Source organism: Pipistrellus kuhlii, unplaced genomic scaffold (assembly GCF_014108245.1).
Source record: "Pipistrellus kuhlii isolate mPipKuh1 unplaced genomic scaffold, mPipKuh1.p scaffold_m20_p_3, whole genome shotgun sequence".
Taxonomy (NCBI): Eukaryota; Metazoa; Chordata; class Mammalia; order Chiroptera; family Vespertilionidae; genus Pipistrellus; species Pipistrellus kuhlii.
In genome coordinates, this window is record NW_023425529.1 from 50,133,580 (window position 1) to 50,205,668 (window position 72,089).

Genomic DNA, 72,089 nt, shown 5'->3' on the forward strand with positions numbered 1-72,089 from the left:
AGGTTTTAATTCTTAATATGAGAGAAATAACACTGATCTGTATCCTTATTTTAGAAAAAAAATAATCCAGAATAGAGGTAAAAATGGATAATGTAAGAGAGAGAAAATTACTGGATCAGTGGCCTTGACTAGGCAAGGGAGGATCTAGTACACAATAAAAAAAAAGTCTTATGGTGATTGCCTAGATCAGTGTTTCCCAACCTTCTCTCATGATGAGAATCACCTGGTGGAGTTGTTAAAACACAGATTCCTGAATCCCAACTAAGAAGTGCTAAACTAGAATTTTTGGGAACATATAGGTAAAATTGCATACCTAACTTAGTGCTCTGTATATAAAATCTGTCTTAGAGCACTAGTTAAGTATACAATTTTACCTATATGTTCCCAAAAATTCTAGTTTAGCACTTCTTAGTTGGGATTCAGAAATCTGTGTTTTAACAACTCCACCAGGTGATTCTCATCATGAGAGAAGGTTGGGAAACACTGGCCTAGATGAACAAGGTCCTATGTGTTAACATAGTTCAATATGTTAAAGTTTCACATTTGATTGGGAGGGTGACATTATGAGGAAGCAGAAATGAGGGTAAAGGGAGAGTGGTGGGAAGGGATGAGAGGCAAAAAAGAGAATATTAATGATTTGATCTTCATTTCGTGACAAACTAATTGTCCAGTCTGGTAGGATGTCTTCAGAGATGCCGTATCTGAGAAATCGGTAAGCTGCCAACCGGTCCAGAACCTGTTCCAGCAGTTCACCCCTCTCATCTGTCAAAGTTGCCCCCCTTCAGGAAGACCCGGAGTGGGAGGCAAGAGGTATGTAGGTATGCACAGCAGAGGACAAGAGGGATGGTAAATTCTTCGGGCTTGGATGCAGATAGGTGGGTAGTATGGACTTTGTGAAGTTTCTCTTTTGTTTTCTTCTATTTTCTCAATAAAATTAGCTGAGTGAGAACAGGTGATGAGGAGGTTTGGGATACTTGTGGACAGAGGAGGTTAAAATGATTATCTGGGTCAATTGGAGGCATAAAAGGACCACAGAGCCCAGGAGCACCCGCTTTGTCTAGGGCTGTGGTCGGCAAACTGCGGCTCTCGAGCCACATGTGGGTCTTTGGCCCATGGAGTGTGGCTCTTCCACAAAATGCCACGGCCTGGGCGAGTCTATTTTGAAGAAGTGGCGTTAGAAGAAGTTTAAGTTTAAAAAATTTGGCTCTCAAAAAATTTCAATCATTGGACTGTTGATATTTGGCTCTGTTGACTAATGAGTTTGCCAACCACTCGTCTAGGGAATCTGCAAGGGAAAGGGACCTTGAAGCTGAGACTTAAGAATGAGCTATAGTTCATGGGATGGACAGGAGACTTATCATCTGGAAAAGGAAACAGTGTGTGTTAACACCTGGAGTCTATGAAGTACAGCACAGTTGAATGTAAGTATTACTGAGTGTAGACCATGATGAGCAGAGAATAGGAAAAGAGTTTGTAGAAATAGCTCGTTGGAAGATTTGCCCTTCAGGTCTTATATTTCATAATATATAAATAATATCTATAATAGAAATATTAAAATACAATGCATTAACAAAATATATTTAAAAAGGTAATGATTCCTAACTGCTTAATTAGTTTTGATTAAGAAGGGGCTTGGTCTTTTCTGACAACATTCATAATAAAAATACTTGATGAATTAAGGTCATGAAAGTGCAAGTCAAGAGTTAAGACATTTATAAATATTGTGAAATTCAGCAACAATGGGAATTACTGACGTTCCCAATGAAAGTCGCAGTTGGTCCCAGGAACAGAGAAGTAAGCATAACTACGGTTCACAAATATGAAAAGTATTCACTTCACAGATAATAGATATTATCTTTGGCTCCTCTGTAATATCTTCATAGCTATTACATCAGAGAGGAATTTAATGATATACTTATGAGGCTTAGAATCTTTAGTAGAATTATCCTAAGAGCCTACTCAGAATTAGACAAACACACATCTGTGCACATACATAGATATTCTTAACTTGGCAGAGAAGCTAGATAAAATGTGAAATGAAAGACATAAAAATAAAACCAATTACTATCTTGGCAACAAGGGTTCTTTCACGCTACTTAGCCATCTCTCTGAAAATAAAAGTATGCATTAACAGCAATTCAGATAGCAATATGTTTCGATACTTATGTCTCTATGAATCCAATAAATAATCAGATATACTTGGACATGATAACATCTAAAACTATAGAGAATTAAGAATAAAATTGACAGGGTAATGAGACTCCATTTTTTTAAAAAGTCAGACTTGGAGTGCTTTCAAATTTTAGGTCTTCAACTAAACTTGCCAATACGGCCCCGCTTATCTTGTGTATCGTGAAAGAATGCATCTTCGAGAGCGACCCTTTGATTTTGTTCAGTCTTCCCTGTATCATCGGTATGTCTACTATGTCCTTGAAGTTAAATGCTCAAAGTTCGGAGGATACTAAAAGAAGAAGTATCTACCCTGGGAGAGATTCCCAAAGAAAACCCATGAGAACTATAGTTCTCCCTTCATCCCTCACTCAATAAGGTAATTGGCTTAGTCCATGGGGCTTCTCCAAATGGAAGAACCACATTAATCACAAGTGCTTCCATCGTTAGGCATTAAACTGCAGTGGAAAAGTTAAGTCACTGCACGCATGACATGCTGTGGTCCACGGAGGGGGAGAAACAGTGTGCCTCCTTTAATTACTCCCCTGGAACTGAGCACATGTCTAGCCGTGGTCTTTTCTTTTACTGTTTCCCGAATAATGAGCGCTCTAATTGCTTCAGCTGCAGCAGCCCTTGCTCATTTTAATACCTGGCTGCCAGCGTTCTTTCGCTTTCTTTCCTCTGTTCTCTCCCCATTCTCTCCCTTCCTCCCCCCTTTTCTGGTCTGAATTAGATGAAGGTCTGGTTTTTACTCCCCGAACGTTTAAGTGGTCGAGTTAAATCACGACTTTCTTTGGTCGATCACCTAGGGAGCTTTTTAGGAATTGGGGAAACATTTTATTTATGACTCAACTTTCCACCTGTGCTGACATGGCATGGAATTTACAGCTGTATTGAAAGCGTTATAACCATCACCTCAGAAATTCCACATTCTCTGGAGCTGCATTATTATGGAACATTTGTCAGGCTGCCAATTGCTGTGTCAGCCCCTAATTGATTTATATTAGCATCGGTAAGAACGAAGTGGAGTGAGTGTGGGGGTGAGCCCGGGACCACTTTAGACTGCCCAGTTGCCGAGCTTCCTGGGGACTTGAGAGATTTCCAAACAGAACTGAACACAAGACACCATGGTTGTCTCTTTTGCTTTATTGTTATGCCTCACCTTTCAAATTACATATATTAACAAAACCAGTAGAAGCTTTACTTTGTGAAAAGTGGAGTGAGCTTACCTTCTCTCTGCCATGCTGTTCCTTAACCGTAAAAAACACCTGGCCCTAAAAGGTCGGATTCATTTTCCCCTGGGGAGAAGGTGAATAAAGAAACCAAGAAATACCTTCAAAATGTTTTCCTCTGACAGCCTTCATTTACAAAATAGAGTAGTTAGCTTTAATAGCTCTCTTTTACACTTAGATTTCACTCCTCCTGGATTAGAGACATAAATCTAAATTATTCATTTAGAAACACCTGGTCTGAGGCTAGGTCCGCATTGAGGAAACCTGAAGAAATCAGCAAAAGGGGATCATGGTGAGAATGCTCAAGACACCCATTCGCTATAACATTGGTTCTTGAATGCATTTATGGTTTATCCAAGAGCTCCCAAACAATGGAGCTCCCACAGTGTCTTGGCCAACCTGATTTTAGCTGTTGGCATCTTTGATGGATATGCCATTCCCTGCCATTCCCCAATGCATTGTATCTGGCCCAGTTCACACATGTAGGGAATGTGCCTGGCCTCTGTTGGTACATGAGTTTTGTAACAGAATAATTATACTCTGAGCACTTTTTATATGTCAAGCATTGTTCCAGTTGCATTGTTCCTGTTGCCTAGAAGCTCGATAAGAGGTATAGGACAAGGGCATGGTGTGAGTGTGGAAACAGAGTGATACGATGAAAGAAAGGAGTGCCTTTGGTTTATTTGGGCCTCTTGCTATGGGACAACCATAGCTGAGATGACCTCTGGGGAATGGGTGGCTTCCTTCTACTGCCCCCAGAGAACTGGCTAGTCAGTGGAGGTCCTAGTGGCAATGCCAGGCCTGGGGCACAGTATGCCTGGGGCATAAAGCTCCAGGCTACGGCAGACCTGGAATATAGTGTTCCTTGATCTCCATACCCTATATCTAATCCATCAGCAAAATCTGTTGACGTCAAAGTCAAAACAATTATAATCCTCACTACCTTCACAGCTGAAATTGGCATTAAAGCCTGAAAAAGGATTTTCAGGAAGGCAAAAGAAAAATAAAGAGTGAAAAAGAGATTGATAATGTATTAATTTCCTAAATATTTATTCATTCGTTGAACAGTCACGCACTGAGCACTTTTTATATGCCAAGCATTGTTCCTGTTGCAGGAAATAAAAGGATAAACAATAAATGAGGATGACAGACAATAAGCAAAATAAATGAGCTGAATATATGGTATGTTACACTGTGACAAATGCTAAAAAGAAAAATAAAGCAAAAAAAAAAAATGTGCTTAGTGATATCAGGGGTGGGGACTGCAATTTTATATGAGGTGGCCACAGAAGATTCAATCATTTGAGCTATCGCCTGAAAAAAAGGGAAGGATCCAGCAATGTTGACATCCAGAGGCAGAGCACTCCATGCAGAGTAGAAGTTGAAGCATGTGGCTTGGGGGAGGGGCCCGGTGGGGGATGAGTAGATGATACAGGAGAGGTCACACAGGGATCAGAGCCTAGGGCCTTAGAGGCGATTGCAAGAACATGGGCCTTTTCTCAGTGGCGCAGGCCAGGGTACTGAGGGGTTTTTATCCAAGGAAAGACTTTCATGTTAACAAGTTCATTTAGTGGCTATGTTGTTAAATAGGGTGAGGTTGGAAGTAAAGAAATTAATTACATGACCATTATAATAATGCAGTTAAGATGTGATGGTCCTTTTTTTAGGCTTTATTGCTAATTCCACTTCCTCTTTTGTCCCCTACACTTTTGGCTTCCTTATTTATTCACTCACCAACTCTCTTATCTCATACCTTCTCAAGACTTAGATGGACACACAGTCTAATGATTCACCTCCCTTGGTCAGGAACATGGTTTACTCTCCCGTGCGTTATACTCTTCAATAGTTTATTAAAATTGCCACTTGGTCCTCAAATTGTAGAAAATAGAGTTTATTATCTTCTCTCACCAAACTTACCATGTTCTATGTTTCAGTTAATCGGTGCTATCATCCACCTAAATCACAAAACCTAGAACGTTGGTATCTTCGCTTTCTCCTTCACAGTCACGTCCCACTTCATTTAGGTCTTTTTCCGGTGAGAAGGACATTCTGATTTCTTGCTTCTATCTTTACCTAGCAAATATAAACATGTCTGCATGTATAGGTGTATGTGTGTTGTTATGTATACTGTATGTGATATAGCCACACTCAAAAATGAGATGAACAAAACTATTGACTAGACTCAAGTAACAAGACAACAACACAGGCTTCCTTATTAATTTTTTTCACGATGATTCATATAAAATTCTAAGGGGAAAAGTTGTAAAAGGAAAGGTTTGGTGTTGAAAGAGGAGTAGATTCTGCCAGATGAGAGAAGAGAAAGAGCATTTCAGGAAAATAATTTTGTCATTTGTCTAGGACAGTGGTTGGCCAACTGCAGCTTGAGCCACATGCGGCTCTTTGGCCCCTTGAGTGTGGCTCTTCCACAAAATACCACGTGCAGGTGCACACGTACAGTACATTTGAAACTTTATGGCCCATGCACAGAAAAGTCAGTTTTCAGCTCTCAAAAGAAATTTCAATCGTTGTACTGTTGATATTTGGCTCTGTTGACTAATGAGTTTGCCAACCCCTGGTCTAGGAGCTTCTTGGGGGAAGAATCATTGTTTTAATGGTATAGTATAGCCTAAGCATCTAAGACAGCACCTAGCACAGTAGCCACTCAGTCAATCAATGTTTGCTGAACTAAAAATGAGAAAATATGCATGACAACCAACAGTATGTTGCTAACAAATTTCAACTCTGAGCTGTACATATGTCAATATAAAGCCATAGAAGCTCATAGGGGCTGGGCAGGGGTACTGTATTAACCTGTTAAAAAGCTGGGAGTGTGTGTATGGGTGGGGGGAAACTGGGGAAGGGACATGCATGATTCAAGGGATGGGCTGGAATCAGTGCGTGGAAAATTTTACGTTATACCTGGGGCTTAAACTTTAGCTGTTGAGGGTTTTTAAACAGGCAAGTGACCCATTTAGATCCATTTTAGGAAAACAAATCTAGCAACAGTGAAACAGGGAGTTGGTTGAGAGAGATACAAGGGGCAAGAAGACACTGCTTCAAGGGACAGATAATGATCTGAACTTGGCTGTGGTAATGGGATAAGAGAAAAGACATGAACAGCCTTGAGACAATTCAGATGCAAAAGCAACAGGAATGGTGATAATTGCTAATTAAACAAAGGGAGTACCAGAACTGGACCAGAGAATCAGCTTGTTTAGAACCTAGGACATTCTGAGTGAAATATATTCAACAGTTGTAGGTAGCGCAGGTAGAATTAATTACAGAAACAGAGGCCCTACTAAGTTACAGCATTTAACTCATTGTATTGTAAGTATTTATTTACATACCTGTTTCCTATCCCACTGATAATAATTAGGATAAGGGTAATTTACTCAATTCATGTCACCTAAGCAACCAAGTGTATATAAAAAAAAGGTTGACAACTGATAGTGTATTGTTACCAAATGTCAACTCTGAGCTATAGATACGTCAAAATAAAGCCATATGGAGAAATATCATATAATTACAAAAAATGACAATAATTTCATGAAGGCATTGGTGTTATGCTCAAATATGATTTAAGAAAAAAAAGTTGGACATCTTAAAATAAAAGCCCAAATCAATCATGAAACTCAACAAAGATATGTGAAAGAGGAAATAATTGTAGAAGAAATCCGAGAAAAAAATTGTAATGGTCTTGAGTTGCTCAGCCTTACTCTTTAAAATGTATTTTCAAAAACTCTTTAATTAAAAAAAAATGTAAATCTAATAAAAATCTACATGTGAATATTAGTTACCATTTCTTTTAAAAATAAGTTTTATTGATTTTAGAGAGAGGAAGAGAGAGGGAGAGATAGGAAAGTCAATGAGAGAGAAGCATTGATCTGCTGCCTCCTGCAAGCCCCCCGTCAGGACTGAGCCTGCAGCCCAGGCATGTGCCCTGACCGGGAATCGAAGCAGTGACCTCTTGGTGCGTGGGATGGCACTTAACCAACTGAGCTACACCGGCCAGGTTGGTTATAATTTGTGTTCATGGGTATAAACCATCATATGGGAGGATATGGAATTCAGGATAAAGAATTCAGATCCTTGACAGGAAATAGAGTAAAAATGGGAGATGAACTTACAATTTTTGCAACAGTAACAATGTATTTGATAAATTGTACACATTTCAATCTATAACATATATTTTCTACCTCAAGTGCAATCAAACATCTGTATTATAAAAACACCCCACCACAATCAAATGTCTCAAAAAACAAACAAAAACCCCAAAAAACAAATAGCCCAAAATATTGGAATAATTCAGTAAATATCCGTGGACAGACTTCCTCTCTGTTAAAATACTAACTAAAGTACCTCTGAGCCATTTTAGGTCAAACTTGAAAACTCTCAAGATTGTTTCAGTACCCCCTTATTATATATTAAAATGCCTCATGGAAAAGAGAAATTCTGGTAACTGGATATTTCTGAAATACTGCAATTATTCATTATGTGAAGAAAACTGTACCCCTCTTTAAAGACTCTAATAATTTTTGGCAGGATATTGTGTTATTCAATGTGTTAATAAAATGCTGTTTTTAAAAAGTATTTCTAAATTACTAGTATGCTAACAACAGCTCTGACAAGGAGTTAATATCCAAAGTATGCAAAGAACTTATACAACTCAACAAAAAAATCCAGTAAAAAAAAAAAAAAAAGAAAAAAAAGATAAATGGGCAGAAGACCTGAACAGACACCTCTATCAATGAGACAAGTAATAACAAGTGTTGGAGAGGTTGTGGAGAAAAAGGATCCCTCATTCACTGCTGGTGGGAATGTAAACTGGTACAGCCACTATAGAAAATAGTGTGGAGGTTCCTCAAACTATTAAGAACAGAGTTACCATATCACCCAGCAATCCCTCTTCTATCTTCCTGAGAAATTTGAAAACATATGCACACCTTTTCATTGTATAGTATTATTCGTGGTGGCCAAGACATGGAAAAAACCAAAGTGTCCTTCAATAGGTAATTGGATAACGAAGGTATAGTACATATATACTATGGAATACTACAGCCATAAAAGATGCAAGAGTGCTATTTGAGACAACATGGATGGACTTTGAGACTATCCTGCTAAGTGAAAATAAGTCAATCAGAAAAAGCTAAGAACCATGATTTCACTCATATGTTGGATATAAAACTGAAACTCAGACACAGACAACAGTATGGTGGTGACCAGGGCAAAGGGGGCCAAGTTCATGGTGAAGGAAGATGATTTGACTTCGGGTGATGGGCACACAATGTATCATATAAATGTACACTTGAAACCTACCTTATTTTCCGGCGTATAAGAGGACCCCCTAATTTTAGTTAAAACATAGGTTTAGGCCTATTTTCGCTGTATAAGACTACCCTCCACTTCCGAGGCAACACCAGTTCTCTTTTTAATAGACCGCCTCTCTGACTCTGGCCAATCTGAGCAGGCTTTTTACTAGAACACAGTGTAGCTTCGGGTACAGAACATGTATACTTTGCATGCATAAAAAGCCTGCTTGGATTGGCTGAGTTAAAGAGGCAGTCTATTAAAAAAAAGAACTGGTGTTGCCTCGGAAGTGGGGGGTAGTCTGATACAGCGAATATAGGCCTAAACCTTTGTTTTAACTGTAAAAATTAGGGGGTCGTCTTATACGCCAGAAAATACAGTATATGATCCTATTCACCAATGTCACCCCAATAAATTTAATTAAAAATATAATTTTAAAAAGAATTTATTTAAAAAAATAAAAATAAATTATCTTATTACACAAGCCCAATTACTGCTGGTTCCAAGAGTGGGAGGGACGGGGCAGGCATTTTGCAATGACATTTGGTTCTCATTCTCTTAGAAAAATACCAGCATAGCACATCTACTGCAATATTGATTATGAATTACTTCCTATCACATTAAATTGAAAGGACTAAAACCTCTCAAGTGTGTGAAAAGATCAAAACACTTTCCAGTCAAGTTTTAAACCATAGTCCCATTGGTTTTATTCTGATAAATAATAGTTTCTTTCTGTAGGAACACTGTGAAAATAAATTGTAAAAGTTCTACAGATATTTAATCTTTAGAAAATGTTGTCTGCCATAAGGAATATTTCCCACAATATCTTTAAAAAACAGACAAAAATTATGCACAATAACTATCTTATCGTGTCAATAGTAAACAAAAAAATACAAGTTGTGTGAAATCTGTTAGGATATGTTGTACATGGATTGGTCTTGTATCAGAAAGCATAAACATTTTAAACATCCCTCCTCATAAATAAGGCAGGTAATTTGATATATATTCACATTAGTTTTTTTTTCTTAAGTCTGTGTTATTTTGGGATTTCTTAAGACCTACTAGACTCATTCTGTTAATTGAACATGAAGTCTCAAAATTATATTATTTTCCTGCAAGTGTCCAAAAGAAATTGAGCTGCTCCTGTTTCTCTAGCAGCTAAGATTATATGCAATTCATAATTTCAGCATATGAGCAGAGTAAAAGGGAAAATCATACTGATGCAGAATGAATCTAAGTTTTGAATTTCAGGCATTAATGACTTGAATGTCCCTCTGTGCTTCAGTCTGGAAACGTCAAATGCTTTAAATAAGTTCATAATTATTGAAGAGGTCCCTAGCGATGCTTGCGTCACATCTGGCAATAATGAAGACAAATCAACAATAAGATTTGAAAATCTGGCAATATGATAAAGGCAAGGCATCTGAGATCACTTCTTCGCACTTTAGTCTCTGTGGTCCAAGGGAGAACCAACTTCCTGCCTTGGACTCGGTGTCCAAATTAAAGAAGGAAAATCTTACTGCGATCTGGGATCCAGGCTCCTGGCTCACAAACAACAGAGCGGGAAAACTTTACCCAACATCTCCTCAGAGAAGAATCTGCTTTTTTCTAAAAGCTGTTTTCAATTTACTTCAAAGCACTGACAGGGACATACAGTCACACTTTCAATTGGTTCAATTTTAAAGTTGAAAGTGCTATGTTAACTCCTTCCATACCAATTTAATTTTTCTTGGGCAAGAGAAGATTGTTTTAATTACAGATGTGAACAAGAATTTACTGGGGGGGGGAGGGGAATCCAACTTCATCATCCACATTATTTTTTTAAAATACATTTTTATTCATTTCAGAGAAGTAGGGAGAAGGAGAGACAGAAACATCCATGATGATGATAGAATCATTGATTGGCTCCCTCTTGCATCCTCTCTACTGGGGATAGAGCCTGCAACCTGGACATGTGGCCTTGACCAGAATTGAACCTGGGACCTTTTACTCTGCAGGCTAACACTCGGTCCATTGAGCCAAATCAGTTAGGGCATTATTTGTGTTATTAAACTTACAGTAAGTGTATTGCATTCTATTGCTTCCAACTATGTCACTTCACCACCGTTTAAAACAAATATTTAAATTATGTTGTGTTTAACAGGTCTGATACTCAGTTTTTAACTAGAGAGCTATGATGATCAAATTAGAAAAACATTTTAATTATTAAAGAAGGTTGCAGGATGGCTTAGAATAGCTTTTTCTATAAGAAAGTCAGTAAGAACAGCCTAGAAGTCTGCCGGCATCCTATTATAACCTGGAACAGTGGATGAAAATCCACATCTCCTTTAGCTGTTTTAACTATAAGAAATGTGCAAAAACCACCCTTGTTATAATTAAAGGGATGGTGAATGTGAAACTATTTGGGAAAACACAACGCATCAGACCACATAAGGCATTATTATAATTAAGGACTCATGGCTCCAGTGGTGACTTGAGCTATGGTGGTTGGACTATATTACACCAGAGTATAACAAATCTTTTGTTTGAAGAGTTAGAAGCACATTAATGTACCTTGAATCTCTGCAGCCCCTTCTTACTTACTATGTGCTTTCACATACACTAATCTGATTTGCGTCTGTATTACAACCCCGGGAGGTAAGCAAAATGGTTGAATTTACTCATATTTTTATGTGCTTATAATTTTCATCCATTTGAGACATGATAGTAGGAAATAATTAAGCCTACACAGTGTTGAAAACAATAAAAATGCTATTATATAGGTGGCACTTGGGATCAAAACGATACATTTTATTAAATGTAATGTGCAAAGTAAAATGAAGTGACCTCTATTCAAAAAAGTACAAGACAGGTATTATTTAAATTGCTTTAGTACTTATTTTCAATAAAAAGAAATCTGGCATTATAAAAATACATAAAATAGTCATGGATTTATTCCCTTAATTTACACAAGATTTTTTTTATTGTTGCATAAAACAAAGTTATAAAATAGTTTAACAAGAAATTCTTATATGAAAGTTACTCCCAGCATAAAATTTTTATAAATTTTGGTAATTTTGGCCCATCTGTATAAATAAGACATCTTATCCTTTTAAAATTCATAACTCCATTTAAAAACATAGGATTCTCTTTCTTTTAAATAAAAGTCCACTTGAGGTAGTAGTATATTAGAACTCTTTGGTCCCATTCAGTCTATGTGTCCAAGTCATAAGACTGAAAATGTGGAGTCCTGTGGTTTTCTAAGGTCTGTTTATAGGTACATGTGTGATTTTCTTGCTGAAAATCTGTCCTTTCTTTCCCATCTTCCTCTGACTCAGAGTCCAAGTCTGGGGAAGAATGAGCTTTCAAGTGAAAGGCTCTTGGCTGACAGTCCGATGGCTGTCCGAAGCTTGAAAAGGCATCCAGGGGAGGTCTCCTCAGAGGCTTTCCGAACGTTCCTGAAAGAGAGAGACCCGTTGAGCGTGTGGCACCTTTGGCTAACAGGAAGTCATCAGAGAGCACCTCAAATGGAGCACCTCGCCCCAGGAACTCGAACGAACATTTTCTACAAGTCCACATGGTGGTGCTTGGAGGTATGTGTGTCTCGTGTTACGGGGACTAAACTTACAGAATTCCTAGTGGAATTTCCAGTCTAGAGGTCTCTCAGGACCAGTCTAGTTTAAAGAGATCCCACTTGGGGTGCATGCCTGAGATCCCTGGGCAAGCCCTTTGAAGTGTTAAATGACAGGATTCTTACACCCCTCATATATATGTGTGTGTGTGTGTGTGTGTGTGTGTGTGTGTGTGTATACTCAATACATGTGTCTATTAATTATCATTTCTATGATTTATAGTAATATTCATCATTGAGCAAAGAAGTCCCCCAATATAAGTTCTCCAAAACCCCGCTTTAGGACTGAAAAGCCCCCAGTCTCCAAAGAAGGGCACGTTTACACAATAACATACAAGTAAACCGTGCCTGAATAAAGCATCTTTTAAAATAATCCTTATGGCGGAAACCGGTTTGGCTCAGTGGATAGAGCATTGGCCTGTGAACTGAAAGGTCCCAGGTTCGATTCTGGTCAAGGGCATGTACCCTGGTTGCGGGCACATCCCCAGTAGGGGGTGTGCAGGAGGCAGCTGATCGATGTTTCTCTCTCATCGATGTTTCTAGCTTTCCATCCCTCTCTCTTCCTCTCCGTAAAAATGCAGTAAAATATTTAAAAAATAATAATAAAATAAAATAATCCTTATGTCATGTTCTTTCCTTTTTAGTAGCACAATATTATCCAACTGACTCAAATCCTTGCCTGAGTTTTACACAAGATATTATTTTCATGTTTTCCCCCCCAAAAAAGGAATATAAATAATTATACTGTGACAAAATATAAAATGTCTTAATAGCCGGGTAAAATATTTTAAAATTCTACTGCTGAACCAACGAGACATGCTGTGGTTTCTTTCCCCTCTATCTCCGCTCGGCGAACAGATGACCTCAGCCCTTCCATCGCGCTGGTTCCAGGCACCAGACGAGAGCCGTCTGTCTGCACACGCATCCCGGTGCCAGCAGCGCCGACCACCGCGCCGGGGGCTCTCAGGCCCCGCTGGGCTCCTCTGCCAAAGGCCGTCCGGCCTGGCTGGTGCGCCGTGAGCCGCTGCCAGGTAGGACGCCGTCCACCCTTCGGCTGCAGGCCTCGTTATAAACCACCAGACGTCCAAACCACAACCATGCAGTGCACACAGCCCCACCCCGAAGGCTGTTGTAGCCCAAAACCACTCTTTCCACATGGCCGACCAACTGCGCTCCTCAGCCACTCCTGAGACTCGTGCGTTCCGGAGGATGCCCACACACAGCGCGGCCCAGAAAGCTCCCGGAGCTCCGTTTGTTATGGACTGAATGCATAACGAAGCGAGATCCCCCGTGTCTGACTCTGCTTTCAGAAACATGTAAACCGGCCCACAGAACGGTCCTAGCAGCAGCACGAAAAATCAGAAACATGTTCCCCTCGGCTCAGCATCTCAAGTTCTCTCTCACTGTGCCCCCTCCCGCACGCAACGTGGACGAGGGGTCCCACGTCAAGGCGTCTCCTCGAGGAATACACTTACCCAGGAACGAGCTGCTTGAAGTCACGGACGCCGGCTCTGAACCTGGACCGAAATCTAGAGAGGACTTGTTCGGAGACACGCTTTTCGGGCCGGGCCCTTCGCGTGGAGCGTGAGCGGAGCCGATTAGCTTCCTCGCGTGGGGGGGCCAGCCTGGGTCACCGGCGCTCTGCTCGCAGGCTTCTTCGGAAGGATGGGGGCAGGGGCAGCACTCCTCCTTCTTCCTGTAGCCGGGCTCGCAGTGCTCCAGGAAAGCCGCTCGAGGGTCCGGGCCGCAACCTTTCTCACGTTGGGACAGGAGGAGGGGAGAGAGGATCAGAGGGAGAGCGCGCTGGTAGGAACCGTGCAGGAAACAGAACCCAAGCAGGAAGACCACATACCTGGGTGACAGGCGTCGAAGGGATCCGGCCCGTACACGCTCCCCTTCACATACACGGGGCCCGGGGGGCCCAGGAAGGGACACAGGAATGGATCCGTGGCAGCTTCTAGGTCGGTTTCACTGCTGTTGTCAGTGTGACACGTCCCTTTAAAAACAAGATACCTCAGTCACTGAACCCATTTGATTCAAGGACCATTCAGTACTCTCTCCACTTGGGGCACTTTCCGCGTTTACAGACTTCGGATAGAGCAGCATATAAAGGGGAAAAAATTACAGAAACTTAGGGTTTTTTTTATTTTATTTTATTTTTATGAACATTCTATTAGGTATGTGGTTATTTATTTTTTATATATTTTTATTGATTTTTTTACAGAGAGGAAGAGAGAGGGATAGAGAGTTAGAAACATCGATGAGAGAGAAGCATCAATCAGCTGCCTCTTGCACACCGCCTACTGGGGATGTGCCCACAACCAAGGTACATGCCCTTGACCGGAATCGAACGGGGCACCTTTCAGTCCGCAGACCGAGGCTCTATCCTAGGGGTGTCGAACTCAATCAGAGAAGGGGCCAAAATCTAAAATCCAGCCTAAATCACGGGCCGAATGGTTTACTGAACAGTCATAAACTGTCATTGTGATGGAAACGCAGCGGAGTGCAGTGATGACAGTGCGGTGCGGGCCACATTGCAAGGCCTGGCGGGACGGATTTGGCCCGCGGGCCTTGTGTTTGACACATGTGCTCTATCCACTGCGCCAAACCGGTTTCGGCGAAACTTAGGGTTTTTTAAAAAAATGCATGGAAGCCTAGGGATTGGGTAAACGGATGACATCTCACTCACAGGAACTTGATTAACCATTAATCGCTGGCCCCACCTGTTGGCAAGAGAAACTGGTCTGTGTGTGAGTTCTGCAGCAAAGTGCTGGGACCTGAACCACAGGATGTCAGCGGCACTGTCCCTTCCTCCACCGCCACGGTGATCGGGACCATAGACTGGCACTTAACCAATGGCCTCTTTGTGCCGAGCAAACATGGGCCTAGCCAAAACCAAATCCTATCGTGAGCATCTGAGCTAAACAACCCAGAAACGAGGTGCCAGTTAGCAGAGGACACAGCAGGTGAGAGGCAGGAGGCGTGGTGAGGGTTGGAGGTGCCATGATGAGCCACCAGCCTGGATGCGGGAATAGGACAGTCAGAGGGTGGCTGTGACTCGGTGATGCTGGTGACCCCTCGAGGGCCCTGAGAGCAGATTATGCTCCATGCCGCCTCTGGAGCCTTTCATGTAGACTTTCATGAATGTCCTTTCAGCAAACCCTGCTACCTGTGAACAAAACTGGGCCTCTGCTCCTTGCAACCAAATGAGTCTAAGCAGAGCATCCATTTTTATCTCTATGCCCTCTGTTACTGCCTTACCAAGCCCTCTGTCATTGTCAGTTGAATTTTTGCTCACTCCTAACTAAACTGTAATACTGAAAACAAACACTCTTCTTCCCCAAGTGCGGCAGCCCCCACCGAGCAGACACTCAATAAACGCTTGCTGGAAAAGGTGCCAAAATGTTTGAAAATAATGTCAATAGCTTCCACTTGTTAGGCCCTTAATATGTGCCAAGTAGTTTTCCATTACCATTTCATTTAATTTTCACAGCAACCTAACAGGAAGCATTGTAGCTGCCCAGGGAGACACAGGGAATGTCGGAAGTGGTCCTTGAACTGAGGCTGTGATCTTACTTATTCTGCCTCCACTTTTTTTCTTAAAAACCATAGTTCTTTTTAAAAATATATATTTTTATTGATTTCTGAGAAGAAGGGAGAGGGATAGAGAGATAGAAACATCAATGAGGAGAGAGAATCATTGATCGACTGCCTCCTGCACGCTACTGAGGATCAAGCCCCAAAACCCAGGCATGTGCCCTTGGCCAGAATCGAACCCGGGACCCTTCAGTCCACAGGCGGATGCTCTATCTACTGGCCAAACCTGCTATGGCAAAACCATACAGTTTTTAAAGCAAAGAGTCAGAGTTAGATTTCTCTAATAAAAAGATGTTTAAATCATTTGACTTTTAAGACCACGCACAAAGCTAGCCAATGCCATTTAATAAGAAGAACAATTCAGAGCACCAAAGAATATTTATAATGTACAGAAAATACTTACCTTGCATGGAGGAATTAAATTTTACTTAACCTACTTGTCTCCTTTTATTGTCAGAAACAAAGATTTTTCTAGTATGTAAGAAAATGTATTTAATTTTAGCTTTACTAGTGTGACCTTAGGCCACGTCCTAAGATCCGTTTCTGGTGAAAATTAATATTACATGTGAATCTTCCATAAGGTTATTTCAAAACGACCATCTCAAAGAGCCCTGAGCAAAGATCTTCACCTCAAACACTTACCGTTGCTGTCGTGTGGTGGTAAGAAAAATCCGCCCCCCGAGGAAGTGACGAACTGGTGGTGGCTTCCGCTTTCTGAGGAGACGTACCCATCCTGCCTGTCAGCTAACGTCCCCTGAGACGACAAGTAACTGGGGATATCTGCTGGCAAATTGGTCTCATCTGCAATCAAACAGCGGCACTCTCTTAGCCGGGAAGGATCCCAAAGGCCCCTGGCTTCCCCGATGAACAGTACGCTCTGCTTTGGTGTCTGTGCATGCGAGTCGCCGAGTCCTGCAAAACCAGCTGGCTGTGCAGCATGCAGGCGGGCAAGTCAGGACTGCTCGGGGGAGCCTGAGCGGATGGCCTGCCTTAACGCCCGTGGGACGCCCCTCCCAGATTTCACAAACAACAAATGTTTAAAAGGAAAGCCATTTCATGGGGTGGCATCCAAGCTCTGGAACCAAGCTTGACATCTGCAATCGTCCTGACGTAGTATTACTCACAGGAGTTTGCATGCAGGCCTCTCCCTAATAACTCGAGTCCTCCCTAGATTCTTGCACACACAGGACAAAACCGAACACCTCCTAGCGAAGGGGCTGGTCCTGGTTCTCCATCGGCATCCTTTGAAGAAGTCAGGCTACTGAGCGCTTATGATGGCCACTGGATCTCACAGCCAACGGGATGTTCTGATGAGGTTTTCACAGAACGTATTAATCTTTAAACATGGGCTGTATTTTGGGGACGGGGTGCTATTTTTAGCTAACCCTATTTCTGCAGCTTGAAACAAATGAGTCACCCATCTTCTGACATGGCCTCAGACTCCAAGACACACATTCTGGAAGAGAACTGCCCCAGGATCATGCACACACACGTGCGAACACACACACACACACACACACACACACACACACACACAAAGACTGCTACGCCCCGTGCCAGGCTTGTTTACACACCTGTGTTGGTGATGCTGCAGTCTTCGTTCCTCCGCCGTGTGTGGTATATGATGACCACCCACACGAGCGATGTGCCCACCACGCAGCAAACCACGGCGATGATCACGATGCCCACCGTGGCCCACCCGTCGTCATCCAGGGACGAGGCCGTCATCTGCGGGGAGTCGCAGGTCGGGGTGGGGATCACGCTGAGGCGCACGTGGCCCCGCTCGGTGCCCAGCGTGTTGGACATCTCACAGGTGTACTTCCCGGCGTCGCCGACATCCGAGTCCACGATGATCAGCAGCTGATTGCCCGCTGCGAAGAAGTGCCTCTCGGTGACCACCAGAGGGCTGTCGTCCTTGGTCCAGTTCAGCCTGGGGGGCGGGCTCCCGCCTGCGATGCACTGCAGGACGGCCGTCTCCCCCTTGGTGACAGTTCGGTCCAACAGGGGCCGCAGAAATGACGGCGTTTCTGAAATGACAAGTTAGGCCTTCAGTCTCGTCAGTGACGTCAGGTTTCACGTAAGACCCAGCCCCTGAATTTGTCCAAAGTGGGAGGTAAAACTTTATTCTCCCACAAACGAATAGTACCCGTGTTTCTTTGAAAGCCTAAACGTCTGCAACAGGTGGGATTCCACTTTATTGTCCAGGTGTCATTTACTCCTAACACCAAGTAAGGATGACACTTACTGTTTTTTAACCTCGATCCTCCCTCCCCTCTTGACAAGGTTGGGGGACGGTGGAAGAGGCGCAAAGCAAAATACATCAGACATTTTCCAGAAACAGAAAACGCATAAACATAATTTCGAGCACAAGAGTGTGCTGATGCATAAAAATAAATCAAAACATTTAATGTTTTTTAAAGAGAAACTTTCTAGTGCCAGGTGTCCAGGCCTATATTAAAAATTCTGGAAATGATTTACTTTTCTCATGTGGTTTTGAGAGGTTATTTTAACTCCTTTGCAGATACACACATGACTAACATGTTCACATGTTTAAAAAAGTGTTTGTTTAGGTAACAGATAAACACAAACTCTGATTTCTAGAGTGGCAGGTAAGCTGAGAAAAGATACTAGGTCCTTCCCAGTTTGTTCATGTATGTATTGCATCATACATTCTTTGTCGTGCTGAGACGCTGGTGGAGGCGGCATGAGGAGGAGCGCAGGGGCGGGTGAACCCTGCAATACAGAGAAGGAGTCTCCCGCTCCTGGGAACAGAGAGAGCGGATTGACTCGCTGGCCACGGCCTGGGAAGGTGTTGAAAAGCACTCCTGACTTCAAAGAGTCTGAGAAGCCATTTGCCGTTCCCAGCAAAGGGCAGTGTCCTCACCCTCTCGGCTCTGACACGGAGGGTCTCTGGGTGAGCAAGCACCTTCACAATGAAGTGACAGAACAGACTCTGAACACACCCACTCACCCAGGACAGTGAGAGTGGCGTTGGCAGAAATGCTGCCGGCGCTGTTCTGGGCGGTGCAGCTGTACACCCCGATGTCCTCTATCTTCACGTCCACGATGAAGAACACGTCGTCCTCGGGCATCACGTGCATGCGCCTCTCCCTGGCGGCCGGGAAGTCGGTGCCCCCGTCCTTCTGCCAGGCGATCTGCGGGGCCGGGTGGCCCAGGGCGGCGCACTCCAGGCGCGCCATGGCCCCCGCGCGGATGGTGAGGTCCATGGGCGTCTTGGTGAAAGACGGGAGCACTGAAGTGAGAGAAACCACGCGGGCATCAGCACTGAGGCACGCGAGAGGCTCGTTCTCACGCCCGTTGTTTTTGATGCTCACAAATGTCCCTGACCTAGATAGGTAAGGCAGGGTGATTTTTTCTAATTACAAGACAAGGAACCTGACGTTGAGATGGAAAGATTAAGTGACTCCCTCCAGGTTACAGACTTTTGGCTATTGTCTAGTTTCCTCAATAATTATCTGCGAGATCTTGGGCCAATCAATGTATCTCTTTTATCTCTTTGTACCCTGACCACTCCAACTTTTTTTTCCTTTTAAGTTTCTCCTGACTCTAATACTCCATGACTTTAAATGTGTTTTGTCCTACAATTTGAACTCAAAATCATCCCATGTCAGGCTTTAGGGTCATTTGTGGAATGCATTAATAAAGCATATACAAGATCTTGTACCAGGGAAGATACAAATGATTCAATGATAAAGTGGCAAGGATCTCACTGTAAACTGTATACCCGCTACACAAAGCCAGCAATGATACTTTTTTTTTTTATTAATAGCAGCTAACTTTTATTAATAGCAGCTAACTCACTGCTTGTACTGAGTACTTACTGTATTCTAGGCGGTCTGCCAAGTGCTTTACACAAATCCTTTTACTTAATGATTATCATACCTATATAAGGTAGGTACTATTATCCCCAACTGACCGATGTAGGAATGGAGGCACAGAGAGGTTAAGTGACTTGCTCAGAGTCACACAGCTGTGAGCAGGCCTGGCAGAATTCACACCCAGATCTTTGCATTAAAGGAGTTAACGCTTTTAACCCTATGCTTAGGGTCTCCCCGATCAAAGTAGTGTGCTGTGAACTCCAAAGGGCACAAGCTGTCTAGTTCATCTCTGGGTTACCTACCCATCATGCTATATATGGGTTGACATAAACGATGCTTCCTTAGACACAAATAACCAAGAATCTTCATGTTAAGTGGAGGGAGAGGTAGAGAAGAAAGGGTTAGGCGGAGAACTGAGAACAAAGGACAGGATGAGGAGTAAGAGAAGGAACAGACCAGGTGCTTGGTTTCTGAAAGGTGCCGTAAATAGCGGAAGGCAGAGTCGGATCACATACTGTTCACGGTGAGCTTGGCTTTGACGGAGTAGGAGGAACCGAAGTGGTTGGAGATGACGCACTGGTATTTCCCTTCGCTGGCGAATTCCACACTGCGCAGCCGAAGGATGGTGGTGTACTCCATCACCTCCCCGCCCTGGGCCCGGAGGTGTGCGTAGTTTTCCATCTCGGCGTCCTGCAGGAGCTCGTTGTCCTTCTTCCAAGCGAACGTCATCGGGGAGTCACTGCTGCTGGCCGCCGAGCAGATAAAGCTCAGGTTGGAACCTCTGATGGCCGACTGTGTTTCCGGCTGAACCGTGATCTGGGGTTTAGGGAAATCATCTGTTCAAAATGGAGAGGGGGAAATAAAACCATCTTAGAGGCTTGAGAGTCCACATGCTGCTCAGAGTTGGTGTATGTTTCCCAGAAGGACTGGCCGCCCCAGTGCTGCTGAAATGAGAGCCTGGGAGTGTTTACGAAGGAACTCGTTCTCCAAACGGAGACAGAGATCTAGTTATCAGTCACTGGCTGAGAGGAGACTGCTGCTTGGGAATACAGTGTATCCCAGACCCCTGGAGCTTTTTAGTTATGAAAACAAGAAAAAAAAAATCCGTTAAGAAACGTCCGGGCCTTACGGGCCACTTTGAAAGGCCACTATCAGGAAAACTGCACTTCTTCCCATGACCTCCACATACAAGGAGCAGCAAAATGAAAAAAAAAAAAATCAATCAATCAATCATCAATAATGATAATCAATATCACTAACAATAGCGATGAACAGAACCAAAAGCAGAGCCCGTATTAAACATAGCCCTTTGCACGTGGAGCAGAAAAGGCTGCAGTGAGAGAGGCGGCGCCTCCCCCGCCCACTGGGAGCCCTGCTTCCCGGGGCCCATCCATCACGCCGCTGTGCGACATGTCAGGGCTACACTGTAATTACAGCCCAGCGACTCTCTCATTCCGAACGGCTATTCTTAGTTCTCTGTTACTTTTTGGACAAGTCACCTTTTTGAACTTCGGTTTCTCAGAGATGGCCTAAACCCAGAAGAAGGAAACATCTTGGATCTACCAGGATGTGTTGTGTGGGTTCTCTGAAAGACTGCGTGTGGGGGAGAGGGCTGGGGGGCGGGGGAGAGGGATGGGGGGGCGGAGGAGAGGGCTGGGGGGCGGGGGGAGAGGGATGGGGGGGCGGAGGAGAGGGATGGGGGGCTGGGGAGAGGTTTGGGGGGCGGGGGGAGAGGGATGGGGGGCGGAGGAGAGGGCTGGGGGGCGGGGGGAGAGGGATGGGGGGCGGGGGGAGAGGGATGGGGGGGCGGAGGAGAGGGATGGGGGGCGGGGGAGAGGGATGGGGGGCGGGGGAGAGGGATGGAGGGGCGGAGGAGAGGGCTGGGGGGCTGGGGAGAGGTTTGGGGGGCGGGGGAGAGGGATGGGGGGCGGGAGATGCTCTGGGAAGGCCAATGCTGCTGATTTCCAACGCCATGGCTGGACGCTATGCTCGGGACAGTTTCTTCTTTTGTGTGATTATTCTGAAATCCTCACCTGGTAAATCAATGTTCACTCCCCACTAGGGAGGTTAACATTATAGCTACTGTATATTCAGGTGGGCAAAAGTAGGCCTGCAGTTGTGAGTATGCAGTTTACTCTTGCATTATTTGTTAATTATTATATCATTGCCTATATGAACTGTAGACCTAATTTTGCCCACCACGGTAGGCCTCGGAGTAATAAACAGCTCATATCTGCGAACTTGAGAACTGTGAGAACAGCTCCGGTCCTTACAGAAGAAGGCCAAAAGCGTATTTAGATCCAAAAGCTACATCAGTCGTTTTATTCCCAGAAACTGTTGGCACCGTTTCACGCGGCAACCTAAAAAAATGTAGGCATTTTCTGTTGTATGTATCTAAAGTCATAGGCAAAGCAGTTTTAAATAAAAAAAATGTTAAAGGTCAATGTAACGTTCGGTTCTGTAATATATTCACACACGCGCTCAAATTTCAGCAAACTGTGACTTCACGTTCTCCACACCCTTTTCACGAAGGTCTCCGTGGCAGCGAGGAGGACACAAAGTCGTGCAGGAGGCCGCAAACTGCGCCAGGGAGATAGGATAGCATGAGGTTTTCCTGCAGATCTACTAACGAGGAGGTGAGCATGCTTCTCGTGCTGAAATGCTTAGATGCTAAAGCAAGAGACCGTAGGTTTATCTGTAATAAATTCCCTACTGCTTGCAATGCTTGACCCACCAGCAGTGAAGTGTTTAGCAGCCTATCGTTCACCGGCTAACGATCTGCTCTTCCTACTCCACATACACAGCCTCTGCCCCAGGTTTAGCAAGGTCTCCTCACTGAGCTCACAGGAGCCTGTCCACACACCCCTGGAGTTGGGACCACAGATCCCAGAGTTCCCGTTTCATGCGTAGAGACCGTACGGACCGAGGCTCGAGGCATTAAAGTTACACCGAGGGGCTGGCCCTACACCCTCCCCCCCTCTCCGGAGCTCCAGTGCCATTCTCTTCCCACCACGCCGCCCTCATGCCAACACAAAGACGACGGGAACTCCTTCTCATCTGTAAAATTCAAGTACAAGCCAACTCTAGGTCCATTTTCACCTATCTCAGCAGAAATAAGTGCTTTATTAAAAGAGCATTCACTTATTGGAAACCATTATCTGGACAAATGGGAGACATAAAAAGAAGAATGACTAAAAGGCCGGGGCAGCAGTCATACTCACCACACACAAAGCCATCTGGGCTGACGGCAAAAATGCTTCTCCCCTTCAGCAGCTGAGGATGGGCGCAACTGGCATTTACAAAGCTCTGAAAGTGGTTCTCCGCCACCCACTGAGGGAGCCACTTTAGCTGGCAATCACACAAAAGGCTTGATGTATTTAAATGCCTGAGGAGAGTAATTACATTCAATTTGTTTTGTATGAGATGCAGATTTGTACAAGTAAACTGAACTCGAGTAAATATTAACAGCACAATGGATGTGAAAGCAAATACACATATCCTATGTAACAGTATCCTCTGGCCCATCTTGAAATGCGAGAAATGTGACCCGCACAGTTCTATGTGTGTGGGGGGTGTTTTTTTCTTCCCTAACCTAGTGAGACAGAAGTGCTGAGAGATCAAAAACACCTTTCCTGCTGAACACCTGTGACCATAACCGGGCCCTGTACTACAGGAGGGCTCACAAATTTAAAATGCAAATTCATCACGTGAAGTACGAGAATCATCTCTTTGCAGCAAAGGGAATGAATTTTCCTTACGTTGCCTTTTGCTTTTCTTTTGCTTTCTGGTATAAAAGTTAAGGATAGTAAGAAAGGGCCTGACACATTTTGCAGGGACAGGATCTAGGATGAGATGCCCCACGGTGGCCTCCCCTCTGCGCTTGACTGGAAACGCTTAGGAAGCAAAACTTACAATTGTTGCAGTTTCTTCATTTGGGAAAAGGCATTGCCTTGTAATGACATGATGGCGTTGTCACTCAGGTCTCTGAAAACAATCGAACGCACAGATGAGAGGGAAGCACGGGTCACCATGTGCCCTCAGGCAAGGGCTGAGCTCACACTGCCCAGCGCATTCACCGAACGCGCTCTGTGGGGAAATGCCCAAGACCCACGAGGAAGCGTAGGCTGAAGAACACGGATATTTGTCTCAGAGGCAAGTTCCCTCATGGCGACAGCGATTCTCTTTACATTACCCCTTACAGGTTATTTGACTCGTAAGGGCCCAAACTGTCCTGCTGTATAATTTTACTGAAGTAAAATTCATTATTTAAGTTAACCATTTTCGATACACAAATAAAATTGCTCGTAATTATGCTTTTTAAAAAAAAACCAAAAAAAAAAAACCATCATGCATAGAATACTCCGTATGATGCTCACTGTGGTAAGTGGTTTACCTATGTTACGTGAATTCCTCACAGCAACACAAAAGATGGCACTTGCACCTTGCTCAGCAGGAGGAAAAGGGCAATTCGATTTGAACCCAATTATTTTCAATTTCAAACCTATGCTTAATTGCTAGCCCAATTCTGCCACCCACAACCCGCTACTGTAAAGACTCAGGACGGCTAAGTGTTTAGACAAGATGTACTTGCTAAGACAAACAAACACTTGAGGCAGAACATTTATACAATGAGCAAATATTCCGGGCGGGTTTTATTTTTAACTAGTACTTACAAGCAGTTTGAATCAAAGCGCTCTCCACAATGATTACTACTCTGTTTCTCTTTACAAGGGTCAGAGTACACAAACAGGGTTTTGAATGAGACGAGTGGCCGCAGAGGACAGAATGAAGGCACCAAACATGGGCAGAGGGGAAAGAGGCCCGGAGAGCAAGCACACTGAAGCAGAGGTTAATACTCCTCTAATTCCACTTTCCCAGAAACGGAATGGGTTGGATGACAAACCCTTTTGGCTGGTTTCCCTTTGAAAATAACTTGTTTCAGTAAGTCCAGCAATCCTGGCCTGGCCTTCCAAATTCTGCTTTGCACAATCATTCCACCACAACCTGAACTGCTGCCCTGTCAGCATGGCTAGCCACCCACAGCCCCCTCCCCCCACCCCACCTCGCAGGTAAGCCAGGCCATGGCAGCAAGATGGCCCAGAGAAAACAGCGCCGTCTCCCCTCTCAACACAGGGCAAACGAGGGCATAAACCAAATGTACACTGTCAGTGACAACTGCTCCTGTCTAAGTTAACAGACACTAAGTTCCTGGCTATGAGCCTTCCTTAGCAGTGAGAGTAGACATGTCCAATGACTTTATGCTTCTGTCCAAGAATAAGCCATATACTCATGGTTATAAGCAGCTGGCTGGTTCAGTGCTCATGCAAGTTTTGACTCCTCTCATGGTTGGCTAACCCATTCTCCTAAAGCTGTCAACAGGTTAGCCCCTAAGTGCCATGTCAACATTGTGCGCTGGGAGTTACGGAGAATGGCCAGTGGCTGAGACTGTGAAGGCAAAAGCTTGTGTGATGCGGGGACACCGTGAAGGCAGAGGCAGCCCTGGTTCGAGTCCTGAGTCTGCCCATGGCTAACTGATGGGTTAGTGGCAAGAGAACAAGAAAAAGGACAATAAAGGGGGGGGGGGAGATAAGTTTTATGTTTTATAATTAAAAAACACACCAACAAAAACTCTCAACGTAGTGTTTATACCTTCCAAATGTCACTCTCAAGAACTGTGGGGACTATTTTTTTCCAATATCCAAATCACCTTCTAAACTGTACAATGGAATTAATAAACCCTCAGAATCTACACTTCTTTGTTTAGAAATAAAGATAATAACAACCACTGAATAGTCTTCTCATAGGATTAATGAGACAATATACCAGGCATCATGCCTAACATGTTGTGGGTGCATAATAAATGATTGTTTTAAAATTATGCTTTATTTTTATTTTATTATTTTCCATCACCATTTAGCCCCTCTTCCAACTCCTTCTCCCTCCCTCCCCCCTCCAATCACCATACTGTTGTCCATGTCCATAGTTCTCTTTTTACCTCAGTCTCTCTACCGTGCCTCGCCACCAGCCCCACGTCCTCCCCGCCATCGCCATCCCCTACAAGAGCTGTATGCCCGCTCTCCATCTATGAGTCTGTGTCTGTTCTGCTTGGTAGTTCCATTTGTTCATTAAATTCCACATATGAGTGAAATCATATGGTACTTGTCTTTCTCTGACTTATTTCACTTGACCTGGAGAACACTGTGCTAAGTGAAATGGATGTTTAACATATATATACCACTTGAGAAAAATAACTAAATAAAGCCCAACATAATCTTCCGTAATGACCCTAAAATGGCAAGGAAAATATACACCTGTATACTTCTAGACAGATACAGATGGATGGATGGATGAATAAATAGGTAGGTAGGTAGGTAGGGAGATAGATAGATAGATAATGGATAAGTAGGTAGGTAGAAAGGTAGACAGAGATAAACAGATGTGCAAATGTACTTTATGGTATGAAGAGGATGTCAACAAGATTACATTTTAGTTTGTCTTATCTTTACTGACACATAAGAAAATGCCTATCTTAGTCTACCAAGAAGAACTAAATTCCAGCTACTCACAGATGTTCCAATGCATCCAAACCAGTGAAGGCTTTTTTGGTAATAGATCGAATCCGGTTTCCCTGGAGGATTCTAGAAAAAACAAAACAAAAACAAACACACAAAATTTACATCAGAATAGTTAATAAAAACCATTCTTGGGAGTAAAATTCTCATGACAAGAACTGCTTTTGAAATCACTTGTGAGTACTTTATTTCCTTGAACAATATATTCTGTAAAAATGTATCTGTGCCATCTACTTCAATAATAAAGTTCAGCATGGTTTGCACAGCATTCAACAGAGAATCCAGCAAAAATAGGTATTCAGTAAATGACTCTGATGATTAAATCAAAGCAGTGATTCTCAAAGTCTCTTTAGGAATGGAGAGGCATTCCTACGGGTAGAAACTTTATTCCAAGGACACTTTCTCAGCACTTTAAAAAATAAAGCAGATAACAGTGGAGATGTTCTCTTTAGCCTCCCCACAGACATTCAGGACTATATGAAACTCAATTTGAAAACCACCGGCTAACAGGACAGAATTTGGCCACCTGCAAGGCCGTTTTATGGCTACAGATAAGTATGTTTTGATCCATTTTATGGCTACAGATAAATGTAGGACTGCTTGGAACCTACATTTCCATGTTCTCAGCAGATATTGGGGTCACTTCATTTAAACATTTCTCTGAGTGCAACAGTGAAAATTTCAAACGGTTGAAATTTTCACACAATGATCACCTTTGGAGTCTAAGCACTCTCCACAATTTAAAATAAGTGACACACACCAAAGTGTGGAATAGAAACCCTTATACCCAAGGACGAAAAGCAAACTCATCCACATCTTGTGTAATAGCACTCCTTGAAGGAAATGACACAGGGAAGCAACCAGACTAAGCGCCTATTTCTACGCTCCTTGAGCTTGTGGAACTGACTGAGCGGAGACACGCTGTTGCTTTAGGTCCAACAGGGAGTCCAATCATGAAGCACATCATACTCACAGCCGCTGCAGCTTGTCAAGCCCCGAGAAAGCACCATTCATGTCCTCAATAGTCCAGGAAATCTCATTGTTCTTCAGATCCCTAACAGAAAAGAGGGATGTTATGAAACTGGTACTAGGTACTTAACAAAATACACAAGCATTCTCTTTGGGGACACACTCAGAAATCTAAGATCCCCACCCAGGTGGCATGTAATTTGTAATAATTTCCTCATTAATTCCCCACATCATCTCCACCCCTTTCCACACAATAGGAAATTCCCTGCTCTCTCTCCCAACCTAACTCCTACGCCCTGTCCTCTTCTTGCCACAACAGTTTAAGTTTTTGGGGTGTTTTTTTTTTTTTTTTTTTTCCAAAATCAGGACAGCTGACTCGGGCTCTATTAATTCCTCTATCGAGATGACTAAATTCTGAAAGACTTGAATAGTCTGAAAAATACATTAAACTTTAAAACCACTGTTTCCAACCACATAAGCAGGCGTGCGCCAAAGCATACAGCATGTCTTTCAATTATGTAATGTTCAAATAGTGAACAGAGCAAAAGCCTCTGACAGTGCAAAAAAAAAAAAATCAAAAGCCCATTGCGCAACATTAAAATTAACGTTTGCGAGACTTTTTCAAAGGTCAGTTCATCAACTCCCTCTTCTTTCTCTTGAACAGAGATCAAGCCTGGCTATAACTGGTATGAGATCTTTGTGCGCTGGGTAATTTTTTAATCTGCATTTTCTAAAGAAAAAAATTAGTGGATTTGAAATTGTTTCCCTCTTGAGCAGTCAACCAGCTTCCCGGAGATCCTGAGAAAGCTGAGCATAATCACCAACACAAGCTGATCGCTGTCCTTTCTAATCCCTGTAAGGAACACACGTGGGTGAAACAGACCGATTTTAATCAAACTGATCTGGGAAAGATTAAGACACTCCTTCTGAGGCCGCACACATTTCCTTCACAACAAAGGAAATCTGCGGGGAGGAGAGTGGGCACATTTAGGAACCAATTAGGTTCCCCTACAGAGAGCAAAAAATGTGTAACTTACAGAGTCTTTAAACTGGAAAGCCCCCGGAAGGCACAATCAGCAATGTAGCTGACTTTGTTGTTCCCAATGTGCAGCGTATTTAGCAAGCTTAGGCCCAGGAAGCTCGAATCATCTAACCTTGACAAGTGATTGAAAGTGAGGTCCCTGTAGGGGAAAAAAGGAACAAAACAAACAAAAAAAACCTATCATAGCTTTTACTTTCGAATCCAACACAATGATTTGTTTAAAAATACAAAACGGGTTAATAGTAACATAACCACATGAATCCTTATTCCAAAACACCGCCTCCTTAGTTATGCCCAGGTACACATTATTCCTGATCCCAGTAACAGAAGAAAAACACCTCTGTTTGAAAGTAGCCATCGTTGCTTTTCAGCTCAGGTGCCATAGGCCTGAAGCCTCGGTGTGGTCTCCAACTTAGCCCAACAAAAATGTGACCAGGTTACATGTGAAAAAAATGCTGTCACCTTGGATACTGTTATGAAAATTTCACAGATCGGTGGCAAGCTCATGCTCTGGCATGATCCCTTGCTCTCAAACTTTGGGGAGAATAAAAGGCAACTCACAGCTCGCTGAGTTTCTGGCAGAACTCCCAGGCATCGGGGCTGATCCTGTTGATGGCATTTTGGCTGAGATGAAGCTCCTGTAGCATCAGCAGGCCATAAAGCCAGCCTTTGGTGATCTCTGTTAGGTTGTTATGGTCCAGCTGCCTACAATGACAACACACGCATCAAAAGCAGGATCGAGGGGACCTATGATGACAATCTATTACATGTTCCTATTGTTGCTGTTAGCTTCTGTTAAAGACCTCAGGAAAAAACAAAAACAAAAAACAAAAACAAAAAACCAACCATGTGCTTACAAATTCTCAGTCACTTTACCTGAGACAAAACTAAGTTATAAATGATTGTAAGTGATGAGATTTTTAACATGATAGGACTTCAAATAAAAGCTACCGAATGTTTAGTGATAACACCACCTAGATAGGAATTATGATAAACCACACTTACAGGATTTCCATGTTGCTCAGCCCCCAAAAAGCTCCATCCATAAGTCTTGTCACTCCATTTCTTTGCATTTTCAGAGACTTCAAAGCTCCCAGCCCTTGGAACGTGAGCCCGTCTACATTTCTTATCCTGTTCCGGTTCAGTTCGCTGCATTGGATAGTACAGGTACATTGTTAGCTAGTAGGACAAATTCTGGAGGCAGAGGTAGCATGTCACATGACTACAACGTAGTTACCCCAGTGTTAAATTAGATATTGTCTTAAATTTCTACACATTTTTTATCCAGAAAAAAATGTTGATTTATTAACAGTAAAGTGAACTTCCTTCTGAAATGTGTGATGCATGTTTGAAATGATAAAATACTGAAACTAAACTACACTTTTATTTCAAAGCTGCTGTCCAGTATAAAAGTAAACAAATGAATATTTGTTTCTAAACGATCTAGAATAATGAATGTCGCATTCAGACATGAGGTCTTTTTCAGGAACAGGGACAAAAATTTATCCTGTCCAATGTGCTTACAACAGTTGGTTACTCTCATGATCCTTCTCTGTTTAATGCTTTCTCTTTAAGGCAGTCATTCCCAACCGTGGTTGCACACTGGAATCACCTAGAGAGTTTTAAAAATTACTGAGGGCCTGGGTCTCACCCCCAGAGGTTCCAATGTAATTGGTGTAGGGTGTGGCCTGGTCACTGGGATTTTTTTAAAGCTCCCCAAGTGTCTGTAATGTGCAGCCAAGGTTGAAAAAGCACTCTTTTGTAGGAGCCTGTTCGGGGATCATTCCGCCATTATTAACGAGACAGTTCTTTACAGCCACTTAAGCTATCAGAGCCTCCTGGAGTTGTCGGCATTATTCTCATAAACCACAGCTGCTGAGAGTCCCCACGATTCCTCCAGGGCCACAATGGCGCCTTTGTACAGAGGCTGCTCAGTGATTACCCTGTTCCCTCTTTTGGTAACAGCCCGACATGCCTTGTCAGGCAGGAGCTTGTGCTAGGTGACTTCAGGCTCGCTCTGATCCGGGGATTCCACAACTCCAGCTCTCAGAGGGAAGACGGCAGCATCCTTGCTGCTACATGCTTTCTGCCACATCGGGGCTGGCAGGGACAGACACAGGGCGGAGAGGAGGTGAGGAAACATCACCTAAGAGACGTTTTACTTACAGGTGTTGCAGTTGGGGCAGTTTGAACATCTTGGGTGGGATAGCTGAGATCCGGTTCCTGTTCAGCTTCAACGCCAGGAGTGTGCTGGCCAAATTATCAAAACACCCCGGCTCCATGGACGTGATCCGGTTGCTGTTGATGTACCTGTTGAAAGTCTGGAGATGAGCGTCCCTTCCCCGTTTCTTTGGGAAGACAGCGTATGCATCGTCTGTGTTATAAAGAATCCCTACAGAACCTAACCACCAGCTGTAACAATGGACCCTTGAAATAATCGCTCTTTATTTAGGTCCTGGTGGACCAGTACTGACTATGATTCGCACTCTTTGGTGGGGAAAGAGTAACTGGGAAATCTGAAAGTTATAAAAATGTGTTAGAGATGTTTCTCACTCTTTGGAAATGAATTTCCTTTTTATGAACATATTAATAAAACAACAACTGAACAACAATAGTTGAAATCTGATTTTTTTTTTTTTTTTAAAGAAGCAGTCTGCACTCCATAAGTTTTCTAACAGTCAAGGGATGTCTAATTTTTTGTAAGAGTAAAATGAAGATTATGGCCCTTCAGATTTAAAGCAAATTACAAGTCAATAAGAAAGTTATCTTTTTGATCCATCAGCAGTTTTTTTTATATCTTAAAGTTGATTTTTCCTGTTATAACATGTTATTTTCACCAAAACTAAATACTTTTGCCAAAGAAATCTTGACTTACAGATATTTGAGTTGTAGAGATGGAAATACAGTTTTAAGTTCTGAAATATTATTGTTGCTGAGGTCCAAAGTTTCCAGGGACTGAAAGTGTTTCAGCTGTTCAGGTAATATTTCAGCAATCCTGTTTCCAGCTCTGGAATGAAAGGAGAGCAATGATAATAGGAGGAAGGGTGCAGCAATCGGAAAGGTGAATAACATTCTCTATTCCTAACTTGCTCTTTAGGAAAAATGGAAAACTGCTCTAAACAGTACTTTTTAAAAGTTAAACAGCACCTCGCTGGTCACTTTAATTCTGAATTAAATAGTACACTGTAACATTAGACTATGATATGAAGAACATCCCTATGAAAACATGGGTGTATTACCTAAATGCTATGTACTTCCGAACAAAGATGGCTTCACTCTAACAGGAGGCTGAGTGCCCTTCCTCCCAGCCACAGGCTGGATTTACAGCTAAACTACAACGCAGTCAGCTTGCAAAAACAAGAAAAGCACAGCTAATTGGAAGTATTTTGACCGAGGAACACTGAAGACCAACTACGCAGAGACTGTGCCTACACAACAGCTACATGATGTGGTAGCAGCTGAGCCTCAGAGCCTGAAAGGAGAGCCCTCCCATGAACGGGGCAACCGAGTCACAACAGAAGAGTCCAAATGACCCAGAAGAGGGGCACACAGAGAGCACACATCTCCAGGTCCCACAGGACATTCACTACGAAAGCCCACCCCACATGACTGGGAGTCAGAGCAAGCTTATCTAAGACATCAGTGCTATGCACTTCAACTGCTTTCTCTTTGTCATTTTAATATTCATTCTTCCCTTTCCTTTTTATTGAATGGCATGTGAGTGGCAGTCCAGGAACTAATCTGCTACTTGCCTCTTCCTTCTTCTTGATTCCCACTCTACCACTAATTCTTCGCTGGGAAAGTACTCAAACTTCAGGTGCCATGAACTTAAAAATACTCAACAGACTAGAGCTTTTACAAAGATCATTCTAGAAAGATCTCTTTTTCTTTAAGAAATAATAAGTTTTAATACGTTGCCACAGTCTTCAAAACCAGTGGATGTGTTTCAGGGCTCTGAATTTTATACAGTATTACATATGAACACCCCAATTTATGTAATCACTGATAATAATTAGACTTAAAATTTTTGTCATTAAGTCTTGAATACCAAACCAGAAGGCCCAATAGCGTAGCCACATGCGGCTCTTTAAATTTAAGTAAAATCAAATGTTAAAAATTCAATTCCTTACTCATCCGTAGCCACATTTCAAGTCCTCCGTAGCCACGGGTGCCTGGGGCTGTCAAACGGGACAGTACAAACACAGAACATTGCTATTACTGTGAAAGGTTCTACTGGTGAGCACTGTACTGGCCTACAAGTTAAAAAAATAAAAAAGGAGGAGGCCAAGGCAAAGCTCTTAAGAGGACATCAATACTACAGGTTCCAAGGCAAAAGGCAGCATTCAATGGCCATCTTGCTAGAAAAGAGGGATTAACCTGAGGTGAGGGCCATCTTAATTGCTATATTAGATCTTTGTCTTTCCAGACAGTCATTTGCCAGAGGAAATAGCATGTTAAGGTAGAAAGGCTGGAAGGTAACAGTCTACCTACACACAAAAGATCTTCTCTTTGCAACCAACTCAAAACAGTAACACACTCTGAAGGCAGAACTCTGTGTGTAATACAAGACACATGCTGGCATTTCTATACATAGTCTGTAGTTAACTTGTTTATGAGAAAACTTACAAAATGTATCTCATATATGTATACTAGAGGCCCACTGCACAAAGATTCGTGCAAAAATAGACCTTCCTTCCCCAGGCTTCGATCCCAGCCACCTGGGAGCCTGCAATCTTCGCTCCCAGCCAGAATGCCACTCCTGTAGCTCCCTCTGCCCCCACCTTCCCCTTTACACCCTTATAGCAGGCACCCATCATAGACGTCTTCCTGAACGCGTGCCAACCTCAGGTGCTGCTCTCCTCCAGGAAGAGAATACGGCTGTTACGTGTTCTATGTAAACAGCGAGTGAAACTTCTCAGAGCAGTGCTGGAATCCTCCACGTGCCACTTGCAAGGCCTGTGGGGGAATCTTCCTTTTTGATCCAAGCCACCTGAGAATCTAACCCCGTGGTAAAGTAATTCCATGCAAGGTAACAAGGTGCGGCACTTTTGTGATCACCGTAAGGTGGAAAACACACACAACGGAATTGGCATCTCCACGCACAAGACACAAATAGCAAGGCCTCCGATTCCCACAACATCCTACAGACTTTGTTTAGAGTTAAGTCAGCCATGGCCTCTGATTCCGACCATTCCCCACATCTGGATTCACCAGTGTGCATGCGCCCCTTGATCTAGCTGTGAGGTACAGGGCAAGGCGAGCGAGGCAATTAGTCAGTTTCAGGTCCCGGAGATGGACTCGGTCCAAGAGACAAGCCACAGGGCCTTGGGGTTAGTGTGTGTGGGTTAAACAAAACCACGCTATAGGGGACAAAAATGTTCTCTTAAATCCATAAGCCAACTGTTTGCCTTACCAGGATGTCCTCCCACCATCAGCGGAGTAACCCTGAAGTGCCCAAGTCACCTCCCTGCTGCCCCCTCCCCCGCCAGCCACACTCCACCTCCCTCCAGTCCCCAGCCAGTACCTCCCATTAAACTCCGCATCTGGTTTTGGCCCCCAGGCTGTCTGGGGCTAGCACAGCTACACTTCTATTTAACAACAACAAAAAAGAAAAATGCTTGGCTTTAGTTTTCTGCAATAAACGGAGCAAATTGGTGTGTTTTTTTTGGTTTTTTTTTTTTGTGGGAGGGAGCGGGGGACCCACAGGTGTCTGTCTATCCCGTTGGTCAAATAAGGCTACGGGTTAGATAACAGGCCTTACAATCTCTGGTTTTATATATTCGTTTGTTTATAAGGTAATTACGAACAAGGTATTAAAACTGCCAATTACTTGAGTGACGAATAAAATTTTCCTTGCAGTTAAAAGTATGCCCCAGCCAAAGCCAGCAATTTCCTGAGCTGCACACCTCCTGAACGGCCGTGTGAAAGCGCCCAGTGCTGGACGGGGCGGCACAGAGCCGTCTTTGTCCGCGCGGCTCCCGGCACAGAAATCCCTCACAGCCGCCAGGATAATGGTCCCTGTATCACCGAGTCCTGCCTCTGTCCTAATGGAGCTGAACTCCATCCAAATGCCAGCTCCACGTTAGCTCTCAGACTTCACTGGCCCATAACTGCCGGATAGGTACCAGTTTTGTTTTTGCTGTTTGTTTTAAAAGCCACGCTTTATATCATGAAAGGTGTTTTTGTTTTTGTTTTTTAAAGGAGACATCGACATTTAAAACACGAGATTAAAAACTCCTTTTAATCACCTAAAACCCTCAATCTAAACATGCCTGATAACAAGAGTGGGCCACCGTTAGCCACTTCTAGAAGACAAAGATTTAGTTCAAATTCGGTGTTAATTTTTTCTTCCCCCCTCCAAATATGGATACACACCAAAATTGATGAGCTCATGAAAAGCATGGCTATTAAGGTTTTTGGCAGGAAACGGGAAATGCTTTGACAAAACAACAACAACAAAAGCCGAAGTGTGTGAATACCTTTTCCCATTACTTACGCTCATGTGAAAATGCCATCTTTGCATTATTCAAAAACCACGCTATGGTGCTGTACGCATTGGAAGGCGTTTCAAACCCATGCAAATCCCTCTGAAAGACGACTGATGTTTTGGTCTTCCGTGTTTGTTGACAGTACAAGGTGTTCCGTGGTTAAATCACTGCCGAGGTCAAGCATAATCAGTCCCTTGTGGATACACACAGGCCCGGGGTCTTGGTCGGCCGGAATGCACGGGGTTCCCTCAGGCTTCTCAGAGGGAACGGCAAACACAGTCCCAGGCATTCCGGCCCTGGCCTCTCAGGCCCAGCAATAATGGCTTCATTTTGTTGCTAATTCCACCTTTCAGCCTTCTTTGCCAAATGCCTTTAAAAGCAGAGGCAGCCGAAAACCGGTTTGGCTCAGTGGATAGAGCGTCAGCCTATGGACCGAAAGGTCATGGGTTCGATTCCAGTCAAGGGCCTGTACCTTGGTTGCGGGCACATCTCCAGTAGGGGGTGTGCTGGAGGCAGCTGATAGATGTTTCTCTCATCAACGTTTCTAACTCTCTCTCTCTCTCTCCCTTCCTCTCTGTAAAAAAAAAAAAAAAAAAAAAAATCAATAAAATATATATTTTAAAAGCAGAGGCAAACATGACTTACCATTACCATGTTAAAAGATGACATGTGCTCTGAGAGTGCTCAAGATCTAATAATGAAGAAGGTAGATAGGCTCCCCAGCCTCAAGGAGCTTAGATCCAGTGGGGAGAAAAGGCCGGCAAAGGGGAGTGGTCCCTAAAGCGGTAAGTGCTATGAGGAGGAAGCAGTGGAGGGGAAGAGGGAAGAGCAGCCTTCTAGAAGGTGGCGGGAGGGGCACAGGAGGTCAGCAAAACCTCCCACCCAGGAGCCCCCTCCTGTTCCAAGCAGAAGCAAGTGAGAGCGAGGCAAGGCATGATTCCCTCTGAGGAAGTGAAGGGAAAAAGAAAGCCTTGGTGGCTGAAGTGCAGTGCTCCTGGGTGGAGACGGCAGGAAGAGGAAGCTGGAGCGTGAGGTGCTGGAAGGAGGTAACAGTAGGTCAGGTGGGCACGCTGTAAGGCATGTGGGCATGTGGCTTCTATCGGAGGACCAGGGGGGAGGAGGAGGAGGACGACGGAGGATTTCAAATGGCGGGGTGACCATCACAGGTGCATTTTAGAAAGGCTGCTCTGGCAGCGGTGGGTACAAAGACCCGGTGGGAGGCAGGCAAGACGGGGTGCAGGAGCACCACCAGGAGGGGCAGAGGACACAGGATGGCATGCTGGGATGACGCTGACTGTGTGCCCAGATTAAGGCAACCAGACGTCCCAGATTTAACAATTTGTCCCGCGTCCTCCGGCGTTTTAAAACAGTCCCGATTTTTGTAAAAAAAAAAAATCGGGACTGTTTTAAAACGCCGGGGGACGTGGGACAAACTGTTAAACATCGGGACTGTCCCGCCCAAAGCGGGACGCCTGGTCACCTTAGCCTAGATGTCCCCTTTGGGGGTGAAGCACCAGTCTTCCTCCGGTTTCCCAGGGCCCCAGCTGTGCTCTTCTCCTCCCCTGATATTCCATGCAGGGTTTCCAGCTCCGTCGCCTCTGGCACTCCTGGAATTCTCATTCCCTGCAGCCGTGTTTCCACAGTGTTCTGGATCGCTCATCTGGGAGACCTTCTGATGCACAGAGCATGGACTACCGTCCTCTGTCGCTCAGGTGTGAGATACTGGCTGGAAGAGCCAGTGCTGACATTTTATCGTGTGCCCATGGTCACCGGGGAGACCGAGAGATGTATTATTCTCCTCTATCAGGAATGCGCTTACGGGTTCCGATGCTCTCAACACCTACGCTCCATGTAAACCCTGACTGAGTTGGTAACCGTAGAACAGAACTCATGCGGTTGGTGACACACTCACTCGGTTCGGCGACGATGGATTTTACTTTTGGACTCACTGTGACCTCCAGGAAGCGTAAGAGTCTTAAAAGAACCCCATGCACTCATGGGTGGATAGAGGTGCTGTTAGTATACTTCCAGAGTTCGGAAGGCGAGTCACCACGGAGTGAACTACCCTTTGTTGGTGAGGAACCGGAATATCAGGTTTTTTTTTCCACACTGGAATTCCTGGGCCAATTAAACTGTAACTGCTTGATGAATAAGAAGTATCTGCCAATCATTCCAACTGTCTCCCACCTATTGCACAAGACGGCAGGGAGCCTGAGCTGTGCAGCTGGGAGGTGTGAAGATGCTCAGTCTTGACTATCTAGAGGAGGTGTGTGCATGTGGCTCTTTCCGTACAGAGAGGGGGTGCTCAGTGAGGTTCAATTTGGAACGATATTTTCATATGTTGCAATGCCCTCCTTTCTTAGAATGCATTTCTCTAACCACATCCCTGAAGTCCAATTCAGTTATTGCAAGGAACAAATTGCTGAATCTGCGGTCATGCCATACGACCACAGAGCAAGTATATGAACTGTATTGACTGGGAGAGTCGGCCTGGCCCCAAGGAAGTTCTGATTTCTATATATAACTTGCAAGCAACCAGTTTAACGTTCGTTTATAAAGGAATTACAAGTTGTTAAAGAAAACGCTACATTTTGCAAACGCTGTAAAAGGCACTTATACTTCCAACAATAACTCTTTTCCCCTCCCCCCCCCCCAACAAAAAGAAAGCTTCCTTGAAAACTATCTTGGCGAGAATGCTAACACCCCATAATATTAGGCTTCTTTAAACAGAGAGACTTGGCAAGCAAAGATCCTCTTCCATGCAGATAAAAATAAACTCTCTCTGCTCATCTTTTTTTTTTCTAAAAAAGTAATTAAGTTTCATTAAAAGAACACGTGTTTAGACTGGTCCACTGGTACTGTGGCATCAAAGAATAAAGCCAAATGAGGCAACTTAAGCAAGGAGAAAAGGTTCTTGATTGAGAATTAATGATACTAAGCAGCAAATAAGCCAATGTGAGGGGCAAAGAGTCAGTTCTTTCAGCAAAAAGCCAGGTCAATATAAAATATAATTATCTTTTGGACCATGAACATCCTAATGATGGCCACAGTGCCTTAATAAAATCATCGGGGCCCTATTAATATGGCAATTATAACACATGGTAAAAATGAAAAAAAAAAAAAAGAAATGAGTCAAAAAGCCATTCATACCACATACAAAACAGCTCTTTTTGATCCCCAACTGTAAATTCAATTTAGTCCTTTTAAGAGCAAGTTTTTTGTGTGTTTTTTTTGTTTTTGTTTTTTCCATTTAGGATGCTTAAGATACTTACTGAACAATTACTGTAATCTGAAACAATTTAATTAGGTGCAATAAAAATTAACTCTAGTGAAATTTAACATTTCCCCCCTCTTCTGAGGCACAGGCCCTGCCTAGCCATTTCCACATGCCAGACCACATGTTAAGCTGGGAGTGCGAGTCTTCCCAATGGCGTGTGCTTTACTTGTGAGTGGAGAGAACTTCTATAATTCATTTCTGGATCCACCAGGTCAGGCCTAAATGAGTGGGTTCAAGATCCTGAAGCGACCAGCCATGATTGGTCCAGAAACTCTCGATCAAAGTTCAGCGTAGCCCCTAAGGACGTATGTAACTTGAGGTTCTAGATGCACATGGAGGTCAGACCATGTGACGGCCACGATAGCCATCACCCAGCAAAAGGCACATGAACCTCAGGTCCTCTACACTAACCAACCTATTTAACTGGAGGGAGCTCCTTTTTTAAGTAGCGTCTCTTTGAAGCAACAATTCAAACTACAGTTCCCCAGCAAGCGGAGGTTGATTCTGCTCCTATTTACTACACTTTGCGAACCTTGGTTTCCTCAGCTGTCAACAAGAGGAAAAGGAACAGGATGATCTCTTCCAGCTCGAAGAAGCTGAGATTCTGGATGTGGGCGACCAGCACGGAAGGTGACGAGGTTTGCGACAGAGGCTTCACACAGTCATCCTGCCAAAGCTGCAGCCGGTCAGAGAGCTCGGCTCCCTCTGGGGGCTTCCCATCTTTCCTCTGTCCGAGTCCCCCTACCTGGCTGCCCAGTCTTCCCTGGTTTGCTCCCCTGGCAGAGAAAGCCGCTCTTCCAAGAACCACCTGAGTGGAGGTGTTGTGTGTGGTGTGTGAGTGTGATGTGGAGTGTGAGTGGTGTGGTGGTGAGTGTGTGAGTGTGTGTGGGTGGTGGTGTGGAGTGTGGTGTGGTGTGGAGTGTGTGTGTTGAGGGTGTGAGTGTGGTGATGTGAGGTGTGTGGTGGGGTGTGGTGAGTGTGTGTGAGTGTTAGTGTGTTTTGGTGTGTGTTCATTGGTCTGGAATATCTTCATAGGATTGACAGTTTGGGTGTGAACGGAGTTTACATTAGAAATCATTTTCCCTTAGGATTTGAAGACCATGTTTTGTTTGTTCTGTTGCCCTTTTAACTGTAAGTCTGAGGAGCCGAAGGGGTTTCTGATTCTGTCTATTCCAGTGTTTCTTCTACTTCAGCAGGCATCAGAATGAGGGGACAGGGACTTCTTGAAGAAGTTTGTGAGCCCACCTGCAGGGTTTCGTTAGCAGGCCTGGGTGGAGCCTGGGGATCTGCGTTCTACCAGGTTCCCCGGTGAGGAGGATATTGCCAGGAGCACCCGTGGGGGAACCACTGGCAATCCTTACAGCTGATCTGCTTTTCCCCCTCTCCTGTCAGAGCTTTCTCGCTGGTATTCTGCAAATGCACAGCAATGTCCCTTAATGTAGGTTTTGTTTTTGTTTTCTTGTTTGCTGGCTCACTTTCAGCCTACAAATGAGTTTCTCAGTTCTGGGGAATTTCTTGGTATCTTTGATAATTCTCTCCCTTCTATTTACACAGACCTCCCTTGTGGAACACCAATTAGACAGGCATTAGACTTCTCACTGGAGCTCCCCATTTCCTCATTTTTATCTCCCCTCTTCCATTCCTTCCCCAACTCTTCTATTACCTTTTAATAGTGTCTGTTATTGTATTTTTAACGGCTGAACTCCTTATTTTCTGAATATTGTTATTATTATTATTTTTACTATTCTTTTACCTCCAGAGATACTAGGTTGTTTTGAAGTTCCCGCCTCCTTCCATCGGATATTCTTCTCCCTTTTCTTTCGGACTCTGACTTCATTGTTAGAAACTTCCTCAAAAGTCAGCTGATCACTAGCTACCCATTCATATTTGATAAAAAGCAGCTCTAAAAAGCTTATTAAGGGCTGTGAGCAGAATGGACCTATTAACTGTCAGTCTCAGTCATCTCCACATCTTATTGCTCAAATCCTGAAATTTCAAGGCTAGGGCCTGGGAGGGCTAACAGGAAAATAAGCTGAAGGGCAGGGAAGGGGGGAGAGGGTGTCAGTACTGTTAGGACTCAGATTTTACTTCATTTCACTGGTTGTGGAGTATGCTGCCCTCAGTCCCCGGCCCTTGCCCAGCTGGGCCTGTGTCCCAGATTGTTTCAAATCTCCAAAGAGATTTCTTCTGTACACCAGGGCAGGGGCAGTCACGGGGCTTTGAGTTTCAGAGGAGGATCCAGAGGTCTTCCTGCTTCTTAGAAAAGAGGTGTAACCAATTCCCCGTTTCTAGTCTTACTCTGCACCCCACCTTTACAGTCTTGAGTTCCTGAACTATTCTGAGGTTCTGCAGGGGAAGAAAAAAAAAAAATGTTTGCTTCTTTTGGGATCCACTCGTTTCTCTCTGAAGTCATACAGTGTGCCCGTTTGCCTGCAAAACGTTTGTGGCACTTTCATTTGAACTGTCTCCTATTTTCTCTTTGTTCTCATCGGTGTGCAGTCCTTTAATTCCATTGTAAAGGAATTTAGGAAGTTGCAGAGTTAAATGGATGCATTCAGTCCACCATCGGTATTAAAAAGGGTGGAGAGTGAACAGTCCAGGATAGGTGCCGCAGAAGAAAAGTAAAATTCGTCAAATAGATGATTCGTGATCCAAAAACCTCTCGATATGCTAAAATGATGGACTAGAAGCAACCAGATAAATTAAGCTGGGATAAGGTAAGTGTTTTGGATTTTTAATCCATCATTTTAAAAGTCCTATCTGAAAGCAATTTTCATGAAAATGACAACAGACTTAGGGATCTCAGCTGATGACAACTCAATATGAGACAGTATCACAACAGGGTCCATACAATGCCAATAAAATCTTCAGCTTCACTAATTTCCAGTATTTGGGGCAAGAGTGATGATGGTCCAACCACATTCCGTACTAAGACCACAGCTCTAACGTTTGTTCTGGGCACAGTATTTCACACTGCCATGCTAGATGAGGTGTGTGTGGGGAAGGCTTTAAAAACCTGGACCTGCACTGGCCCGTACACTAGCCAGCGCCTGTGTAAATTGTGTAAGTTAAATTGAAAATCCAGCAACACTAGCCACATTTCCCGTGCTCAATACCCAGTGGCCGCCTAGACACGGCCCAGTCCCCTCATGGAGGAGAGCTACTGGAGAGTCCTGGCCTAGACCCCAGCTCCTACAGCAAATCGGAACTGGACTCTGAGCTGGGGGAAAGAAGGCTTTATGAAAACCTTATATTGTGAGTCTTGCTTAGTAATTTAGAAATAGAAGGAAGTTGTTCTCTCCAGCACATAGAGCTAGGACAATAGGTAGAGGAGCCACAGAAGGGCAGAGCTCACAAAAAAAAAGCCTAGCCATTGGAACTATTCACAATGGAAGGGCTCCTCCCCAAGAAGCGGGCTTTTGTCCCTGGATGTGCTCAAGGGAGGCTGGATAACCCCTCTCTCAGAGGCTTCTCCTCAGGGAGAAACGTCTCTTCCAATTCTAAGTTACCAAGATTGAGTACAGACACGCAACACTGACCAAAAATGAGTTATGGACCAGTTATATAATATAGTAAACTCTTTCTAATTCCTCTCTCCTTTTTTTTTTTTTGGATACATAAATGGGGGTGGTGGTGAGGAATTGAAAGCAAGAAAGACAGGAGGAGAATAAAAGAGGGATTTACACAACCAACTGAGTGCTTTCCTGACATCGGCGGAAAAGAGTAACACCCTCCATTCCAAGGCCAATACTTTGTGCGGGATTACATGTCAGTCAGTGACCAAGTTCAAAAGGCATCTTTTTTCCTAAAAAGTTATATGCCAAGTTTGTTTTGTTATGAAAACATTTAAAGCGGCTCGTGCACTGTGAAACTGACAGCCCAGGGACGTACCCCGCGGCTACTCTACGCTGCGTGGTCCTTGCAGCATAAACATTACCTTCCTATTTCATTCTGTGGTCTCCCTCACTCTACAGACTACTGTGTCTTTGGGCTAAAGCTCCGTGAGGGAGAGGGAGACAGCCAGGCAGGTGATTTTAAGTGCTAGAAAGGAGGTGCTTATATTTATAATTGCCTTTCCTTTCATGTTTTGAATTTAGTACTTAAGCAACTTCCAGCCGAAGAAAGAAGTCTTACTGGTTAGAGCCCTCGCTCATTGTTTTAGTCTCTCCACCCAACTGGAGCCCTGAGCCTCTGGTCTGAGGAAGATAAAGGCAGCAGAGATACTAACTGTAAGGAAGAGGAGGAGGAAAAGCAACCAGGCTGGGATACAAACACATGTTGAATCTTGCCACCCCAGTAGCTGTAGCTTCATTGTTTTGTCTGCCTTGGGAGCGCAAGCCTCACTCAGCTTAGAGAAGACTCTGGCAGAAGCTGTACTGGATTCTTCAAAGCAGCAACCCAAAGGGCTAGCTAGCATCAAGTTGGGGGAAGGGATGAGGAAATGGTGTGGGCAGCTCAGGATAAATATTATAATACAGGAGTACTTGTAGTGTGCTACCCTGGGGGGTCACAATTGTACGGGCTCCATGAACCGCCCCGGAATGAAGAAAGCTGCTGAACGGGTCACTGTGCCAAATCTAATCATGTCGTTACCTTGGGAAAACAAAGTTGCATTAATGCAATTTTTAAGTGGGTAGGAACAAGGATGAATGGAATAGTTGCTTCTACAGTGAGCCAGGTACGTTAATTTGGACCGGGCTACCCACGTGGCCATTCCTCTAACAAATACGCACTCAGTGTGTACCATCTGCCAGGTTCTGCACGGATGCCAGGGAGACAACAAGGATGGAAACAGACATGAGCTCAGCTTTTATAAAGTTTCATTCCAACGGGGGAAACAGACAATAAAGTATCACAAACATGCAACTGAAAAACGTGACGGCACATATTGTGAAGGAGATAAGACTACATATAAGGGGAAACCTAAGCTGGGCTTAAAGGTTGGGGCAGGGGGGGGGGGGGTGTTTCCAGGCAGAGGGAGAAAGCATGTGCAACAGGACCTGAGGCAGGAACGAGCTGGCCCAGGGTTCGGCAAACTGATTAGTCAACAGAGCCACATAGCAACAGTACAGTGATTGAAACTTCTTTGGAGAGCCAAGTTTTTCAAACTTAAACTTCTAATGCCACTTCTTCAAAAGACTCGCCCAGGCTGTGTGGTATTTTGTGGAAGAGCCACACTCAAGGGGCCAAAGAGCCGCATGTGGCTCGCGAGCCGCAGTCTGCCGACCCCTGAGCTGGCCCATTCCCAGGAGGAAGGAGTCCAGAGAAGGCTTAGTGGGAAAGGAAGATTCGGCTCCTCCAGAGCACTGTGCACCTGAAGGAGAATTCTGTTCCTGGCCTAAGAGCAATGGGAATTCCTGAAGGGTTAAAGAGCCATGTGTTTCAAAAACAGTCATTCTAAGTGGAGAAATCGGAAACCTGGCAAATGTGTTTTCTGGGGAGTAGTTTCAAGTGAATGGGAAGATAAACTCAGAGAGTGTCACAAACACACCTCTGTGTACAGTGAACTCCTCCATGTGCAAATCACACATAAACATTTTTAAAGCCCAATAAAAGAACACAGCTTATCATATTAACATGTGCCAGTGCTTACTGTGTAAGACTTGGATTTCATGAGCTTATTTCCATAGAAGCACAACAACGTCTGGCTTGTGCGGGTGAGGTCTGCAGCCCTCTAGTGCAATCTCTTTTACCCGTGAAGTCACTGGACCATTCACCCAATGGGCAGAGCATACGTTTTGGAGTAAATGTTTTAGTTAAGGTGATCCCATTCCATGGACTCATCTATACCCAGATGTGGGTAAAGATGGGACATGAGTTATGTCCACTAAATCAGAACAATATTCCCCCATTCCCCAGAAACTTAAGCTCTAATTTTGACTAAAGCTGCTCCCCAATTGCCATAATTAATATGACAAACGGTAACCACTTTTCAAATATCGACTCACATAGGTTTTGGTTTAAAAACAACTAATAACACTTTGAGCTGTGCTGCAGAGACATAAAATTACTCAAGTTACCTCAGCATTTGAAAACGTATATAATGGTTGCTTTCCTTATAGGCAGAGCTTTACCTCTGAGTTGTGAACTATTAAAATATCAATGTTTTAAAAGTTATAAATTGAGTTTGATTATTTAAATAAAGTCTGAGCCAAGCAGCCCATCAATAATCTTTTTTTAAAAAATATATTTTATTGATTTTTTACAGAGAGGAAGAGAGATAGAGAACTAGAAACGTCGATAAGAGAGAAACATCGACCAGCTGCCTCTTGCACCTCCACCAGGGATGTGCCCGCAACCAATGTACATGCCCCCGACCGGAATCGAACCCGGGACCTTTCAGTCCACAGACCGACGCTCTACCACTGAGCCAAACCGGTTTCGGCGCATCAATAATCTTTTAAATCACTATCTCTTAAACTGATTTCCCTCCCTTAGTCTGCTTTTTGGAAGGAAATGGGAAATGCATGCTTATGAATGAAATTGCCTCATTGAATATAGTACTGGGTTCGGTTTCTAAGTAACAGACCACTGTTGATCAGATTTCTAACCCCTAGTTCACATGTACCCTTTTCAGAAGTCCATATGCAAATGACACCCACCCCATGGTCAATTTCCCTTTGTAGGAAAGAGATGTGGCCACAACATAGAGCGGGGCTCAGAGTTCCAAGGATGGATGGGGAACAGGCGCTGAGTAAGTCATAACTGATAAGTAGCAAAGTCACGCTATCTGTCTGTCTTCAGGGCACTCGATTCAGAAAAGGAACACCATTTAGTAATGACTCGAGAAAAAGGAGGAAGGCAGATTCCGTGCTTCCCTGAAGTGTGAGCATTCCACCCCCCCTGCATTAAAAAGTCTGCAGTAACTCTCCCAAACCTGTAAGACATCTGAGCTGATCTGCACCAACTTACCCGAGTCTCTGTCCTCCCCTGGACCTCATACTCCCCCCGTCCACACTTCCTGAAAGCACAGCTCTGCACTGGGGCAGCCCAAGCAACTCTCTATCCCAGGCGGCACTCTCTCAGCAGTCTCTCTCTACTGGCTCTCTTCCCCTTGTTATCATTATTCTAAGTAGAGGCCAAATCTTACTGTTCTTTGTTCCCAACCACTTAGCACTTATTAGGCCTTGTCGATGGGCAATCATTTAAATACGGCTCAAAATCCGCCTTTTAGTACACAAGCCCTTGTTCAATTACCAACTAGAACTGGATGCTCACCCACTTCTTAAAACTATTTGAAGCAAACAAAAGTTTCCTGAAAATTCACCCCGAATGCAAAGTTCTTTCTCCTCCCTTCTCTGTTGCTGTCAGGATAGTGTTTCCAAATCCTGTCTTCTTCTTCCTGTGACCCTCCTGCTGCAGAGCCCACTTTGGCTCACTGCCTCTCGTCTCTGCTGCCCGGCCAAGCCCATTCGCTGCAGCTGTAACAGCAGCAGCTGCTGCTGCTCACTCTGCTCAGGGCCCTTTCCTGTACATCAGGCCATTTGATCCTTCCCCGGCACCAGATGAGAGGTGGAGAAACATCTTACTGTGTTTTCACAGATAAACAAAGAAAAGTTAATTAGCTCTGCCCAAGCCAGACAGGTCATTAGTGTGAGATGAGACGAAAACCTGTGCACCCCACTCCCGGCTCAGGTCTCTCCCCTGCCGCACAGGGGCCTATGGTCGCTCGCCCCCTCATGCTTACGGAGCCTCTCCTACGTGCCAGAGACTGGGCGGGGCTTCTGAGGGGACTGAGAGCTCAGCAGGACGTGAGTCCAACCCCGGAATGAGATGTGTGACAATGGCCAGTGGAGAACGCCACACGTTGTCCTTGTGTGAGTTTCAAAACCAGAGAATAAAAGAAAAGTCACACGCCCTTCTCAGAATCCTACAAGGCCACACAAACCAGTTCCCAATACTCTCTACTCCCCGCCACCCAGGATGCTTCTTTATAAAATGCATCAGATCCTGGAGGCAACTATGATTCTCATACTTTCCTGGCTCCCTAAAGCAGTGGTTAGCAAACTGCGGCTCTTGAGCCACATGTGGCTCTTTGGCCCCTTGAGGGTGGCTCTTCCACAAAATACCACGGCCTGGGCGAGTCTATCTTGAAGAAGTGGTGTTAGAAGAAGTTGAAGTTTAAAAAAAGTGGCCCTCAAAAGAAGTTTCAATCGTCGTACGGTTGATATGTGGCTCTGTGGACTAATGAGTTTGCCGACCACTGCCCCAAAGCATCCCCAACACAGGAGGACAGGACGTGACGGAACCCCATCACACATGGCACTAGGTTCTAAGACCAGTGGAGGGGAGGGGGGGGGCAGTTATCATGAATGATTATCCCTAAAGATCCCTCAACATACTAGCAAATCCTTTTTAGGCAGACATTTTCTTTCGGTCTATCTCAGTGAGTCCCGCATAGGGCTAGTTTGTATTTTGGATTTTTAGTTCGGGACCTGATGATGCAGTTCCCATGTGGGATGGGCAAAGGGGCTAGGAAACATCTGTATCTCTGAAGACCTAAGTCATGCTCAGCGGGTCAAGATGTCCACTTAGAACAGGGGTGGAGAACCTTTTTCCTGCCAAGGGCCATTTGGGTATTTGTAACATCCTTCGCGGGCCATACAAAATGATCAACTTAAAAATTAGCCTGCTGTGTTGGGTCAAACATTTCATTTACTCCCCCCTAATGCCTTGGCAGGGCCAGACCCAATGATTTCCTGGGCCTCGTACAGCCCATGGGCCAGATGTTCCCCAGCCCTGCCTCAGAAGAAGGAGAAACGGGAGAGGGGGGTTTTTAACTTCCCAAACACTTTCATTTTGTACACACTCCGGGCATGTGCTCACTGGCTACAGTGGGGAGCTTAAATCCGTATGCTGCTTAAATTACTTCACTTGTTCTTTTTTCCTTAATTATCATTGCTGTTATTATAATCTTTTTTTTTTTTTTTAAACCAAGCACACATAATGGAACATAAATTAAGAGAAACACAGGTATGCTTTGTCTCCACGGTAAGTTTTTAGCCACTGGTACAGACCGAGTTTATAGGAGATCTGTTTGAATTATGCTAACTGCATGCGGCTGTTCCATAAATATCCCTTAATGCATATACTAATTAAGCACCAACGACGGGCTGTACATCTAACATTAGGTGCTGGGAGAAACAAGAGGGAGCCACAGAGGCCTCGCGGCATAGGAGGGGAGAAAATGACAAACAAATTCCAGACAGACAAGGCGAGAGGGCAGAGGACACGAGGCGACCTCCCCCCCAGGTTCCTCCCAGGACGCCCTTCCCCACCTTCAGGCCAATTCAACTGTCACAAGTCCCCACTTAAAACTGTCAACCCCTCTCCCACCTCCTTCTGCTTTAGACTCCTCCCTGGCACGTACCACCTTCTGGCCACATTTCTTATTTATGTTACGTTTTTGTCTTTCTCCTTCCTCGAGAGGGGCGGCTCCTGAGGGCGGAGACTTTTAGCTATTTTGTTCACTGTTGAGTCTCAACCCTAAAGCAAGTGCCAAGCACACAGTAGGGTTTGGTGAATATTCAAAAGGGAGTCTTCCCCTCCCACCTTAAAGGGCAACAGCCAGAGCTCTCCGTCCCTTTGTCCTCTTCCCTTTGGCTTCCGAGTCCTTATGGAGAACTCAAGTTTTCTTTTAAAGCTTGTTCACTTGTTTATTTTTTCTCAACCCTCAGGAGGATGGAGGCTTCCTGACAGGCGGGACCCCGTCTGCTTTGCTCACTGCCCTGTCCCCAGCCCTGGAATGGAGCTTGGCCCTGCTCATCGATCCCACAGATTTTAGGGGAATGAACGATCACGACCATGGCTTCTAGTCACTGAGCATGTGCCAGTGGGTCTTACCCATCTCTCTCCCCAAACCCTCACAACCCCGGGAGGTGGGCATTATTATTTTCATTTCACAGATGGGGAAACACAGACGGACGGTAACGTGTCCGCGGCCCCAAACCCAGCAAAGGGAAGGAAGCGCCAGCAATTAATGCTGAGCCATCTGACGCGCGCCTCGCAGTGTCTGACGGACATGACGGAGCTGCTCTGTGGAAGGACGAAGGACGGCAGCCCCGTCATCCCTCCTGCCCAAACTCAGTATTTCCGCATCACCGGCCCCATGGAAACCACCCTCCTGCCACCTCCAAGCCACGCTCCACACGAAAGCCAGGGTGACGCTTTCAGAAAGCAAATCTGATCCTTTTTTATAACAACTTCTTGGGAAGGACGACAAATGTCATCTCTGGAAAAATAAGTATTATGATGAAAACAATGAACTCGGGAGAAATGCTCTACCTTTGAGATAAGAAATAATGAGAAAAATGCTTATTTGATCATGGTAAACGGGACTCCGTCAGTAATTCTAAAAATATTTACGCAATTTCTGCTTAGAATCAGCCAGGCAGATGTGTTAGAATGGATATTCTTGGGCCCCACCCAAATGCATTAATTTAGAATTTCTAAGGACTGGGTCAGGAAATCTATGATTGTAACAGGTACTCTAGGTACCTCTTGGACATTCCCTCATCTAAACCTTTCCATCTCTAAGATAGCAGGCAAGTATCTGCATGTTGGGCAATCCCATATAAACCATCAATGTCAAGACTAAGGCTCAACTAGCTTTACTCAATGACCAATAGCTCCTCACTTATTCAACAATTACCTATCTATATAATGTATGTATAAAAGGCTATAATATGCTAAGTGTCCCACTGACTCTCTGACCAGTTGCTATGAGACACGCACTGACCACCAGGGGGCACACACACAACACAGGAGCTGCCATGATGCACACTGGCCATTTACAAAAAAACAGCACTTCGGACCTGGTGCCCACAAACCAACACTTGGATTCCCCCAAGTGAGATGCAGGCCCACCACCACCCCGGAGTGACAGCCCACCAAATTGTAGCCAATGCTTCCAGGACCCCATGGCGCAAAATGCAGCCCATAGCCCAGCCCAACCTGGAAACCGAGGCTGTGAGCACCAGGTAATGACGTCACATAGCAACGCCTGGCTTCCTTTCCCTAGCGACTAGCCTCCTTGGAGTTTCTTCAGCCCAGTAACACAGCTTGCTTTATTGGCAAGTGCAAACATTTAACCAAAAGTCTGTGAAGCGTTTTCTCCTGCTTCATCTCATTTGATCCTCACAGAAGTCCTGGAGTAGGTAGATAGGAGACTCGGTGGAATCCTGTTTTCTTTTTATTAGCCAGAAAATGGAGATTTAAAAGTTTATAAGCTTGACCCGACTGAAAACAAGAAATGGTGGAGCTTGAAAATGACTTCAGGTTTTCTCACTGTGCGGAATATAGTCAAACGAACACTGCTGCAGTTAGATATTTTACCCTTTGTTCTCCCTGGTAAGGTGACCAGATTGTCCCACTTTTGGCGGGACAGTCCCGATTTTCAACAATTTTTCCTGCGTTCCGTGGCGTTTTAAAAAAGTCCTGATTTTTGGAAAGAATCTTTCCAATCTTTCCAAAAATAGGGATTTTTTTAAAATGCCGCGGGACGAGGAAAAAATGGTTGAAAATCAGGACTGTCCTGCCAAAAGCGGGATGATCTGGTCACCTTATGACCCTGCATGATCTACAGTAATAATCTGTTTTGTGTTGATATTTACTGCTGTGTTTCTGACAATTACCTGAAAGACAAATTGGGGTGCTTCACTGGGCTGCAAAAAAGTTTAGCTAAATCAGAAAGCAGGTCTAATTAAATAAGTTTATTCCATATACATATATATAAAAGGCTAAGTTGACTCACGCATGACTGAAACATATAAAGCTCTCGCTGGCACCAATTGTGCATGCGTTTTGATCTGTCATTGTGGATCGTGAATTTGGTTGACACTTCTATTATAAAGGGCAAATAGTGGTATTAAAGTGTTTCATCTAATTCATTTCCTTTCAATGTGCACAAATCTGTGCACTGGGCCACGAGTGTTATATAAATCATGGATTCAAACAAGACCCAATCCAGGTCACAAGTTTCAAGTGCCCCATTGCTTAAGCAGCTCACGCACATCACAGGAAGCCAAACCTATCACATCTGGTGAGCACAACTCACTTATGCCAGGTCAACAGTCTTACCACAAAACGTGTTCATTCCAAATACTATTCCATCTCTTTTCCTAAAACATACCACCCTGCCACGGGTGGGAAATAATTGTGAGAGAAAAATGAACAGAAAACAAAAATTGCCCTTAGAATGCCAGTTGACTTCTGAGCTAGTACTGTGTGGGATTCAAAGAAAAGCAAGTCTGTTCAGGCCTTTTATATCCTGAAAAATCCCTAGAAATGTTAGCATGAGGCTTCTGAATGAGCAGATTCAAGGCTCACCCAATGGCCAACTTAAGACAAAAGCCACGTTTTCCGGACATCAGGACTGGTCCTTAAATAAACTCATCCCTGGACATGGGGTGCCATCCGACCCAATATTAGCGCCTGCAGCTGAGAGAGGAAAAGCATCTAACCAGGTCTTCTCTGGTCTTCTCTGAGCCAGCCCCTCGACCTGGGAGGGGTCCCCACTGCACAGAACAGAAGTATAGAGCACTGACACCAAATCTCATGCTCAAGACTCCAACTCACTTTTCCTTTTCTTTGATACGTTTAAAAATTAAACTTGTGCAAATTACCTGGAGAAATGATTTCCTACACAAATTGTTAAAATAAAAAATATATCTTGATAGAATAAAAGTAAAATAATCCCGAGAACTTCTTTAGAAGAAGTTAATTGTGGTGCTACAGATTTCTAATCTGACTCATGCTATGTGTTTCAACAAATTTTTTTTTTGAAATTTCAGAAATAGATGAGAATTAACTTTTAGCTCTGACTACTCTCCAGTGCTTCTATATTAAAAAAGCACACACACACGAGTTCTCCCTACACAAGACAAGGCAGAAAGCAATAGTGCTTTCGAAACAAGGATTGTGTACTACAATAGCCAATGAAGCCTACAGGAAAAAAAACAAAACATCTGTAGAAGAAAACAGGCAGAGAGTGAAGTTGTCAAGGTATTTCACAGGCATAAGAACAAATTTAGCATCCATGTTGAATTAGCAGCCCATCACATAAATTATTTTTCACAGATTCTATGTGATCTAGGTAATAAAAAGGATCTATCACTAGGCAGATGAATAAGGCAGTCTGGTTAGATGTACTGCAACAAGTTGAGGGGAAAGAAAGTGAGATTACCCAAGTTCCCAAAAGATTGGAACTCAGCATTCCCTAAAGTGAAACACAAACAAAACATGACGATGATTTCAAATTCAGAAGGTTTCTACGTTTCCACATTTTCAGTTTTCTAATTACAAATTATGCCTACAAAGTGCAAAATCACTAGGTTATTTATTCCCAATAGAACCTTCTAGTTCCCTTACCAGTTCTTATGCTTTTACCTCTGTAGCAAGCCAAAGAGAAGACTGTTTTCCCTGTCCCACCCACACTCTGAAACTCCGCTGCAAATGCTCTCAGCCATGAAGCATGCACTGACCCCCCTCAAGGCTCTCTTGAACATGCTGATGGAATCTGCCAATACACAGGACAGGAACAGAAGGGTGACGTGGCAGTCCCTGAGATTTAAAAAGGCCCCTGTGGTCAAATGAGAATAGCGAAAGATGTTTCAGATACCAAAGCCAGGGCTTCATTTAGACTCCAAACTTTTAAGCAATGGTGAAAGACAAGAAAGCAGATATTGATGCTAGCATAAAGATATTTCTTAAATTCAGTGTGTTTATTTGTCAAATATCAACTGCTTTTTCTTTCATTCCTTTCTGTTTCTGATCTTTGGAAAAAACCACATCAGTATCAAATGTCACTTAGTTCTTATTCAAACAGAGGAAAGCAGACACAGCGGCTGCACCAGTGACTTGGCTGACCCGGGCCCTAAGTAAAAACAAACCTCTATAAATCACCAGATGTAAGCAATTGGGTAGTGATCACTTTAATTAATTGAACAGCTTTCCTGAAATTTACTGTATAATTTCGACCCTCCCAACACCTTTCCCAGAAGCACCTAACAATGGTGTTATGTTCTTCAGTTGTTTAGAGGAGAAAGACATTCTTAACTTCAGTGGGTTAACTATATTTTTAAGTCATTCAAGATTAAGACGGTAAACTACTTGATTTTAGAAATTAAATCATGCACATTCTAAATGCTGCCTTGAAATGCCCAAGTCAAAATTATCCCAAAATATCATCAATGCATAAATATGCTATCCATCCTAAACATACAGAAAAGCTAACACTATTTTAATTTTATTTGAAAACTTGTATTTGCAAAATAATGAGCAACAATGGTTCTAATTTCAATGGCATGATTTAATGTACCTGAATAAAAGTTCAGATTTTGATTTGATGTTTCTGAACCTTGATTTCCACTGCAGGGCGCCACACTTAAAAGTGGATACTCCAACCGGCACCGGTTTGGCTCACTGGATAGAGCATCGGCCTGGGGACTAGAAGGTCCCGGGTTCGATTCCGGTCAAGGGCATGTACCTTGGTTGCGGGCGCATCCCCAGTGGGGGGTGTGCAAGAGGCAGCTGATTGATGATTCTCTCTCATCGATGTTTCTAACTCTCTATCCCTCTCTCTCCCTCTCTGTGAAAAATCAATAATATGTTAAAAAAAAAAAAAAAAAAAAAAGAGGATACTCCAATGTCTTATTAAAAACTCGCATTTCTCCTCACAAAACAACGCCCATCATCCTCCACTGGTAACCAAGTAATAATACCCAACCCAGAGATCCCATGCCAACCATTAAGCAATACGAGAGGTGAAGTCCCAGTCAACAGGATATAATCAAACACATGTTTCTTTGGGATGCAGGCGGACTCCCTGAATTTTGGAGGCCAATTCAGCAAAGATAGCAAAGTGTAAAAAGTGTGTTGTTACAAGGATACTTCAAATTTAGCAGAGAGAGAGAGAGCAACTGGGGCTGAAAAGCTAGTCAACAGCTTTAAAGAACACCTCGTCACCCACTGAAGGGAGTCTTCCTATTTTGCTTCAAAGGTCTTTACTCCGGCTCATACCCAGCTGTCCCCAGAGCCCCTGCAGACATACATAGGACATCCTGCTGGCATTCACTTACAAGGAGAGAAGTGTAATATTTGCTGAGACAGGTCCTAGATCTGGGATGGTCTCCAATTCATTGTTGTTCAGTTTCCTATAAATGTCCCCAGAAAGAAAGAAAGCGGATTAGGTCATCTATAATTCGTAGAGGTGAAACTCTGTAAAATTATTTTAAATTATTGCTAACTCGTTACCAGTTTTAAATAATTTATTATACTCCAAATGTTTTCACAGTTAAGTAATGTGATGGGTAGTATTTTATTCAAACGTCAAACAGAAGGCAAGTAGGACTCACACTTCTCGAAGGCTCTGGAGGTGGCTCGTGGAACTTGCCTTGATGACAGACAACCTGTTGTGACTTAAGTCCCTATGAGAAAACAAAAATAAAATAAGTCGTTTAAAAAAAAAAAAATCACAGCACTTAACGATGTACAGAACAGAATGGATCTGTGAAATATCTCTATCAACACTGGTGATGACATAAGACATAATTGGTCCATCTTGCCCATAAACTAGATGGTAACCAAAACGCCAAACTAAAAAAAACCCACACACTCTGAGGACAGAATTCGTTTAGGAGGCTGGCAGATTCCAATACTTTGAGCCCACAAGTGTTTCAGGAGATGTTTTTCTGGCACGGGGTGAACAGACCTTTTGTGAGCTGGCTGTTTTGCTTCACCTTCCCCATCCCCTACCATCTCCTCACTTCCAACTTGATATGATGAAGTCATGGCTTATGAAAAGTGGCTAATTAGGTAGGTTGCTAAAACTAAAACCTCTAAAGAAATCTTTTCATTTTATTATCATAAATGGAAGCATCAGTGTCTTATTATATAGTCAAGCAAAGTAGAAATTGCTTTTCACACATTTATTTCTCTGGGCTAAGGCAACAAATTATTTAAAGTATCATTGTGTGTGTGTGGGGGGTGGGTGTGTGGGGTGTGTGTGTGGTGGTGTGTGTGTGTGGTGTGTGTGTGTGTGTGTGTGGTGTGTGTGGTGGTGTGTATGTGGTGTGTGTGTGTGTGTGGTGTGTGTGTTCGTGTGTGTGCACACGCAAGCACTGAGGGTAGAAAAAAAACCTAACCCCTATGCTCTCCTGAATCCCCCAAATCTCAGTATCTGTTAATATAATGTGTAATTTAAACCCCATCAGCCACCTAACAAAGTTAAGCAGAATGTACAGAAGGCTGTGATCACATTTCTTCTCAATCATTAAAATAACTCTGCTCTCTTACTCCAAGACTCAGTCTAACTTGACCTCCCAACTTCCACTGGAAGTTATTGTTTTTTAAAAGAAGCAACACAAAACTTCTCCACGTACAATCCTCCAGGCTAGGAAGTCATCACAGCGCTGAAGATTCAAACTGTGAATTTTAAACCTGCCAAATATTTGCTTATCTTCCCTGTATTTGTCAGCATATTGAATAGGTGCCCTCAAAATGGTGCGATGAAAATAAAATGGCTACGCGGCCACTGAAAACCAGGCTAACCATAGCATGGTTTAAAAAGGTTAACCAACCCTTACTAAATTAATTCTCTCTGTGTTTAAAAGGGAAGATTTTTAAATAACCAAAGTCTCAAATAACCCAATTTGACGGGAGAAAAGCATGAGCCATTTGTTATATGCACACAAGTATGCCACCTCCCCCCCCCAAAAAAAAAAGAAAAAAGGCAGAGAAACCAAGTGTTCCTCAGCGCACATCCACTAGTTCACAATTAGAAATCAGAGAGCCTTTCAGACTTTGAATTTTTGTTTTGAGAATAAACCTGGATTTCTCCATTTCACACACACACAAATCTGCAAAGGTTTCTTTTTTTTTTTTTTTTTTTTTTTTTTAAACATGTTTGCCTAAAGACCTACCAGACAGTCACAGACGTGAGCAGATTTGTTCTGGTAGAGTTATAACATGAAAAAAAAAAAAAAAAAAAAAAAAAAAAAAAAAAAAAAAAAAAAAAAAACCTGGCAGAGTCTTTAAACTATAAAAATCCTGCAATTACAATCACTGCTGTGCATGCTCCCCACGCTGGAGCCAGACACTTTCCCTCACAGGCCCAGCGCAGGTCCATCTGGAGTTCATCAAGGAAACCGTGAGCCCAGCAACGCACGTTAGTGCTCAGACAAAACCTGTGTGCTCTTAGCACCACAGACAGCCCCCGGTTTCCCACAGGGCTGGAAAAACAACCGAGGAAAAGAGCCCTTCGCCTGGGAGGTGGCCTGAATCAACACCAAGTCTCACTTGGACCCCCTTAACTAAACACTGAACCCGCATAAAACCGCATCCCCTATTGTTTCAAGTGTTTCATGTTTTTTTTGTTTTGTTTTTGTGAAGGAGGAGCCAAGCTGGCATTTATATTTAACACAGGTGACTTTTCTTTTCATTAGAAAAACGAAAAAAACCATACCCTCACTGGATGTTAAGGGTTATTCCGCAAGGCAATCCTGTGGGGGAAAGAGATGGAGTGCCTCGCATTTCTCCCAGCCAGTAATGGGATGGGAGCGCCAACAAAAGGCCTTTAACTGGAGAAAAGGGCCTCCAGAGAGCAGGGCACACGCTGAGGGGACCACGCACTTCTGGTTCAGAAGCAGGAGCTGGTAACCTTAAATACTTCAGTTATTGCAACACTCCCACTCCCGAATTCTGTGGGCCACTATTAAAACCACATTCTCTGTGGGAGAAAAAAAGACACCCCTTAAGTGACTTTTACTGCTAACTACTTAAAGCCATGAAACTTTTAATGCACCTAAATTTAGACTTAATACAGTTTATGTTCCAGAAATGCTTATTTTCCAGTTAAAGGATGTCACATTTGCCTAAATCTTCCTTATATTGTTTTTATAGCTAGACCGTTACAAACAAATTCCAGTTGTACAATGTCCATGTTTTGTGAAAACCCCTAAGAACATTCAGATAAGGAAGGCAGATTCATTTTTAGATCCCCCATTAGTGAACATCTTCACCAAGAAACTTTTTTTTTAAAAGAAAAAGAAACTATTTATATTATATTTAGGGGCATATCTTTTCTAAATTTTTTGAAAATTTTTAAAATTTTATTTCAATTGTCGTTTACATTCAATATTATATTGCGTTGTTGGTTTCAGATGTACAGCTACACACAGTGGTTAGACAACCATATACTTTACAAAGGGTTACCAAGAAACCTTAAACACACACACACACACACACACACACACACAAAAAAAAAAACTTTTGGTAGTGAGCTTAATAAAAGGAAAAGGTGGTCAGGCAGGGAGGTGTTCACAATTTACCCAGAATTCAACGGGCCGAATACTTGCAAATCAAACTCTACTTGGTAGAGACAAACCTTCCTGAATAATAGCAAGTGAATAAATATATATGAAAATAATTAATTTACAACAATGGGTCCCAGCTATCATTGTCTTCCTTTCGCCATTTGGAAATCTGACTTCCAAGTCAAATGTTAAAATGCAAATCCAGCACTGCTTCTTAATCAATCCCACTGGGGCCTGCAAGAGCTGCTAATTCAGCAGAAATCTGGAAAGCTGAAACACAAAAAGCCAGGCTGGAGCTGTTTTAAGACACTGATCCAAAGTGACTCATAAATCAGCCTGCTATGTTCAAGTTTGAGTCTGGAAAATACAGAAAAACAGCTGCGAAAACCATAAGGACTAGAACCCCCACCCAGCCCTGACTCTGGTACCAACCCCAGGCTGTGCAACAGGTGGACACTCCGGGACATCCCACCAGCAGAGAGAAGTCCCTTTCGGACTCTTTCCCCCTGAGCCCCACTAACTCAAACACCTCGACGTGTACGATGAATAACTTTGAAATTCCAGCGACATTTTAATAATACTTGAAGCTCCCAATGGCGATTGAGCACCTTTCCCCTCTCTGGCTAAGGAGCATGTCTCTAACAAGCAATCTTTAGGCTCAGGACTCTGTAAGCACAACTCTTCACGTCCACCCAAGGCTGCCTTTTAAGGCAGCTGGTTGTAAGCAGCCTTCAAATAGTTCGTTTTAAGAGCCACTTCCACTAAAATAGTAGAGGTTATTTTTTGAAAGAACTAACTGCAATATCATTCATTACGTTACAGCTCAAACTATTCAACTTTTCACAAGTGAGGTTCCTATGGCAATACATTACAACTGAAGAAACGTGAAGAAAAATAGTAACAAAGAGAAAGACTGATTTTTTTTTTTTTTTTTTAGCTTGCTAATCCAACTAAAAAAGGACACTAAACTTTTTCTGAATAGTGCTTCCATAAGCCAGTCCCTAAGGCAAACTAAGGAAAGGAAGTCAAGCTATGGAAGAACAATGTGCCTTTTTCGACTTATGCCTACCCTCGGAAACAACTCCTTGAAAGCTTTTCTCCTTAGGTACAACTTAGGAAGCAGCTTTCTTAGGCCTCCTGTTACAAACCCCAAGGAACAGAGAAGTTAAAGCTCCATTTCTTGGGTTTTCCCTCTCCTTTCAAAGGTGGAGAGGGGAGACCTAAGCACAAACAAAAGGAACCATTTACAATGAAGAATCCAGACCACATGGTTCGGTGACAAGGACAAAGTTGGTTAAAAGTCACAGGAGTACAAGAATGACAGAGCTGTCCAATGAGGGATCACAGTGGGGCTCCTGACAACAGACCCGGTGCTTATTTATACAAGTGGAACTTATTTTCACATACATTTGAGGAATGTGGACTTGTATTGAGACAATTTACTGCTGGCGGAAATGTAATTAAAGATTGTGCTAACCAAATAAACGGTAATTTGTTTTTAGTGTGCCACCAAATTATCTGCAAAACAAAATCCTAATTAGGTCAGCTACTTTTAAGATAATGTTTAAAGAGGTATCAAGCCCTCTTTGGTTTAACTCAACTTCTAATCAAGAGCAATACAGTTATTTTTTAAAAGACACCCAAATGCACACACAAAAAAAACCATTATATGGCAGGAGATGAGGCAGCTTGATATTGAGAAACTACGGAATATAAATTGGATTTGTGATAGATCCAAGCCTTTCCAAACTCAGCCCAGGAGGCACTACTATATTCATTTTCTTTTCTTTTTTCTCATCCCTCTATTATTCATAGGTGTTCACCCCAGTCAGTTCCATATGTTGTCAATAGAGCCATTCACGTTTCATGAATAAAGCAGCATGACCTCCACAAGAGGCAATTGAGCAGAATTAGCCACAACTAATTGAAAGTCTTCCTGCTTTGGGGGGAAAGCCTTTATCTCCATCTTCAACCGTAATAAAAACTCCTAAATAAGACATCCCGTGATAAGAGGTTAAATATCCATCTAAAACTCTCCAGGTCTACTTTTTTATTAAACCAAGGTTTGCTAACACACCAAGAATATTATTTTGATGGTCAACAACTCTACAAAAGTATTTTGATTGGCACAGGGATTTAAAAACAATTTCCTCCTACCATTATTATTATTATTATTATTATTATTAGGACATTAGGATAGCCTTCTAGAAGTGTTTAGGAATTTAGAATTTCCATTGCAATCCTGCTAGGCCCAAACCTATGAAGTACAGATTTTTACTTCTTTTAAAGAGATAACTTTTTATTTTTTATTTTTAAAGCACCAATTTTGACTGTTTGCATGATCCAGGAGTTCTCCCATTTCAACAAAACGAAGGTTGGGAGAGAATAAAGACATGACATTTGGAAAGAATCAGCCTTTCCAAACTCAACTACTTTTTTTTTTCTCCCTGTTCTTGCACGCAGTTGGCAGTGATTTCGGGTTTTCAGACTTCACAGCGAGCATCCAAAAACTTGCATAACAGCACTCAGCACTCTCCCCTAAACCGTCTGGGCGTGCAGGGAAGCCGCAGAAATCACGCCCTTGGTCCTCACCACGAGCTCCCTTCCCCTCCATAGATCCACGGATCGGTCTTGCCAACTTCTCACTGGGACGAAGATGCTACGATTTGGTCTAGGAGGGGGACTGCCGGAGCACCAGGAGAACGAACAACAAAAGAATGTCTGCACCACAGCCTGGACAGTGCCCAAACTCCAGGGAGAGCCTTCCTAACTGGAAGGAGCGCGTTCAGTCCTGGTGCTGGGGTGCAGGGACGGGGCCTGACCCAGTTAGAAACAACGTTGAACCCCAGGATCCTCCACACTCCTAGGGAGAACCGGGCACTCCGATCGTCCGCTGGGTGCCACCTCTCCCGGCCAGGCAGGGGCGCATCTGACCCCCCTGGGAAAGCTCCAGCCGCAGAAAAGTTGACTCTACTCCCCAGAGTTTTCAGAGGCTCCCTCCCCTCGCCCAAGTGTGGCTAGACGGGTGCGCCTAGGACGCCTCAGTCCCCCCAAACCCTCCAGCGCAGCCCGCCAGGCGCAGGGGAAGGGAGCCCGGGTCCCCGATGGCTCCTCTCCATCCACACCGAGCGCCGCGCGCGGCCTGGGCCAGGAGCAGCTGCCCGGGGAGAGGCTGCTGCGCGCCCGGTGCCAAGGCCCCGGGCCGGCCTCCCCCCTCCGCTCCCGGGAAGGATACTTACAGCCGCGCCACCCAGGGCGGGAGCGGCTCGGGAAGGTGCGCCAGCCGCAGGCGGCTGCAGTCCAGCAGGTCTCCGAGGCAGCGGCAGGGAGCGGGGCACGGGCGCGCGGCGGGGACCCGGCGGCCGGGGGTGCCCTCGGCCGGGCCCGCGCGCGCCAGCAGCGCGCACAGCAGCAGCCCCAGCGCCGCCGCCGCCGCCGCGGGCGCCCGGAGCCTCGGCGCGCCCATCGCCGTCCGTCCCGCGGGGCCTCCCGCCCGGCCCTGCGCTCCGCGGCCGCCGGCGCACGCTCCGAGCCCCGCACACACTCCCGGCCGCCGGGGTGCCGCCCGCGCTCCGGACCGGCCGCGTGTGCGCGCTCCCCTCTCGCGCTCCTTTCCAGGGAAGCTCCTTTCTTTTAAGCTCCGCAAGCGACGCCTTTTCGTGCACTGGAGCCGCGCGAGGGAACCCGAGGAGAAGGGCGACCTGCGGCCGGCAGAGCTGCAGGACGAGCTGCAGGACGAGCAGCGCCGCGCGCCCCAGGCCCCCTGCACCCGCGAAAGAAACTTTTCCGCCGCCGCCTCCCCGCCCGGAGCGCCGGGTCCCGGCCCGGCGGAGTCGGGGGCGGCGCGAGCGGCGGCCGGCGCGCGTCCATTGGCTGGCCAGCCCCCCCCCCCCCTTGGCCACGTGATCAAAACTGGGCTCGGAGCCCAGGGCAGGAGCGCAGGAGAAAGTGGAGCTGAGCTTGTAGGAAACTTGGGGGTTACATTTTCCAGCCTCTTGGGCCAGGAGTTTCCACTACATCCTGGGAAGCATGTATGCGATGGAGGTGGAGAGTAAAAGGTAGAGTCAGCAAGCAAGGATATAAGGTTAGGGCGGCTCGCGGAGCTGGAGGTATTTTAAGGGGAAAAAATCAGGGGAGTCCAGTGAAGTTGGCTCTGTCCCCAGAAAACTTGTCAATGCGAAATGTTAAAAATGTATAAGTTGCCCTACTATCCACAGAGAAGCGATGGTTTCAGTGAAAGCATAATTTTCGTTAACAGTAGTGCTGGTCGGGATTGTCCACATGTTGGCTCCAAAAATAAAAAATAAAAAAACAATAAAATGTAAAAGTCGTGGTATTGGAAATGGTGTATTGAGTTACAAATAGCCAGCTGGATAGACCTGGAAGGAAACTGTGGGAAATGGCCTTCTAATAAACCGCGATGGCCATCCTAGATTGCATGCAATCGGTGGAAATAATGAAAGTAGTCACAGTCATATTTCAGAGCAAAATGAAAACTAAGTGGAAAGAATTAATCCCTGTTCCATGGTCCACCTGGGCTTTGAGTGATGACAAATCCCGATTGAGAATGCTACCAGGCTAGAAGTACTTGCCTGCCTCCGCAGTCTGGGGTGGATGCAGCGCAGAGCATTGCCAGTGAAGTCTGTGCCTTGACTTATGCTTGCAGGTGATCTGGGCCATCTCGGAGATCCCCTGGGAACGCCCTCTTCTCTCTGTGTGATGAAATAGCCCCAGGGAAGGTAACTAACCTGCTTGTGGCAAAAACTGGAAGCTGGTTTTCAATGTCCACTTCTTGCTTGCATGGTTTCTTGCCAAAGCATTCCTCGGGGCCACTTAAGCTTTTCATTATTGAGAAGTGGAGATAGCTTGTAGAGTTGAGACCTTAACTCCAACTCTAATGACCATTGATTCCCACTGTAGCAAATGACCCGCGTAAGCACTTCCATTCATGAGGGAGAGAGTAACTCACTTTGAAGCTGAAGCACCCTGCTTCACATAGCTATCCCATCCTCTTCTTCCCAGCTGCCATTAGCATCAACTCCACCATCTTTGTTGATGGTTTAGAAAAATAGTGATAATGACAGCACATTGGTTTTCAAAGGAACATTTTGCCTACTTGGGAGTGGTCAAGACACACCACAGTCATGCTAAGGATTTTCCATCTCTGCCTCCCTCATCTATTATATATGAAGGAAATTGGGCTTGGTGCCTTGGAGTTTTTAAAAAGGAAAAAAAGTGTGCCATTATATATGTGCCATTATGTATGAGCATGGTGGCATGAGTATGATGGCCTGCTGATTGACACATCACCCACCTGATAGAGTCAGAAATAGATAGGATACCACTTGGGGGGGGGGGGGCTTGTCTCATTTCCGTTCCCCAATCTATACTCCCCTTATATTACTTCACCTTTTGTGAGTTCTATTTACACCCACATGCTGATATTTACCATAACCATGTTAAAGCCCAGATATTTCTCCTAAACTCTAGATTCATATAGTCAACCACCTGTAGGTCATCTCAAATAGATATCCATATGTAACATGTCTGGAATTAAATTTCACTGCCCATGAGCCTACAACTTTTCCTCCTGATTTTGCTATCTCAAGGAAAGACACCTCCCTCCAGCCAGATGGAGGTCCAGAAGCCTGATTTGCTCTTAACAGCTCCTCCTTCTCAGCACTACCTATACATGGAATTAATTAGCAAGTCCTGATGAAGCCAGCAACTAAATATATCTCTTCTCTATCTCCACAGACATTGTGTAAACTCGACCACCATCAGCTCTTGGTTGTATTACTGCCATAGCCTCTTTCCTGGCTGACATTCCAGGCCTTTCTCCACAGTGCAGTCTAATGATGTCCCAAAAGCTCAAATCTGAGCCTTGACTCAGATACCTAATTCCTTTCACAGGCTACCATTGCCCTCAGAGTAAAGTTTCATGTTTTTAGCATGACATACTCAGCCTTTCAGTGTGTGTGTTTGGGCTCTACTGATCTCTCAAACTTTTTTTTTTTTTTAATCCTCTCCCTTTTATTCTAAGAACAACTTGCAATTCTTTTTCCATGATGTGCTCTTTGCCTTTGGTCTTTCTTCACATGCTGGTTCCTTTGTGCAGATCACTCTCTGCGCTTCTTCTGCCTGGTTGATTTGTACTTCAATTAAGCATCCCTCCTTTGGAGGAGGCTCCCTGATATTTTAGGTGTTTCTCCACTCATCCTGGCACATACAGAATTCACTGGAATGTAAATGGCCATTTTCCCTTGACGACTTCCTAGATCAGTGGTCGGCAAACCGCAGCTTTCGAGCCACATGCGGCTCTTTGGCCCCTTGAGTTCTAATGCCACTTATTCAAAATAGACTTGTGCAGGCAAAAAACCGACTTCTGTGCATGGGCCACAAAGTTTCAATCGCACTGCACGTGCATGCCCACATGTGGTATTTTGTGGAAGAGTCAAAGAGCTGCATGTGGCTCCCAAGCTACGGTTTGCTGACCACTGTCCTAGATAATGCTTAGAATTGCCATGTCAGCATGTAACCTGTATGTCCGTTAAGGGTTTCACCAGATATATGATAAGTCATTTAAATTTTCATGCCCTGGCTGGTTTGGCTCAATGGATAGAGTGTTAGCCTGTGGACTGGAGGGTCCTAGGTTTGACTCTGGTCAAGATTTGGGAGGCATACAGTTAAGGTGGATATGTCTCTCTCACACCAATGTTTCTTTATCTTTCCCCCCTTTTTCCAGTCTCTCTAAAAATCAATGGATACCATCAACAAATCAACAAATGACAAGTGTTGGTGAGGATATGAAGAAAAGGGAGCCTTAGTGCACTGCTGGTGGGAATGCAGACTGGTGCAGTCACTATGGAAAATAGTATGGGGTTTCTTCAAAAAATTAAATATGGAACTTCCCATATTTAATTTGACCCAGTGATCCCACTTCTAGGAATATATCTTAAGAAACCCAAAACATCAATCAGAAAGAATGTATACACTCCTATGTTCATAGCAGCACAATTTACAATAGGTAAGTTCTTGAAACAGCTCAAGTGCCCATCAGTAGATGAGTGGATAAAAATTCTGTGGTACATTTACATTATGGAATACTATGCAGCATAAAAAGGAAGATTCTCTTACCCTTTGAGACAGCATTGAAGGTCTTTGAAAATATCATGCTAAAGTGAAATAATTCAGTCAGAGAAAGACAAGTATTACATGATCTCACTCATATGTGGAATCTAATGAACAAAATAAACTGATCAGCAAGTAGATCCAGAGACATGGAAGCATAGAACAGAATGCAGAATCTCAGAGGGGAGGTGGAGGAGGGCTGGAGGAGGCCAATAGGGGAGGGCTAAAGGGGGTTGATGCGGGGAAAAGGGGGACATATGTAATACTTTCAACAATAAAGATTTAAATAAAGAAATAAATAAATAAATATCAATGGAAAAATATCCTTGGGGGTAGAATTGATTTTTATTGGTGAGCAGGCCTATGCTTTCTACCTTAGACTTGGAAATTAAAAATTGCTAGCCATCCAGAATAAATAAATAAATAAATAAATAAATAAATAAATAAATATCCAGTACCTCAGTTTCTCCTTCTGCAAGTTGGGGAATGCAATAAAAACTTTATCTGCTTCCCATTTATCAGTTCAATGGATTAGCTAATCTCTCTGCAAGATTTATTGACTTATGCCCAGCACTAGCTGAAATCTAGAGGCTCTCAAGCCCTTCCCTGGTACACTATTTACATGTTTGCTCCTACCTGTTGCCCCAAACTAGTTCCAGGCTTGTTTATGTCTACAATTACGAAATTAAATTATTGTGTAAACCTAATGAATACAAGTGCAACCAGAAAGTGACTTCGTTTCTGTGATGATGAGTTGGAAGGTTGGGAAAGATTCTTTAAAGGTAATCACTAACACACAAGGCTGTGAAATTCGATATGGGCAAGACAGTTGTAAACACCAGGGAGAAATTGTAAATCTAGAAAATTGCTTTGCAGGTGTCTTTAAACGCTTGTTTCACTTTAGAGTAATCAGGATTGGGAATCAATCAGCTGAGGATGTGTGATGGGTGTGGCTCATGCTCACTGGACACTTTATTCGGTCATTGAGAGAGCTGGCTAACTAGGATGACATGGAAAGGGTGCAGCACATGTTACATATGGCTGTTTCCACCTCAGCATGGCCGCAGCTATGCAGCCAGTAGAAATATTAATAGAAACTTGTTCCATGTGGGAACTTTAAATCAATGTAATATTTTTACAGACTTCTCACTTCCTTGTGAGCCACAGGACAAAACTTCCACGAGGTATCTGTTTACCTGAGCAGGTGAGGACTGAAGGTCCTTGAGTTCCTTCACAGCCCTGTGCAGCTTCTCTCGAAGTATCTTTTTTTTTTTAAAAAAATATATATATATATATATATTTTATTGATTTTTCACAGAGAGGAAGAGAGAGGGATAGAGAGTTAGAAACATTGATGAGAGAGAATCATCGATCAGCTGCCTCTTGCACACCCCCTACTGGGGATGTGCCCGCAACCAAGGTACATGCCCTTGACCGGAATCGAACCCGGGACCTTTCAATCCCCAGGCCGACGCTCTATCCATTGAGCCAAACCGGTCCCTGCTCGAAGTATCTTAACAATGTGAAGGCAGGATCCCAGGAAAAACGGCCTGTGATTGAGGGGAGAAGAAACATGAACTCCTATTAGTATCAGCAAATTTATCAGTTATGACCCCACACAGTCTTAATGTGTCTTAAATTCTCTGATCTTCTCATGATAGTTTTTCTAGATACACACACACACACACACACACACACACACACACACACACCCTCCCCTGCTGTAGTAGCAAGTGTTGATTCTCAGTTCTTGTGGCTAATGTCTCATAAACAAGGATTTTGTGTAAGATGCTCAAATTCACTTTGGCTGGAAGTCTTTTCACATTTGAATTAAAATGAGATAAATTGATGTTTTCCTCTACTTCTTTAGAGGTTTACACTCGTAGATTCAACCAGGTAGTTGAAAATTACCCTCCACTGGTAATCAGACCTAAATCAGACCCAGATAGCTTCTCGTTTATAGTTTTGTCCTTGTGAGAGGCAGGTCCCATCCCTTTCCCGAACAGCCTCCTGCCATCCATTTTATGGTCAGTATAACCCAGCCCAGTGCTCTCTTCAGTTTTCCTGGTGTGTGTGTGTTTTCCTTTCCTCTGGCAAGTGTGAGACTTTCTTATCTTGAGTGCTGGCAAGGGCAATGACTCACCGATAAAAAGTAATAGAGGTGCTAAGCTGTCAGTTTTAACATCCAAGGACAAGAATGAAAGCTAAACACTTGGTACTTGCTTTATCATTACAATGAATGACACAGTTTGTGTAAGTGCGAACTGTGAAAAGGGAAAGAGATAAGGCCAAGCAGGAAGAAAAGCACAAAAATCCCCAGATAATGATGCCAAAAGCAAATGTTGCTGTACTCTGAAACCTAACCATATCTTTCCCATTCATTAAGGCGTTTTAGAAGAAATAGATAACCCCCTTTTCTCACACACACACACACACACACACACACACACACACACACACAAAATGCAATGCTTCCCTCAGAGAGCAGGAGAATGCAAGTTCTTACTTTACAAAGCCCCTGCCAGGAACATGTCTGAACTCTTTAGAAAATATTTAGTCAGGTGAAGATAGCCACCCTCTGTTGTTCTTTTTTTCCAAGTTGGCCAACTGTGCAATATTGCTTGAATCGAAAGCAATGTTGTCTGAACATTCGCTTCATTACAAATTAAATATATACCATCTTTATTTTACTTATTTCTCAAGTGATCCTCTAGGAACTATATGTGCTCTGAGGAAAATTCATATTATAGACAAAACTGGGTATCCTGGAAATCACGTCAGGGCAACCTGGGATTGCTGGGAGCTGGGAGCCCTCAGGGAGGGGGAAAAACGCTGGCTGAGGGTCAGCTATGGGTGGGTCTGGGACTCCCACATATCTCTCCAGTGGTGAGGGAGTGGCCTTCCCCAGCAACAGATCCTGTTAGTGGGCTCCAGCTTTTTAACCCTTAAAGGACCTTGGGACACTTCCTTCTCTTCTTCCAGTCCCTGTTCCATTTTTTCCTCTCTCTCTCTCTCTCTCTCTCTCTCTCTCTCTCTCTCTCTCTCTCTCTCTCTCTCTCTCTCTCTCTCTCTCTCTCTCTCTCTCCAGCAACAATATGAAGGCACCTCTGGGGATCTTCAACACATAAAATTGCCCCATCCTGTGAGAACTCCAAACGCTTGAGGAGTTGTAGAGGATGGCAAGGTGGTCCGGAGGGAGGTCACAGGCCCTGTGACTAGGGTTTATGGAACAATTGACACTTCACTCTCCTTATCTGTAAAATGGGGTGAAGAGTGACAGTTTGGCTCACAGTAGCGTTGTATAATTCTAAAACCCCACATAGACATTCATCCTCATGACTGAACTCTCAAGTTGCTGTTCTCTCTTCGTTATTCAGGGGATTAGAGTGAGGGAAATGTAGAAAGGTTCTGCCACTGGGATTACTGACCGGTGGGATGCTGGAATTTGGCAATCCCTCAACTACTAGTCCTGAGGAAATAATTAATTCTAAAAATGAAAAAAAAAAACCACCCCACAACCTTTATAACTTTAATACAAGACCCTTAACTTATGTATTATGATGGCATACTATACGTAGTCTGAGATTTTTAATAGCAATTGTATTATGCCATCTCCAACAGTTACTGCATAACTCAATTTGTTGTGATTTATGCCATGAGATCAAGAAAGAATTATCAGGCCTATTTATTAAAAAAGACTCAAATATCCCTCCTGGGAACTTTCCTGTAGAATATTTATCTCCCTCTACTTGATGAAGAGTTGGCTTATGCACCATTCTAAGAGTTAATTTGCATGTCCAAACCACGACAATGCTCAGAGATAAGTTTATGATTACTTTTATTTATAGCTTTATTCTCTTACACCTTTGATATCTGTCCAGACCTGACTAGCAAATTATTTTGTGGCTTTATCAAGGATATTCTCAAAATCAGATGCCCTGCATTAAAACCTCTGCTTCTATTCCTAAACATGTGTCCCTATCAAGCTACAGTGTTTCCATAATCTTCTGCATAAGCATTTTCAATAGAAAATGAAGAAGAATTTTGGTTCTGAGGAGGCAGGTTCAACGTGACATTGTGCTTCTGTCATGGCGAAGGCGGTACAAATGTTTTCCTGCTAAACGTTAAGTTTTTAGCCCCAAGCTTTACACGTGTCCTGCTATGCTTATACGTTCACTGAAAGATTGCCATGGAAATACTGACAGAGAGCTCCAAGAGGCTTTCAAGGACATCTCGCTCATCTGCTTGCCCTGGGGCACAGCCGTGTCTGCAGCAGGCAGCCTCCTGCACTCCCACAGCGGTTATTTCAGACTTGAACAACTTCTTCAGGCAGAGCATTCATCTTTGCAGCCCAGATAAATTCTTCCTGCTCTCTCGAGGCCCTTTGAGCTGCTTTTCTGCCTTTTTTTTTTTTTTTTTTTTTCTGGACAAAATAGAAGCTATTACCAGACACATTCTTTAGCTTTTCTCTTTGCAAATTAAATAACTGCAACTCTTTTTTAACACTTTCTCACAAGCAATACACTTCCTCTATTTTATACCCCCAGGAGGATCAGGCAGGAATGACTCTTTTCTGTTTACTCGCCTTGCATAGGTGAGTATGGTGAAGTGGAAGTAAGACTCCTGCAACTCCACAAATGATGATATTCAGCATTTGTCAAGCTCTCACTATCTTCTAAATGTGTCCTGTATATTAATCTATTTCTTACATCCACCTTTACAACCCACGTTATCAGATAAGGAAGCTGAGGTAGGGAGATGCTACAGAATTTACCTATGGTGGAGTTGTGATTCAAACCCAGTAAATCAGCCTTCACCATGGACCTTCTTAACCACTATGCTACACTGCTTTCCACTAGTCAGAAGAAGCAAGAGTTTCCAAAGCCTTCCTTAAGGGAAGGGGTTTCTAGACAGTAGATTGGGATGAGTAAGGAAAGCATGGACTTGCCTGCTAATTCATGATGGGGGTGACTAGGGGCACTTCCCTCTCTTTTCTTTCTGTTCCCTTCCTTTTCCTTCCCTTCTCTTTTCTTCCCTTTCCTTCCCTTCCCTTCCCTTCCCTTCCCTTCCCTTCCCTTCCCTTCCCTTCCCTTCCTTTCCCTTCCCTTCCTTTTCCTTCCTTTCTTTTCCCTTCCTTCCTTCTTCTCTCATCTCTTCATTGATCTAAGTTTAAGAAAAAAACACGAATCAGTCACTTTAGGTTTTGATTTGTAAAGTTAGATATCCATGCCTAAGTATCAGACAGAGGTTGACTGAATATATTCAGGCCTGATGGTCTCCCTAAAGTTCTGCAATGTCAATTCATCTTCACTGAAGGAGTGTTGCATAAGGCATCAGAGGCACTTTAGGGTCAGTGTTCAATAAAACTACACGTATAATAGCTTGCAGCAGGAGAATCTAGGTGGTTGGCAATCAGAAGAATTAAAAGATGCAAAAGGGGAACCAGAATTTGCATGTTTTACAATTTTGTCTAGGACTGCACCTAATTAAAGGGACCATGATGAGATACATGTGATCCAAGAAGCCCAGGGAATGAAATATTACCATTGGAGATTATATTTCAGCTGTTGAGGTACTTTACTTTACATGTGGTAGGAGAATTTTCTTTTAACTTTTGGTTTGTTAGCTAATGCTAATTTTTATGCTTTTGGAACTCCTGTACAGATAAATAAGAAAAAATGTAAAGTGTTCCAAATTGTCTATTTTTAAATTTTATTTTCCCAGTCAGCTTTTTAAAAGGCTACCCTTAAAGTCCATTGCTGCCGGAACATCCCAAAGGCTACCTCCTTTTTGGAGACTTTGCCCGAGTCCTCTCAGTGATGCTTGAGTTAGTGTCTTTCTCACATTTTCTCACATTTAAAGACCTAATTCAAGTTAAAAGATAGTGACATTTATTATCTTACCGTATTTTCCGGTGTATAAGACGACTTTTGAAACAAACAAACAAAAAGCCTGCTCAGATTGGCCAGAGTCAGAGAGGCAGTCTATTAAAAAAAGAACTGGTGTTGCCTTGGAAGTGGGGGGTAGTCTTATAAGTGAATATAGGCCTAAACCTATGTTTTAACTGTAAAATTAGGGGGTCGTCTTATATGCCGGAAAATACAGTAATCTATATTTATTAAACCATTCATTGTCATGAGAAAACATTTCCATTATGAGTAATACAATAGACATCATAAAAATTAACTTAATGGGATTCTCATAAAAATGTATACTTTCTAATATTATAAGAGAAAGTACCAGAGACACAAGCCTCCCTGTATTAAAAGTTGTAGATACATTTTTAAATTTGTATCACCTAATATTAAGAGCTCTTACCTATGATTTTTAGTCTAAACATAAGATAATTCATATAAAAATATGGATTTTTCAGATATTTCTTAAACATGTTATTGAAATAGAGCTTATTTGAACAGCTTGTCCTAGAATGGTAAATGGTTTAATGTAGTGGTAAAAAATTTTAAAACTAAGACATATTTAAAAAAAAACACAAAACCAACAATGATAAGAAACCAAGATGGCAGCATAGGTAAACACCTAAACTGCTGCCTCCTACAACAATCTCAAAACTACAACTAAAAGACAAAAAGGCTGAAACCAGTTTGGCTCAGTGGATAGAGCGTCAGCCTGTGGACTGAAAGGTCCCAGGTTCGATTCCGGTCAAGGGCATTGGTTGTGGGCACATTCCCAGTGGGGGGAGGGGTGCAGGAGGCAGCTGATCGATGTTTCTCTCTCATCAATGTTTCTAGCTCTTTATCCCTCTCCCTTCTTCTCTGTAAAAAAATCAATAAAATATATATTTTTAAAAAATAATAAAAGACAAAAAGGACACCATCCACAACCACAAGAAAGCTGGCTGGGTGGAAATTTTATAACTAGAAGGAAAGAGAAAAGCACATTGAGACTCAGAGGATCTGCAAAAGGCTGAGGTACATAGATGCACACACAGAGAGGACTGGCAGCTAAGTGCATGGCTGGCTTTCTCAAGTAGGAGGGAGATGGAAGCTCCAGACTGTGCTGAACTCCAGTTCTGGGTGAGACTCTGGGAACCCAGACTTGTTCGGGGAGAAACTGGGCTGTCTGGCAGTGGGCTAAACTCGAGGGTGGCTTTCTCTCAGAGGTGCTTGCAGTGATTACTGAGACCCAGGGGCATCATAGGGAAGGGCTGACAAGAAGCTAAGGTTGTCTGCTCCACCCTGAGACTTTGCCTTATCCAAGCTGAGCACAAAGGCTTTTGCAATTTTGCAAGTGTTATCTCATAAGGGTGTCTTCAGCACAGAAGTTCTCCCAGCGTAGACACAGCTGATCTTCATAGCCAATTAGCCTGGAGGTCAATTCCTCCCAGTGATACCAACAACAATCAAGACTTAACTACAGCAAGGCTGTGGACACAGTCCACAAAGGGGTGCACTACAAGTGTCCACCTCAGGTAACTGGGGAGCTGAGCCACTGGACCCTATAGGACACCTAGCACACAAAGCTACTCTACCAACTCAGGGAAGCGGCAAAAATGTGGAGACAAAGAAACAGATCACAAATGAAAGAAATGGAGGAAAGCAAACAACGATATAAAATTCAAAACCACGGTTATATGGTTTTTCAAGAATTTCCTAGAAAAGGCTGATAAATTTAGTGAGACCCTTGAGGATATGAAAAAGGACCAACTAAAAATTAAACATACACTGACTAAAATAAAAAAATATTATACAGAGACCTAATAGCAGATTAGAGGAATGCAAGAATCAAGTCAAAGATTTGAAATGCAAAAAACACTCAACCAGAAAAGCAAAAAGAAAAAAGAATCCAAAAATTTAGATAGTGTAAGGAGCCTCTTGGACAACTTCAAGCTTACCAAAATAAGAATTATGAGGGTGCCAGTAGAAGAGAGAGAGCAGGACACTGAAAACCTATTTGAAGAAATAATTACCAAAAACTTCCCCCACCTGGTGAAAGAAATAGACTTACAAATTCAGGAAGCGCAGAGAACCCCAAACAAAAGAAATCCAAAGAGGAACACACCAAGACACATCATAATTAAAATGCCAAGAGCAAAAGACAAAGAGAAAATATTAAAAGCAGCAAGAGAAAAACAAGCAGCAAGAGAATTACCTACAAGGGAGCACGCATATGACTGCCAGCTGATTTCTCAACAGAAACTATGCAGGCCAGATAGGAGTGGCAAGAAATATTCAAAGTGATAAATAGCAAGAACCTACAACCAAGATTACTCTACCCAGCAAAGCTATCATTCAGAATTGAAGGTCAGATAAAGAGCTTCACAGATAAGAAAAAGCTAACGGAGTCTATCACCACCAAACCAGTATTACATGAAATGCAGAAAAGTATTCTTTAAGAAGAGGAAAAAGAAGAAAAAGGTAAAGATAAAAATTATGAACAACAAACACATATCTATCAACAAGTGAATCTAAAAATAACGTAAGTAAAAAATCTGATGAACATAATAAACTGGTGAATATAATAGAATCAGGGACATAGAAAGGGAGTGGACTGAGAATTCTCTTGGGGAAAAGGGTGTGGGGGTGCA

General features: G+C 43.6%; 1 protein-coding gene and 1 long non-coding RNA gene across 5 annotated transcripts; both read right to left on the bottom strand.

Moving 5' to 3' along the window:
- Window positions 1–11,477: 11,477 nt before the first annotated feature.
- On the bottom strand, window positions 11,478–60,213 carry LRIG3 (leucine rich repeats and immunoglobulin like domains 3). Of its 4 annotated transcripts, XM_036456411.2 has the most exons (19): window positions 59,653–60,212; window positions 53,456–53,527; window positions 53,180–53,254; window positions 31,213–31,344; window positions 30,504–30,647; window positions 29,343–29,486; window positions 28,899–29,042; window positions 28,333–28,476; window positions 27,300–27,380; window positions 26,321–26,392; window positions 23,667–23,738; window positions 22,976–23,139; window positions 20,270–20,590; window positions 18,887–19,168; window positions 17,490–17,942; window positions 16,558–16,716; window positions 14,171–14,314; window positions 13,794–14,069; window positions 11,478–12,145 (listed from the first exon to the last, which is right to left on the bottom strand). In XM_036456411.2, the coding sequence occupies exons 1-19, from the start codon at window positions 59,877–59,879 to the stop codon at window positions 11,901–11,903; spliced, it is 3,351 nt and encodes a 1,116-aa protein (XP_036312304.1). In that variant the 5' UTR covers window positions 59,880–60,212; the 3' UTR covers window positions 11,478–11,900. The 4 variants fall into 4 exon arrangements, with proteins under 4 accessions (XP_036312304.1, XP_045444153.1, XP_045444154.1 ...); XM_045588197.1 differs by lacking the exon at window positions 23,667–23,738 and having other exon boundaries at window positions 59,653–60,213; XM_045588198.1 differs by lacking the exon at window positions 14,171–14,314 and having other exon boundaries at window positions 59,653–60,213.
- Window positions 44,536–47,397, bottom strand: LOC118729123. The gene is made up of 2 exons (XR_004991139.2): window positions 46,307–47,397; window positions 44,536–46,085 (listed from the first exon to the last, which is right to left on the bottom strand). It is a non-coding gene; the product is annotated as an uncharacterized LOC118729123 (long non-coding RNA).
- Window positions 60,214–72,089: the final 11,876 nt, after the last annotated feature.

Bases quoted from the DNA above. Each gene is read 5' to 3' on its own strand.
- LRIG3 (XM_036456411.2), bottom strand. From the start codon at position 59,879: ATGGGCGCGCCGAGGCTCCGGGCGCCCGCGGCGGCGGCGGCGGCGCTG. The intron at 20,591-22,975 runs GTGAGTATGACT...CATTTTGAACAG, and splicing joins CCCAGATGGCTTTGTGTGTG to ATGATTTCCCTAAACCCCAG. The intron at 12,146-13,793 runs GTAAGTGTATTC...TCTCTCTTTCAG, and splicing joins TTCAAGCAGCTCGTTCCTGG to GAACGTTCGGAAAGCCTCTG.